Here is a 72,089-nt window from a genome sequence, read left to right as displayed (position 1 = left end):
AGCGGAGAAAATAAGCTGCCACTGCCCTCAGGCGCTCTTCTCTACATAATAATCCTAATGAAGGCAAACCTGTATTTCTCATTACACTACAGGATTATTAATTGATAAGAAACTACCATCTGTAAAACAATTTCATTAAAAAAATAAAAAAAAAAACGTATAAAAGCAAATCATCAAATGTAGCTACAAATTCTGACAACCTACTGTTCTCCAACCTGTAAATTAGTAAATGGTGCTTTTACATATTCTTTGCTCACTCATGTGGTTTTTAATTTTACTTCTATTGAAAAATCTCCAGTCTTCCAGTACTTATCAGCTGCTGTATGTCCTGTAGGAAGTGGTATTATTTCCAGTCTGTAAAGCAGAAATGGTTTTCTATGGGGATTTGCTACTGCTCTGGACAGTTCCTGACATGGACAGAGGTGGCAGCAGAGAAGCACTGTGTCAGACTGGAGAGAATACACCATTTCCTGTACGACATACAGCAGCTGATAAGTGCTGAAAGACTTGAGGTTTTTTTTTTTAGGAAGTGAACTACAAATCTCTGGCACTTTCTGGCCCCAGTTGATTTGAATGGGAAAAAAATGGTGAACTTTCCCTTTAATGGTCAATGGAAGATATGTCAGCCAATCAGTTATTGCAGGGGTGTCCTAAGGGCAGCAAGAAAGGTATGTACTGTGTATATATCTTCCACACTTCCCTTTACGTTTGCCTTAGCAGCATTTTTAAAACTAACTTACAGGCTGGAAAACCCTATAAATATGCGTCTTCTCTTTCACTGTTCCTCTAGTTTTCACTCTTTTTCTCTCTATCTATGCAATTTTCCACACAGGTTGTGTCATCCCTAAAAAAGAGGATTGTATGCAGTGAATGCTGCAGCTGATGCCAAGCATATGTTTCTGTATGTTTTTACAACCTTTGAGAAGAGATTGCAGGGGGGGATTTGAGATTTTTTGACCAAGAACCTGATGGAGGGGATCATGCAGGAAAGTTAAAAAGTAAAACATTGAAAAATTGTGGAGAGTCTTACACTATAGGACAGAGGCAGGACATAGAGAAGAAGGCCGGAAAGCCAAAAGTCATCCAAAGAACACCGTCTCAAAAATACATCCTGCCTTGTCTCTCTCTCTACACGGAGGGCGAGGTGGGGGTCTCTGGTAGTCCATCAATTGGAAGTGGGCATGGCAATTTTCAGGTTTTTTCGAACTCGAACTATCGGTATTTGACTCCTGCAGTCTTCCCGTTCGGTGGGGAAGGTGGAGACAGCCCGAGTGCTGCCTGGAAAACAGGGATTGCAGCCTATTAGTAATAGGCTGTATCTCTGTTTTTCAGGCGGTACTCCGGCTGTCTCCACCGTTCCCTTGGATGGGAAGACTGCAGGAGTCAAATACTGATAGTTCGAGTTCGAAAAAACCTGAAGAATTAGCGCTGTTAAATCAAATCTATTCTGGAGGAGGTTAAGATGTGGAGAGAAACAAGAACATCAGAGGTATCTGGGTGGCAAAATGAGAACTGGTAGGACCAGTCAGGAAGTGGCATATAGAATTAATGTAGTCTGCTCTGGGGCCCTGTGGACACTGATAAGCCTAAAAAGAGTATTCTGAGAACATCAAGACTCCTCAGCTGAAACTTTTTACTTCCAGCGGCTACCTTAGGTAGGTATCCGGAACAGCCTTTTGTAGTAGTATAAAGGAGGAGAGTGATCAGACCACTGAGTGTGAGCCGAGGAAGTGCCAAACCGTCATGTCTCAGATCCCCGGCTGATCATGGTATATAGCCATACTCCTTAACATAGCAGTGTACTGTGTTGCACTTCTTCCTATCTGTATTTCTTCTACCTTTTCCATCACCATGTAACACCTACATTTTTGTTATTTTTTATTCTTATTTGCACATAATTTTAACGCATGTTAATGCGCTGCATTTCCAACCCCTAGAGCTATTTCCCCTGCCATATTCGATTGGATAAGCTATAGTTTATGTCACTAGTTGCTCTGTATCGATAGCATAAAACATTGCATAAAACCAGCTGAAGATGCTACATTAGTCCCTTAAACATGCAGTTTTTTATTCCATCTGGTTAAAAATATATATTTTTCCTATATTTATAAGAGTTTTCCAGTCTTTTTACTGCAGTGAATACATTGATCTAAATGCTCCTATGATCCAAACTCCATATGCTGTTTAGTATTTAGTGTATGCAGATAATGAACCGATATATGTCAGAAACATTATCAAACTCTACAACCGTGAAACATATGCAATCTGTTTACCAGCTTAACTTTAGCCATTCACTATAGAGTTCTGAGTACATGCGTGTAGAGCACTAGGGGCTGTAACAGATGGTGTAGTGTGCCCTGCTGGGTGCAGTAGTGTGTAGCGTATGTCACATGGTGGTAAAGCTAGGATCCTTTGCCTACCACACACATATTACTTTTCAACGAGCTGTTTCAGTCATACAGTGACCAAAGTGGAAACCAATGACTTCTGACACCAAGATTTTGTCGAGTACTCCAGAAAAAAATAAAGTTTTTTAAATCAACTGGTGTCAGAAAGTTATACAGATTTGTAATTTGTCATTTCTATAAAAAAAAAATGTCAAGTCTTCCAGGACTTATCAGCTGACGTATGCCCTGTAGCAGTGTATTTTTTTTCCCAGTCTGACCCAGTGCACTCTGCTGCCACCTCTGACTGTAACTGCTGTCCTGAGCAGTAGCAAATCCCCATAAAAACCGAGCAGAGAGCACTGTTTCAGACTAATACATGCTAATAAGTGCTGGAAGGCTTATTACTTTCGGACAGCAGTTGACATAAAAATAAATATAATAATAATAATAATAATAATAATAATAATAATAATAATACTTTTTCAATGAAGTACCCCTTTAAACTTTGCTAATCACTTTGCGCCAAAATCCAAGACCACAGAGAATAGCAGGTTACCTGATCAATTGGAATTTAAGACACTTTAGTAGATATGTGGTATCCCACTAGGGGTGTTACTATTATCCACACCCTTTGCAAAAATCTGTACTTTTTGTGGTCTTAGTATAGTTAAAGTAGTATTAAGGTTTGACCACTAGATGTCGCTGTATTATGTATTAATGTATGGAAGTTGCACAGCTGAAGGATCGCAAAGGGTTATTGTGTTTATACGTACTAGAATCTGTGAACCAGTAGGATTTCTGCTATCTTCTCTTCTATCATCTCTTCTCTATCTTCTTCTGTTGCACTCTTTTCACCCAATCACAGCGCATTATACACGCTCCCCCTTGGGTGGGGGAGGAGCAAAAGCTTTCAGTTCGTTACAGTGTGGAGGAAGGACGCAAGCTAGATAGCTCTCGCCAGCAGTCTCGTCTAGGCCCTAGCCCACGACCAGGTCCCCACAGTTCAGTGTTAGCCAGTGCCCCGCAAGGGTAGGACGCCAGACAGCACACTGTCACTTACTTTCTCTCAAGTACCCACACAAAGCACTATGCAGTGTTGAACCTCTTAGGAGAGGACCAGCCAACAGATAGCCTCCACCCACGCTGTGGACAAGGAGAAGTCACAGTGCAGGACAGTATCCACTATAAAGCCAATGAGCTAGGAACTGATCCGGGTGGAGCAAAGTTACAGTAAGCGTATGAACTCCATCTTGCAGCACCGGTGTCAGCAGGGAACCCTCAGCATTCCGCTCAACCCAGGTAACAAGTTCTGGGACCTGTGTCACCCATTAGCATGGTTCAGCCAACGCTAGTTGGCATAAGGTGGTGTGAAGACTGAAAGCAAAGGTCAATACACAGGCACAGGTGTTCTTCTTCTACAAGTATAGTTTTTCATCCTCCAACATCCCGGCAGAGCACATTACTATATGGGTTGAGACTCTCACGGCATCCTCCTTTCTGCTACTCTACCTCACAATTCTACCAACACGACTATCTCCTACTCAGGACTTATCTCACACATCTGGTTGTCTTAGGTACAAGTGTATATCGAAGATCTTCAGTATTACCTGCTGCACCTTTATGAGTAGTAAAACGATTCAACATTATCCCAGAGTCTGTGATTATTCATCACCACCATCACAGCATATACACTGCAACCTTGGGACACTTCCCCTTTCTGTGGGTGGTGGGTCCTACTATTCGGGGGGGTCATTACACCGCTCTGGACACCTGTGACTATACCATCTGTGACATCATCCCAAGGGATCCGATAGCAGCCCGGCAGGACACTGACCACAGGGGAAAAGGGTACAACCGGCCTTACTCTCTAAAAGTAGGTGTGCCATCACATCTGGCATCACGTGACAACATAATAAGTTCCGGCTGTATCTCGGCCATCCACCACAGGAGTGGCGTCACACCACAACATCTAGCTAGTGACCGGCCATCCCTCGGCTATAACACCATAAGGGTAATGGAATCACAGTCTATAGAGACTACACTCTACTGATGAGAAAGTTTAATGGGAAATATTAGCAAAAAACCCTGACACCCCGAAAGCAAACTTAAAGAAGTTACTGTACTTCTCAGTCCTGGGAAACTGGGATTGGATTTAGGGATGAGCGAACTGGTGGACTTTTGGTCTGATGGCATCTTCACTCTATTACTATGCCTGCGATGCCTGCGATCCCGGGTGCATAGTTGCGTTGCCAGAATCTGCGGGCAGGATCTTCCAGGGCTGCAGATTCCCGGGAGCGCAACTATGCACCGGGTATCGCAGGCATTGCACTGGAGTGAGCAGCTTTCGGACCGAAAGTCCAAAAGTTCTGCTCATCTTTAATTGGATTCAGCTTTACCAGGCACCCAGAGCAGAGCGGCATGGAGCTACATGGAGGCCATAGACAGCCGACTGCCGAGCTAACAAACCGCTCATCTCTAATATTAAATATTGGACTGACAGTATCCGTCAGTTTATGCTGTTAAGCAATATGACAAGTAAGGGTAGCTTTACACGTAACAGATTTTCAGTGGATTTTACTGCAAGTTTGCAGCAAAATCAGCTGCAAATCCTAATGCTGTAATTCTTAATGGGGTTGCATTACTGCAGTATGTAACCCCAGTATGTAACGCTGGCCCCTTTAACTCCTCGCTGCCCGCACTATACATTACCTGCTCGGTGCAGCAGCTGCTTGTGAGGCTCCCGGCTCCCATCGGACCCGCTCAGCCAATCAGTGACTGCGGCGGGGCCGTGCACTGATTGGCTGAGCGGGACCGACTGGGGCCGGTAGCTTCACATGCAACTGCAGCGCTGAGCAGGTAATGTATGCTTTGGGGAGTTAAAGGGGCTGGCGTTACATACTCGCAGTGGAATGAAAATTCCCCTGCGGGTATGTTACCCCATTGAAAATCACAGTAGCAGGATTCGCAGTGGATTTCGCTGCAAATTCTCAGCGTAAAATCTGCTGCAAATCCGTTACGTGTTACGAGTAACCCTAAAACAGAAGAAAGACAAATAGATTTTCTCCAGCTCTCTAAAATATGATTTTATTGGATAATATTTAAAATAGCCGACGCGTTTCGGGCTCACTCGCCCTTAATCATGGCTCTAGACAACATAAAACACAATGTGTTTGAGTGCTGACCACCTATTGTCTTAACCCTAAAACAGCAGCACATATGCCTAATATACTATACCCAATCATATTATACAGTGCTATGCATAGTATTCCTCAGCCGCACAACAAGTTTATACATTCCGCAGCTGGGAAATGGGTTTCAGGACACTGCACATGTACTATATACATATATAAGATCTAATTCTTTATAGCTGGAATTAGTATATGTCTACTGTATTCCTTTCATGACTGGCCATATCATGATGAGGACACATCTAGAGTATGTAAAGCTTCTAATGTAATTACACAGGAAATGTTACCTCTAGTGGTTTTCCCTTCACGTTCCGGCTTCAGCATGATTTTATGATGTTTTATGGAGACATCCTGAATATAATATTCTCATAGGTGATTTAGTACAGGTTTTCATGTCAATCCCCGTTTGGTAACCCTACAGCACTACATGCCTGACGCTGGATTGCACGGTGTTGGTATTTCCAGGATTCATCCTCTTAAATATACTTTACATTTCATCACAAGGCACTATTATATTTTATTCATATCCCTAATAAAAGTTTTAGTGACTCTCCCTTACTCTGGTTCATGTGCAGTGTAATTGAGTGCAACCACTAAGACAGTCCTTTTATTTCCTGTCCTCTAGGTTATATTATGTAAAGCATTATTTTAGCTGCTGCAATTGTACGAACACAACATTATACTCACAAAAATGTGGAAGAGGATATTGTATAGTATAGGAACATTTCCAGAATTTCTTCTCTATGAAATGTTTTGCTTATGAAAAGGAGTGACCAAGAATGGTTGAATTTATAATATGACTTAGGGCCCTATTACACCGAACCAGGGGCGTAGCTAATGTCTCTTGGGCCCTGGTGCAAGAGGTCAACTTGGGCCCCCCCTTACCACATACTGACTGATAACACCACATACTGACTAACACCACCACTTCTACTGACTAATAACACCACATACTGACTAATAACAGCACATACTGACTAACACCACCACTGCTATTGACTAATACCACCACATACTGACTAACACCACCGCTGCTACTGATTAACACTACCACATACTGACTAACACCACCGCTGCTGCTCAATAAAGTCCTCTGTACATAGACCAATATCACTTCATACAGTCATATAGAGGTGGACACACTGTACACAGGCTATATACACCATATACATTTCAGTGCAGTTATATCAGGTGACTCACAGGGGACGTCTTCTCTGATCGGAGTTCTTCCCTCCACCACATACTGACTAACACCACCGCTGCTACTGATTAACACTACCACATACTGACTAACACCACCACTGCTGCTCAATAAAGTCCTCTGTACATAGACCAATATCACTTCATACAGTCATATAGAGGTGGACACACTGTACACAGGCTCTATACACCATATACATTTCAGTGCAGTTATATCAGGTGACTCACAGGGGACGTCTTCTCTGATCGGAGTTCTTCCCTTTTCATCTTCTCCATCTGCCCTGGGCCATTATGAGAACTTCTCCAAACCACAAATCCACAGAATCTGCCAGGCAGACATACTAGGCTCCTCGCTCCTCACCATCCTCATCTTTCTACAAACTGCACATCTGTATTGACCCCTTTACGCTCTCATTTAGTAGGTAGCCCTGACACTATGTGATCACCCTTATAGTACATATCCCCCTATTGTATACACCCCCGTGTAGTCCACCTTATAGATGGCCCCCCAATGTTTCCCCCTTATAGATGGCCCCCTGTGTTGTCCCTATTATAGATGCCCCCCATGTTATCCCCCATATAGATGGCCCCCATGTTATCAACCATATAGATGGCCACCCATTTTATCCCCCTTACAGATGCCCCCCATGTTGTCCCTTCCTCCTGCCCCTCCATCATTCATCATACTACTACCCCTTTCATCCTCCTGACGCTCCATCATCATACTGCTACCCCTTTCATCCTCCTGCCCCTCCATCATCATACTACTACCCCTTTCATCCTCCTTCCCCCTTCATCATCATATTACAACCACCTCCATCATAATACTACTACCCCTTCATCCTCCTGCCCTTTCATCATCATACCACTACACCCCTCATCATCCTCTTGTTCCTTCATCATCATAACACTACACCCCTCATCATCCTCTTGTTCCTTCATCATCATAACACTACACCCCTCATCCTCCTCTTGTTCCTTCATCATCATACCACTACGCCCCCATCATCCTCTTCTTCCATCATACCACTACATCCCCATCATCCTCTTGTTCCATCATCATACCACTACATCCCCATCATCCTCTTGTTCCATCATCATACCACTACATCCCCATCATCCTCTTGTTCCATCATCATCATCATACCACTACATCCCCATCATCCTCTTGTTGCATCATCATACCACTACACCCCCCATCATCCTCTTGTTCCATAATCATCATACCACCACGCCCCCCATCATCCTCTTGTTCCATCATCATACCACTACAGCCCCCATTATCCTCTTATTCCATCATCATCATACCACTGGCCCCCCTCATCCTCTTGTTCCATCATCATACCACTACATCCCCATCATCCTCTTGTTCCATCATCATACCACTACACCCCCCATCATCCTCTTGTTCCATCATCATACCACTACATCCCCATCATCCTCTTGTTCCTTCATCATCATACCACTACACCCCCCATCATCCTCTTGTTCCATCATCATACCACTACATCCCCATCATTCTCTTGTTCCATCATCATACCACTACACCCCCATCATCCTCTTGTTCCATAATCAGCATGCCACTACACCCCTCATGATCCTCTTGTTCCATCATCATCATACCACTACATCCCCATCATCCTCTTGTTCCATCATCATACCACTACACCCCCATCATCCTCTTGTTCCATCATCATCATACCACTACATCCCCATCATCCTCTTGTTCCATCATCATCATACCACTACACCCCCATCATCCTCTTGTTCCCTCATCATACCTTTACACCCCCATCATCCTCTTGTTCCATCACACCACTACATCCCCATCATCCTCTTGTCCCATCATCATACCACTACACCCCTCATCATCCTCTTGTTCCTTCATCATACCACTACATCCCCATCATCCTCTTGTTCCATCATCATCACACCACTACACCCCCATCATCCTCTTGTTCCATCATCATCATCATCATCATCATCATCATCATACCACTACACCCCCATCATCCTCTTGTTCCATCATCATACCACTACACCCCCATCATCCTCTTGTTCCATCATCATACCACTGGCCCCCCTCATCCTCTTGTTCCATCATCATACCACTACACCCCCATCATCCTCTTTTTCCATCATCATCATACCACTACACCCCCATCATCATACCACTACACCCCCATCATCCCCTTTAAAACAAAAAAAATCTATACTCACCTGAATGATTTCTCTTGTCCCTTTGTCACACGTGCTGGGGACGGGGCTTCCAGCGGAGGGGGCGGAGCTTTGCGGGCCCTGGTTTTTTTTCAATACCGGCGCACACAGAGCTCCCTGGGAAGCCGCAAGACAGCCGGGGGCCCGTCCCAGCCTGCCTCTTGTGATCGCAAGCAAAACATTGCTTGCGGCCACAAGAGGGAGTGGGAGGCGGGCAGTGGCAAGAGGGAGCCTCACGGGCCCCTCCTTGGTAGCGGCCCGGTCGCGACGATGACCGCTGCGACCGCTGTCGCTACGCCACTGCACCGAACGATAATCGGCCGATTCGCCCTATCTGGGCGATTATTGCTCCGTGTAATAAACACAACAATCAGCCGATGACGACGATCATCGGTTGATCCTTGATATAGGTTTGGACCTATATTTGTTGGACACTCACTACGTGTAATATGCGCAGCCGGCGGATGACGATTTGCAAAGTGCATACATTACATATCCATATTCCAGGGCTCCTCCTGTGCTCTGCTTCTCCCCAGGTCCCACATGCTGCAGCTTCAGTGCGGCCTGTCTTAGCTGACAGGCCGCTCAGCCAATCACAGGCCGGGACAGCCACAGCCGGTGATTGGCTGAGCGGCCTCTCAGCTGAGACAGGCTGCTCTGGAGCTGAAGCGCGCGGGACCCGGGGAGAAGCAGAGCGCAAGAGGAGCCCTGCAGCATGGATACGTAATGTATACACTTTAAGCAAGGGCTACAAGGACATCGGTAATGATGTCCATGCAACCCTTGTTAAACGTTTATTGGGCCCCAGTAATACAGTTATTACAGTTTACAGTTATTATCAGGCTCCCATCGGCCCATGTAATAGGGCCCTTAGGGCCCTATTATACAGGACGATTATCGTGTGAAAAAACATTATATCGTTCAAATTTAAATGATAATCGTTCTGTGTAATTGCAGGCAACTATCGAAAAATCGTTCGTGTGTTGTTGATCGTTGATTTAGATCTGAACCTAAAATTATCGCTAATCATTTGCTAATCGTTCGCTTTAATTCCATGTACGTTTGCTCAAGTTCCGCATTTGTTTACTAATCGTTCAGTGTAATTGCACATTGTTCATTGGCAGGAGTAAACGATTATAGTAACAATAGTTCTGTGTAATATAGTGAACAATTTTAGGTTAACGATAAACAATCTCATTTGCGATTGTTTATCGTTAGTCGTTAATCGGTTAAAATCACTCTGTGTAAAAGGACCCTTACAATTCCCAACCACAATTGTGACTGTTTCAGTTAGTCCGTCAAAAACGTTCCTCTAGCTCCTCTGTGAGAAATAGAATATAAGAAATAAGAGAAACCCCACGGCGCTCCCATCTACCAGAGTACATGTACCTGCTGCAAGAATTCACAGCGGATATCTGTCTCTTCTGCACACACAATACTACCATACAAAAACTGCATGCAGTCCTGATTCCCCAGACGGATGTCAGATATGCACATTTATGCTTATACCAATGCTGAACTTGGAGTTCTGCTACAATTCTATCAAAGACGTATACAACAAAACAAAATGGCTACAAGTCTCGCTATACTCAAACATATAATGATTCTGATAGGGAATGTTTTGAAAATATAGGAGAGATTAAATATTATGACTAGTGTTGAGCGAGTATGCTCAACCGAGCACCTTGTAGTGCTTGGGTAAAGGTGGCTGAATGATCTTCCGACCACCACGGTAACATATTTTGTCCCTTGAAGGGATGTGTAAACAAAATATGCAAAAATTAGAATGCAAAAATGCAATGAGTTATTGTAAGACACTTTAGAACTCCGGTGGTATGCCTGCAATTGGCAGCATATGGCCAAAGTTCTAATTTGTCTTTCAGTAAAGTATCAGACTCGGTTTTGCCATTGGTGGTCTCCATACAGGTTTCATCCCTTTGCGAGGTTCCTGCCTGGAGGGATATCTGGATAGTCCTGTGTTTTGAGACTTGTAACTGTGGCTCTACATTTCACTGTATTGAGCACTTTAACCAGCAGCCAACTGTGTTTTCTTTGGCTGGTCTCCCTGAGATCAGTGATCTGTTTGCTGTATTGGTCTACTAGGCATTGCTCCCACCTAGCCAGAATCCTGCTTTACACTGATGAAGGGCAACACCCCGAAACAGCTATCTGTTGATGGATACCTGGCTCTGGGATTTCCTTGGTCATACTATTAGACTCATAATTTGACTGAAGGGGCCACTTAATATGGTGGTTTTGGTGGTCTCCGTATAGGAGCCATCCCTCAGCTAGGTCCTTCCCTGGAGAGATTTCTGGCTAGTACCATGTTTTCAGACTCATAAATGTAGTATGCTGAACTTACAACATTTCTTTGTTCTAATCTTTGAACACTAATTATTTACACTGACATTTTTTATTTTTTTTTTGACATATTTACACTACAGGACTGAGGTGGGATAATAGCATTAAAGCGGCTTTTCAATAATGAAACCTATTTTCAACACTCTAATAATACATTGATATAAATTGATATATTCTATGTCAGAGGTTCCAGTGGGTGGGGTGATAGTCAAGAAGGAAGAGTAGGAGAGACTGGCTAAATTTCCAGCTAGACTATACAAGAAGTCCATTACAGTATGTACACTAGAAATGAAGTACGGCAATGAAGACAACAGACCAGATGGTTTGCATGAGAAGAAGAAGAAAAACGTAAAGGAGCACAGATAGATAGTAACATGACTGTACTAATATACAGTATGCTCTTTTATTAGACAGTTGAATGAAAATTTAACCATCATTAAAACCCTTTAAATTTTACATACAAATATGTATCAGCATTATTGCAAATGTGTGTCTATTTTGTTGTTTCTCTCAATTATAATATATCTCCCACTTTTTAGACAAATATGGGTCCCTGCCATCACTTATTGGTGAAGTCTCAGTTTGTGTTATTGCAGTTTCATTAAAGTGTAACGCCTGGAGTACTGGATCCACTGGACCGTCACCAGCGATGGCACTAACCTCACCAGGGAGCGGAGTCTATGGGGCCGCTGGTTTTCACCTTGCTGCGGCAGGCGACCCCCAAGTCGCTACCCCTGGCTTGGTTGCTAGTGACGGCAGGCGAGGCGTGGCAGGAGCAGTAGGCAGGAGATGGTGCTAGCAGAGGTCTGTAGGCGTAACTGCAGGTGACAGGCTGAACACAGGAGCAATAGTGTAAAAGAGGAGCAGGAACCAGGAATAAGGACTAGGGGCCAGGTAGCGGACAGGAATCAGGAACAAGGACTAGGGACCAGGTAGCGGAAAGGAATCAGGAACAACAGGGAGCTGGGCCAAACGCTATGGGAAGCATGTAGAGGCTCCAACACCTGGAAGGGGGCAGAGCTGGAACTTATAGGGGAGTGATAGACATATGGACCAATTAGGAGCGCACTGCCCCTTTAAATCTGAGACAGCCGGCGCGCGCGCGCCCTAGGAGGCGGGGACGCGCGCGCCGGCCAGCACATCGACGGACAGGAGCGCGGTGAGGTGAGGCGCCCCCCGGGGCCGAAGCAACAGCAGCGCCGGGTCCCTGCCTAGGGACACTGGCTGCTGCAGATGTAAGAGAGAGGGTGCGGTGGCGGTCCGGAGCACGGGACGCCGCCGTGGCCCTAACATAAAGTGAATAGAGCTGAGTTGCAATACCCCACACAACCTGCCCACAGGGGAGACGCTGTCTTTGTAAGACAGCAACTTTTTAATTTTTTTTATTTTTCTAATCCTGGATAACCCCTTTAAATGGAATCTATCACAAACTTTCCCACTAACCTAAAAGTATCCTCTGATAGCCAAGTGACGTTGATCAATTTTTAATGCTCTTTTGTGCCAATGCTGAGAAGACAAAAGAAATTGGAATATGCAAATTAGCCTGGTTCACTAATTTAAGTGAATCTTCTCGCACTTATGCAGTAGTTGGCCCAGAGTAGTACTCCCCAAATGGGAAATAAAAAGCCAAGAGTCACCTACATCAGCTAAGGAGCTAAGCATGGATAAAAAGGCATGCTCACAGTTGCCAGCAGGTGTGTGAAGTGTTGCACTGAAAGACATGGGAACACCCTAAGGTCACTAAAAAGACCAATTAGCATATTACTATTTCTCTTGTTTTCTCAGTAACAGTGCAACAGATATGGACACCAGCTCTCAGATTATACCATTACTTTAATAGGGACAAACTTGGTGATAGATTCCCTTTAAGAGTAATTTTAATAATTGATAACTTTTTGAAGTTGAATTTATTTGAAAATCTCAAGTCTTCCAGTATTTATCAGCTGCTGTGTGTCCTGCAGGAAGTGGTGTATTCTTTCCAGTCTGACACAGTACTGCCACCTCTGTCTATACAGGAACTTTGCAGAGTATTACCAAATCCCCATAGAAAACCCCTCCCGCTCAGGATAGTTCATGTGACAAACAGAGGTGGCAGCAGAGAGCATTGTGTCAGACTGAAAAGAATACACTACTTCCTGCAGGACATACATCAGCTGATAAGTACTGGATGGTGTGAGATTTTTTTTTTATAGACGTAAGTTACAAATCTTTATAACTTTCTGACACCAGTTGAAAAAAAACTTTGCATCTGAATACCCCTTTAAACTTTGCTAAGGAGTTTTGTGTGCCAAAATCCAACAAACATACACTTATAGCACAAGGTAGATACAGCTTATATGCTTGGGATGCTCTGTCCATTTCAGGAACTGTCCAAAGCAGGAAATAGGGATTTGCTGACATGGACAGAGTTGGCAGCAGAGAGCACTGTGTCAGACTTGAGAAAATAAACCACTTCCTGCAGGGCATACAGCAGCTCATATGTACTGGAAGGATTGAGTTTTTTTTTCCTCCAGAGTACCCCTTTAATTTCCCCTCAAAATATAGCATATATTATAAACACTATGAAATAAATGTTATATCCTACAGAACCACAAAGCTCCAAAGGAGCTCTTAGCCTCTAGGGCCGGCACTTAGTAAATAGCGCTATACACCTGCAGTCGCTATCATGCTGCTGTTAAGTTGTGTGATTTCTGCTCGGCTGAAAACGATGAGAAGCAGGTCCGAGACTCGGGACAGACATGGAGAATGGACGTTCTCTGGAACACTGGCTTTGGGGGTATATATTCACTAAATTGGACAGTATTCAGCAGAAAGACTTATACGTTTCGAAATGGTACAGTAAGTGAATTGCTGTTTAAACCTGCAAGGATGATTTAACTAGCTCTGTCTCCTCTCATCGATTATCTGTAAATCTCACTAATTTAGAGTCAGGCTTACTGACATGTTAAGCATCGCTAGAAATTCACTCATAAAAATCATTACAGCTCCTCACTTTGTGGCTCAGAATTTCCTAATTTTGCTGATTTTGGCAATATACAACGATATTAAATCTCTTTTTCAACTTAGCACCCAAAGGGATAAAATTAACTCGAGTATATTAATGCAAATAAGACATCTACTACCGATACAGTAAAGAAGCCATTCCTCCCTAGCTGGTAGGTTCATGTGGAAAATGCTGTGTCCAGGATCAAGAGGATAATATCTAGTCTGGTCTTGATAAGGTGCAGTTCAACAGACAGTAGTATAAGATGGAGTAGGGCAGTACAGGGTTGTATGGTACAGAACATTATATATATATATATATATATATATATATATATATATATATATATATATATATATATATATATATGATAAGGCCATGTTCACGCCACATATGCTTTGTGTAAATCACATCCGTTCTTGCAATTTGCAACAATGGCTGTGATTTACACAATACATACGTTGTATTGTGAATAAACGGAATCCCGGCTAGAGTATACACATAGGGGGAGATTTATCAAACATGGTGTAACGTGAAACTGGCTCAGTTGCCCCTAGCAACCAATCAGAATTCACCTCTCATTCCTCACAGACTCTTTGGAAAATGAAAGGTGGAATCTGATTGGTTGCTAGGGGCGACTGAGCCAGTTTCACTTTACACCATGTTTGATAAATCTCCCCCCTAGTGTACGCTCTGGCCGCGATTCCATCCGGCTGCAGGGAAAACTCATTGAATAGCGTCTACAGAGAACATGTCAGTTCACACAATGGAGTGTGTGTAAACATGGCCTAAAGTATTATGGCATAGCATAGTGTATTGTAGCATATGGTGGTATGTAGTGATGAGCAAAGCTGCATTTGCAATGAATTTAACAAAAACTTAATTAATTGACAAACCAATTTTTTGTTAAATTCATTAACAAAATTCCCCAAAAAATAAAACTAAATTCAACTGTCCACGTTCCTCCGTGTCTTAAAGCTGGTACCATTGGTACATCGCTTTTCTGATATTTTCATGGATAGACTGGCGCCAGTGTGAGGATTTTGATGCCTCAATCTTTTTTTTTAAATGCGTCCCGTTCCTGTATACAGCCCTGATCTATCCCGGGGTACCGGCCAGGGGGATAGCTCTGGAGGCAGGCCCCCAGTGGGAGCAAAACCCCCGCCCCTCCATGACAAGGGTCCATTGATTCTAATGGAGCCACATAATAGAGGGGCAGTGCTTAACCCCCGGCCGGTGCCCAGGAATAGACCAGCACCATATAAGATAAGAAGAGCAATGTACCAGTGGTACAATCACTTTAAGCCACACACTCGGCACTATCATTCTCCGTCAAGTCAGTAATTGTCTAAGTAGGCTGTCACTCTATGTCACTGACTAACTGAGACGGGGCAGCACCGCGGTCATTGATTGCTTGAGCCAGCTGTCACTGTTGTGTCTCGAGACTGACAGCCCGTTCAGCCAATCACTCTGCTGGCCTACAGTAAGTGATTGCCTGAGCACTTGGCTGAAGACACAAAGAGGACACCAGAGGATCATGGGCAGGTATGTTTAGATTTGTTAAGTTCAGTTTTTTACGAAGTTCCCAAATTTTGCAGTGAAAATTGTGAACATCGCAAACTCAATTTTTAACCGATTCACTCATCTCTAGTAATATAGTGTAATAAATCTATAGTATGAGATTATGTAGTAGGGGAGAGTACAATGTAGTATAGTATTGTGCAGTATACTGTAGTGTAGCATTGTGTAATGGATTGCTGTGTAGGGTATTACAGTATGGTACAATATAATAGTAAAATAAATTATAGTATAAGGCAAGGTTAGGGAACCTTGGCTCCTCAGCTCTTGTAAAACTCCTATCATGCCTGGACAGCAGTGTCGGAATGGGGTATCTGGGGCCCACCAGAGAAAATAATCCTGTGGGCCCACCAGTGAAGAACCACTGAGAAACATGTCACTCAGTGTTTGTGCAGGTTCTAAAGCTGGGGGCCCACCAGAGGATCCTCTGGTACTCTGGTGGGCCAGTCTGACACTGCTGGACAGCCAAAGCTTTTAGCACCCTAGCCCTGATGTAGGGTGTTATAATACAGTATGATGCAATGACGTATAGTGTAATTTAGCAAAAGTATAGTAATATGTAATATGATACAGTATATTATGGTTTAGTATGGTATAGCATTACTATTTCTTCTGCAACAATGTTGGGGAAAAAAATTGGGGGTCATGACCTTTAATTAAAGGGCTACTCTAGCGAAATAAATATTTTATTTAAATCAACTGGTGTCAGAAAGTTATAAAGATTTGTAATTTACTTCTATTTAAAACTCTCAAGTACTTATCAGCTGCTGTATGTCCTGCAGGAAGTGGTGTTTATAGATGGAGGAGGACAGCCTGCAGGAGGAAAGCCATTATAGATGGTGGAGGATAGCCTGGGATAAATGTCAGCAAGGCATGATGGGAATTGCATTCAGGTGCTCTTGCGGCCATGTCTATTTTTGTTGTGCTGAGAAGGAACACATAGGGAGCGACAGTGTAACGCAGACAGGTATACTTCTATGAGATGGAGGATTTTGTAATGTCCTTGCAGTTTTTTGTCCTGCATGCACCTGGGGTAGTTCACCAAAATTTCTTTCTTTAAAATCAACTGGTGCCAGCAAGTGGCAGAGATTTGTAACTTATTTCTATAAAAAAATTATCAAGTATCCCAGTACTTATCAGCTGCTGTATGTCCTGCAGGAAGTGATGTATTCTTTCCAGTTTGACACAGTGCTCTCTGCTGCCACCTCTGTCCATGTCAGAAACTGTCCAGATCAGTAGCAAATCCCTATAGAAAACTTCTCCTGCTCTCTAGACTGGAAAGAAAGGTAAATGCCTGGTTTCAAAAATATCACATTGTTGTTGCTGTTTAGTAATATCTATTGAGGGCCAAAAAAAAAAAAAAGAAGAAGAAGAAGGCGACACCATTAACTATTTGTGGCTAGTGAAAAGTTACTTTTTGCCTAAAGGGGTAGCTCTCTCTCTCTCGTACAATGGGAGCATATTAAAGCCAAATTTAGCCTCCTGTCCTAGAACACCCACTGAGATAATGGAAGTAAGAGCTTGTGCACTATGAATACAACCGTGTTGCTCACATGGCTATTGTCTGTGAGGTGCAGGGAGCTTTCTATGTTCGTCTGGCACTATTAAAAGATTTATAGTCAAAATTGGAGTCTGTTAATAAAAAATAACTTATGCCTTATGTTTTCATATCACCTTAGTGGTTACTTTGTCAATTGACAGAAATGCATTCATTGAAAAAATAAAATAACACACCAAGAAGGAGTTGTTGGATTTGAATTGTATATAATATAATGATGATAAACTATATGTAAGTGATTACAATACTAGAGCAAAATGATAATATTAGAGATGAGCGACGGGAATCTGGCGAATCAAGATTTGCTGCAAATCACACTGTCAATTTGCTTCTTTCTGCAAAATTTGTAAAAAAAACAAACAAAATGGCGGCCACACATGCTGTCTGGAGCGTCACTGGGCGGGAGAAAGGGATAAACCATAAAATGCCTAGCGCCCGTCTAATTAGCTGCAGGCCCCTTTGTGATGTCAGCAACTCCCCCTCTATATAAGGAGGTTCGGTAATGGAGGTGGCCAGTCGACTGTATGTGGAGGCCGCAGCTCCCCTCAGATACACACTGTACATGACATCTTATTAGTTCGTGGAGTAGGATTTGTTTCTGCACATGAACTCTCAGCAATTAGCAGGATCATCTGACCTTTTTGTGTGAACTTTTATCAGTGAATTACTTCAGCTGACCTATCTCTATACAGTACATGACATTTAATTGCATGTAGTGATCTGTATATTAATGTGATAATAACCTTAATAATTAGCAGAGGCAATTGGTCAGACATGGAATGCATTGGTCTCCAACCTATGACTTTCCAGCTGGTGCAGCTGCAGTCTGAAAGATGGAGTTTTGAAGGAAAAAAAAAAAAAGAAAAAAAAAAAAGCTGGGTTACACCATTTTTGCAGCCTTTGCATTAGATAAACCTGATTATTTTGCTGAGATTCAGTAACAAAATTAAATTATTCTCTGTAATGCCATTGGGTGGGAATTAGCATTGTGATGCTTACCAATGGTGGCACCACCAGTGCCGTTCACCTGCTCATTCATTCCTCCTGCGCTCACATCCCTCAATGTCTCCACTTCTTCCAGGATCTTCTGCTTCCTTCCAGCCACTACTGCATTGCCATTCCTGTTGACTGTGGTGTGCACACAGGCATTTGCCAAGGATTTAAAGGGCCAGCATGTTCTCACCTATTTCTGCCTATCCTGTTACACCTGCACCTATTTAAAGTTGCTCCACCTGTTTCTCCCTGCCTGAGTGTTTTTGGATTCTCATGTTTCAACTGAGCATGGGTTCCTGTAATTGCTATTCTAGTGCTATTCCCTATATCCTGACCCATGCCTGTTCCTTGGATTATGCTTTCCTGTTTGATCCCTGTATGTACCATTTGCCTTTCCTGTTTCTGACTCGGATTGTGTGACCTGCTTCTATAGATGCCTGATTATGCTGCTGTTTCATCAATGGTACCATGCTAATTCTCTCATTGATGACCTGGCTCACTATTAGAGGTGAGCGAATCTCGAGCATGCATGGGTTCGTCTGAACCCAAGCATGCAGCATTTAATTACCAGTGGCTGAAGAAGTTAGATGCAGCTCTAAGGCTGCCTGGAAAACATGGATACAGCCATAGGAGGAGTTAGATCTACCTCATTCTGTATTCTTCCGGTACTTACAGCTGCGCCACGCTGTTGAGGCGCAGTTTGGACGGTCTGCCCCTAGCGTTTCTTCCCATTTCCTGTTAGACACAATATTAACTGCATCAGACTCTAAAGGTCTTATTTCCCTTATATATAAAGAGCTATTGGCTTCCTACATGTCTACTAGACCCTTGACGATAAGGGAGCAGTGGGAGACGGACATAGGACCCATGTCGGACGAACAGTGGCATACTGTAATGGCCTTAACGCCAAAACTAGCTGTATCTGAAACACACAGACTCTGACAGTTGTTTCTTCTCCATAGAGTATATAGAACGCCTTTATTTCTCTTTAAAATAGGGGTTCGTACGGACTCAAAATGCCCTCGCTGTGGATTAGAAGAGGCGCATATTTTACATCTCATGTGGAGCTGTGTGGAGCTGGAGAGCTACTGGAGGGGAGTGGTAGCGCTCATAAGGCGTGTGTTTGGGATTGCAGTACCGTTGAAACCTTTTAAGATGTGTTCTGGGCCTAGTGGGAGAGGATGATGAGCCTTCAGGCATTGAGCTAGCCCTTTGCAGGGTCTTATACCAAGCACGTAAACTTATAGCCAAACATTGGATAACACCTGCCGCACCCACAGTGACAGAACTGATTGCTAAAATTAATAACATTGTTCGCCTGGAGAAAGGTGTATATAAGAAGCGAAAAGCCATGAAAAAGTTTGAATCCATCTGGGGCCCCTGGATAGACGCCCCCGGTATTCCTTCTAGATTTCTCCGGAGGTCCCCGATGGAGGCTTTCTTATTGCTTACAGATCAAAATGCCAGTAGTGCCAGGAGACGGGGCACTGCGGACTAGGGTCACCCACTACCCGAATTGATCCCCCCCCCCTCTTTCCCCTCCCCCTGCCCCTGTCTTGCTGCCTTGTTCGTCTGGACGGGACTCCCCCCCCTCCCCTCCTTCTGTTTCCTTTTTCTCTTATTGTCTGCTAGTGTGTGACCGCGGCTGGGGGACAGACTCTCCCAATTTAATTGCTGTAACAGTTTTTCTTGACTAGAGTTGTATGCAGGAATTATGTCTTATCAAGCTACCTGAAATATTCTGATTCAGTACATATTTTTTCTATTGTTTTCTTGTGTCTGTCCCACTGTTTGGGATGTTGAGAGGGAGGGGGGTGGGTGGGAGGGGATGGGGGTGAAAATGAAACACTTGTTGTGTTTGTAAAAACCTGTTTTTTCAATAAACAAGATCTGATATAAGGAAAACATGGATACAGCCATAAGCTATAGGATGTAGCCATGTTTTCCATGACTCCCTAGGGCTGCATCCAACTTCTTCAGCTACTGGTAATCAAATACTGAATGCTCGGGTTTGGACAAACCCGAGCGTGCTTGAGGCTTGCTCCTCTCTACTGGCTATACTTATTCAGCCACTTCTCCAGCGCCTTTCAACAATACTGTCTGTCCCTTTGGGACCAGCCACTACCCAAACCAGGACCATGCTTGTGGAGCAACCTAGTGTCCTCTCATCACAGATGTCCAGCTTCTGCATTCTGTAACGGGATAAAAGGTGAAGATTAGAGATGAACGAACCGGGTTCGGGTTCGAGTCCATCCGAACCCGAACTTTCAGCATTTGATTAGCGGGGGCTGCTGAACTTGGATAAAGCTCTAAGGCTATGTGGAAAACATGGATATAGTCATTGGCTGTATCCATGTTTTCCAGACAACCTTAGAGCTTTATCCAAGTTCAGCAGCCACTGCTAATCAAATGCCAAAAGATCGGGTTCGGATGGACTCAAACCCAAACCCGGTTCGCTCATCTCTTGTGAAGATCTTATTTCGATATATGTGTTAAGCGCGACTGCTCGGTTGAGCATAGTGCTCAATCAAGCATCGGGTAAAGGTGGCCATACATCTTCAATAGCTGATGACCAAAAATGATTGAAATATACAAAAATATTTCAGGTTTCTGGTTTGCCCAGCAGGGGGCAACTGGTTAATTTCTTGACTCTCCCATCGATTCCCTCTCAAACACAGGAGCCAGAAGCAACAAACTCTGCAAGCTAAGTACTTCTATATTGTATTGTGAGCGAGTTTTGGAGCGTGTGAGTTTTTGATCTGAAGTGTGTTTTTGTCTCAAGTGTGGGACTTTAATATTCTGGGAAGGAGTGTATAACATACCTGTTACTGAGTGATATCTGTCCTTACTGGGTTTATAGATAACAAATCCCTGTACACATATAGTATATAGCAAGGTACTATAGATTAGTTTATCTGTATTTATTTTCCTAGAGGTTATATACATTGTATCTGGTTTACTTGGGACACATTACTATAGCCTGTATACACACAAGCTTGCTGGAGGTTACACAGGTGGAAGGGGAGGGGACTGATTGCTAATTAAGAGTTGATAAATTACATCTGTGTGAAGCCTCCCAGTCTCTCAAACACAGGAGCCAGAAGCAACAAACTCTGCAAGCTAAGTACTTCTATATTGTATTGTGAGCGAGTTTTGGAGCGTGCGAGTTTTGGATCTGAAGTGTGTTTTTGTCTCAAGTGTGGGACTTTAATATTCTGGGACTTTAGATTCGGGGAGTTTTAGAGGAAAACAAATTGTTTATTTGCTTTTGAACACATTGTTTGCTTTTGTTGCTTGTTTGTTTTTTCTTTCTTTATACATAATATCCCCATATAAATGAGCGCCATGTTTGACAATGCGGCCCAATGTACATCTTGTGCGATGTATGCAATCCTTGATCAACCGATCGAGGGTGCATACCATTGTGGAAGATGTGTGCATGTTGCTGGTTTGGAAGCCCAGATCCTGGATCTAAATGAGCAGCTGCAACGATTGAGATGCATTGGCAAACTGGAAAGGGGTCTGCTTCTCACTGAGCAAGCACTCCAAGGGGTAGATGGGGGAGAGTGTGATAGCATGGAGGTACAGGAGGAAGAGGCAGCTAGTTGGGTCACAGTTAGAAAAAGGGGTAGAGGGAAGAGTGTGAGGGAGGCCAGTCCTGATCTGGCACACCCCAACAAGTTTGCCAAATTGGCGGATGAGGGGGATGTTGATTCAGGGGTGGCATTGCTGCAGCAGGACACTGCCTCTGAAAGCCAGGGGGGTGTCTGCTCCAGTAAGGTGGGAAACAGGAGTTCAGGGCAGGCCAGGCAGGTACTGGTAGTGGGGGACTCAATTATTAGGGGGACAGACAGGGCAATCTGTCACAAAGACCGGGATCGTCGAACAGTGTGTTGCCTTCCTGGCGCTCGAGTTCGTCACATCGCGGATCGGGCTGACAGATTACTGGGAGGGGCTGGCGATGACCCAGCAGTCATGGTGCACATTGGCACCAATGATAAAGTTAGAGGTAGGTGGCGGGTCCTTAAAAATGATTTCAGGGACTTAGGCAGGAAGCTTAAAACTAGGACCTCCAAGGTGATTTTTTCCGAAATATTACCTGTACCACGAGCCACACCTGAGAGACAGCGGGAGATTAGGGAGGTAAATAAGTGGCTCAAGAGCTGGTGTAGGATAGAGGGGTTTGGGTTCATGGAGAACTGGGCCGACTTCTCGGTCGGTTACAGGCTCTACGGTAGGGACGGGCTGCATCTCAATGGGGAGGGTGCAGCCGTGCTGGGGGAGAAGATGGCTAAGAGGTTGGAGGAGTGTTTAAACTAGGGACCGGGGGGGAGGGCAACTACAATATAGTAAGTGAAGACAGAGTAGATGGAGAGCTGGGCCTAGATTATGGAACTGGGGGTGGAGCGGCGGGAGGGGTTAGAATAGTCACTAGTGATAAAAGGAAAGGGAATATGGACAAATATATTAAATGTATGTATACTAATGCTCGAAGCCTCACTAATAAAGCTGAGGAATTAGAACTCATAATGGTTGAAGAGAAATATGATATAGTGGGGATAAGCGAGACATGGCTGGACGAGACCTATGACTGGGCCGTTAATATCCAGGGTTATAGTCTATTCAGAAATGACCGTAAAAATAAGAAAGGGGGAGGGGTCTGTCTATATGTTAAATCATGCCTTAAGCCTATTCTGTGGGAGGATATATGTGATGATAATGTGGAGTCTCTTTGGGTAGAAATAAGGGGAGGGACAAAGAATAATAAAATTCTTATAGGAGTGAGTTATAAACCTCCAAGTATAGTGGAAGAATCAGAAAATCTTCTTATAAGACAAATAGATGCGGCAGCGAAGCAGGGGGAAGTCATTATTATGGGGGACTTTAACTACCCAAATATCAACTGGAAAGCAGAAACCTGCAGCTCCAGGAAGGGAAGCGTGTTTTTGGAAATAGTAAAAGATAATTACCTTTCCCAACTAGTAGAGGAACCAACAAGAGGGGGGGCCCTTCTGGACCTGATCTTAACCAATAGGCCCGACAGAATATCAAAAATAGAGGTGGGGGGTCACCTAGGTAATAGTGACCATAACATAGTAAGTTTTCAATTATCCTTCAATAAAATGATTAGCAGAGGGGCTACAAAAACATTAAATTTCAGGAAGGCTAATTTCCAAAAACTAAGAGAGGACCTTGGGAACATAGACTGGGACAATGCCTTCAGAAATAAAAGTACACAAGAGAAATGGGACATATTTAAGAGCATCCTGGGTAAATCGTGTGAACGACACATACCATATGGGAATAAACGTAGTAGAAATAAGAGAAATCCAATGTGGTTAACTACAGCTGTAAGGGGTGCAATAAATGATAAGAAACAAGCATTCAGACTACTAAAACAAGAAGGTAGTGGGGAAGCATTGAGCAACTATAGACAGAAGAATAGAATGTGTAAAACGCAAATAAAAGAAGCAAAAATAGCAACAGAAAGAAGGATAGCCACAGAAAGTAAAACAAATCCCAAAATGTTCTTCACCTATATAAATAACAAAAGACTTAAAACCGAAAATGTTGGTCCCCTCAAAAATAATCTGGGTGTAATGGTGGAGGGGGAAGAGGAAAAGGCCAATCTACTAAATACATTCTTCTCTACTGTATTCACAGAGGAGAATCCCATAACAGACGACATGACTAGGGATAATGTTAATCCTCCCATAAATCTCACCTGCCTAACACAACAAGAAGTGGGGAAACGCCTTAAAAACATTAAAATCCATAAGTCACCGGGCCCAGAAGGTATCCATCCTAGGGTTTTGCAAGAATTAAATACTGTGTTGGACAGACCGTTATTCCTATTATTTAAAGATTCTATTACGACAGGGATTCTTCCACAGGACTGGCGCATAGCTAATGTGGTACCAATATTCAAGAAGGGGTCAAGGAGTGATCCTGGAAACTACAGGCCTGTAAGTCTAACATCTATAGTAGGTAAAGTATTTGAGGGGATTGTAAGAGATGCTATACTGGAGTATCTTAATGAAAATAATCTTATGACGCAGCACCAGCATGGATTTATGAGGGATCGGTCCTGTCAGACTAATCTGATCGGCTTCTATGAAGAGGTAAGTTATAGACTGGACCTGGGGGAGGCTGTGGATGTTGTGTATCTGGACTTTTCAAAGGCATTTGATACTGTGCCGCATGAAAGGTTGGTCTACAAAATGAGGATACTGGGACTCGGGGGAAAACGTATGCAAATGGGTAAGTAACTGGTTGTGTGATAGAAAACAGAGGGTGGTCATTGATGGAACATATTCAGATTGGGTTTTAGTTACTAGTGGGGTACCACAGGGGTCAGTGTTGGGTCCACTTCTTTTTAATATTTTTATTAATGATCTTGTAGAGGGGCTACAGAGTAGAATCTCCATTTTTGCAGATGATACTAAACTGGGTAAAGTAATCAGTACAGAGGAGGATAATATCATATTACAGAGGGATTTGGAGAAGCTAGAGGCTTGGGCGGAGAAATGGCAAATGAAGTTTAATGTGGATAAATGTAAGGTTATGCATTTGGGCCATAGAAATAATAAGTACAGTTATGTGCTAAATAATAAAACACTGGGTAAAACTACTTCCGAAAAGGACCTGGGGGTATTGGTGGACAGTAAACTCAACTTTAGTGATCAGTGCCAGGCAGCAGCTGCCAAGGCTAATAAAATAATGGGGTGCATCAAAAGAGGTATAGATGCTAAAGATGAGAACATAGTTTTGCCTCTTTATAAATCACTGGTCAGACCACACATGGAATACTGTGTACAGTTTTGGGCACCGGTATATAAGAAGGACACAGCTGAACTAGAGCGGGTGCAGAGGAGGGCAACAAAGGTCATAAAGGGAATGGGTGGGTTACAGTACCAGGACAGGTTATCACGCTTGGGGTTATTTACGCTAGAAAAAAGACGTCTTAGGGGCGATCTGATCACAATGTACAAATATATGAATGGACAGTACAGAGATCTTTGTAGTGGTCTTTTTACTCCTAGGTCTGTAACAATGACAAGGGGGCATCCTCTACGTCTAGAGGAAAGAAGATTTCATCATCAGCATCGACGCGGGTTCTTTACTGTACGAGCGGTAAGGCTGTGGAACTCTCTGCCACATGATGTTGTCATGGCTGATTCATTAAATAAGTTCAAGGGAGGCCTGGATGATTTTCTTGAAAAATATAATATTACAAGTTATGGGCATTAGATTTCTGGTGATACGTTGATCCGGGGATTGTTCTGGTTGCCATTGCAGTCGGGGGAGGGGGGGGAGTTTCTCCCTGTGGTGGGGCGTTTGTCTTCTGCCCCATAGGGGTTTTTCGCCTTCCTGGATCAACACAGTAGGATTTTCCTAGGTTGAACCTGATGGACTCTTGTCTTCTTTCAACCCTATTTACTATGTTACTATGTTACTATGTTACTATGATTTGTTCTTTTTTAAAATTTAAAGTTTTCTTTCTTTTTTTTATTATTTTTACAGATTTACAATTATGCAATTATATGAATTGACTAAGCATGGTCTGTAGAATAACATAGTTGTACATATACATTGTACATGTACATTTTTTAAAAATAAAATTGTACTGCATTTTTACATATTTTACAGCTCGACTCGAGCACTCCAGCATTAAACAAACAAACAAAAAAAAACTTGACTTGAGTAACGAGCACTCAAGCATTTTGGTGCTCGCTTAACACTATATTATATACTATAAGTAACAGAATGGCCAGGAATTGAGCTGCTTCTCATATACACACATTGGCCAGCACATTCTAAAACTTGTGATATCTTTGGTGCCAGGTACGGTGCTGCAGACTGCCAAGAGACAACCTACCAAACCAGCCAGGCACAGGTGTGAACAGAGCCTTCGTAATATCTAGTTATCTCCCGATTTCAGCTCCTTCTGAATTCTGACACGTGAGGGTGTGATGTCACCATGAGCCTGAGCTTGTCGCTATCATTATAGCAAATTATTAATTTCTCACAATTTGTCTTTTTGCATCTGCACAAGCTTCCAGCCGCCCCGGCATCTGCACAAGACTTGTTTGAATTTCTATAAATGAGCGTCTTCCATTCCTTCAGAAAGATGACATCCAGCACCTGCTTGTTTAATTGATGCAGCCATGTAGTATTTGACACGTCTCATTACACCGCAGCTCGGAGATGTTCTCTGTCTGACTGCTCCACAACTGCCCCAGGTATCCCAAACTGAAACAAACCGAGCAAAACTGATACAAAGTGACTCCGGGTCCTCAGAACGCCGAGCGTATCATTTGCTCAGGACATCGTACACCAGAAGGATTTTACATTGCTATATCGAACCATTCTCTTCTCAGCATCTCCATCCAAGCTCCATCCTTCCAGCTATCTATGTCACACCAGATGGTTTGTTCATTTGACTCAAAGTTTCAGAGACTGTTGTCAGACACGCAGAACATGTTTTATCTGCCTTACGGAAATTATTTTTGGGAACTGCTGGGAGCTGGTGACATTGTAAGAGATGTGACCCCGTGCTATGGCAACTAGGCCTGCTCCAAGTGATGTCTGGAGACATTCTAGCTGTCCATTTATTTCTCTACCTGTTGGGAAGATAGGATGTGTGAGATTTGTTGTAGAGATTATCTCTACAGGTCACAGTGAAAACACGAATACTAAATACATTTCTTATATTACCCACAGTGCTTTGCATATAACCAATTATATACTAGGTTCCAGATACTAGAATATGGTTGGCATAGAACCAATGGCAAGTATCTGATAGACAACAGTAGTATATTGGAAAGGTTTTTTTTACTGTAAAAATTGGCAAATTGCTGGCCAGATTATTGCATACAATATAAAACCCAGGGTAGCAATTTTTTACATATTGAATAGCCTGAGGGGGATGTATATATATATATATATATATATATATATATATATATATATATATATATATATAAAGAGTACTATATTTATGTGTTAAAGGACAACTCTGGTGAATTTCTTTTTTTTTTTTTAACACATATTACAAAGTTATATAAGCTATCTGGCCCCCTTCCCTACTTTCCGACCCCCGACTATTACTACAAATCAGTAGTAGCAAGATAAAAGGTATTATCCCGCATTCGTATACAGTATAGCCATATACTGGATATATATGGGCTGGTCAACTCCTTTACAGAACGCAGACTGCGCAAATCAGTAGTAGCAAGATAACAGCTGCTATCCCACACTCACTGTATACAGCCGTATACACTGTCTGTAGATGTCTGAACACACGGCCTGTCTCAGCTTCTAAATCTCTGGTTTTTATACTTTTAGCCCTAAGAAGGGCTTTTGGGGGTCCCTAACTTTACCTAAAATCTTTCTCTCCCTGGTATACAGTCCGTCCCTCTCTAGCTCCAACCAGCAAGTGACACGAATCTGAAATCACTATTCTTATACTCAGGAAGTCCCATGGTTTAGCCAGCCAATCACAGTTAGAGGTTTTATTAAAGTCCTGCCTATTCCTAGTGCCTGTCCCTCCCCCCTGCATGTTTATTGGCTGGAAAAAAGTGCCAGGCGGGGTGGGAGGGCGAATCAAATTTTTACTGCATTTTTGTTCGAATATTCGAATGCAATTGAATAGCGCAAATAGCGTACTATTCGATTAAATAGCAGTTAGGATTATTAGGGTTGTTCCTGTATTTAAATAAAAATAACAGAAGAATATAATGCGTATTAGGATGATGTTCTGCAGCAGCTGCAACACAGTATCTTGTAATACGCACTGACACTGTCAATCAGGGAGCACTGTATGCGGGCCAGTAAAACACAAACTCATTTGCCTCTAACAAATAATTCAGGGCAAAATCAGCCAGAAAATAGTAAAAAATAGAAATGTCTCTCCGTTCCCAGAGGGTTAATTATCCTGCCAGCGCCATCTGCCTGATCAGCAGTGACTTTTGACGGACAACACAACTTTTTTTGTGGCCTTTTTAGTGTGTTCAGCAACAGAGGATAAAATGTACAAGGAGTGATGTTAACCTTTTCATGTGCGACCACTGTTCCCCACTCTCGCTTGACATTACTAAATTTTGCCAACATCAATACCGGGGGAGCGGCCGTCTCTCAACCAGTCATTCTGTTCACAAACTCCACTGTCTATAGGTCAAAGTAATCAGACTGGTGCCCATATTTCCTGCAGCTGCCAGATATCATTGCCTCTTCCTCTTCTCTCTGTAGTTGAACTATCCTCTCCTATATAAATACCTGCTGGAGCACACATAGCTCAAGCTGACTTCTGACACATGTGCTGCTTTATATCACTCATCCACCATGATGACTCATTTATTGGTGCTTTTACTTTTTATGGTTGTTCTGGATGTAGTAATCAGTCTCCGGAATATTTCCTATATAAGTTAAAGGGGTATTCCACTCAAACATAACTTTAATATTTTGCTGCCCATGATGAAACTAAAAATGTATTCCAGACTTGTTATTAACTATTAAGTCTCCTTCTCCTAGTTCTGTGTTGCTGCTTTCTGCTGAAGACATAAAAAATCTGTGTGTGAGCTTTTCTCTCGGTCTCCCCCTCCTTCCCCCTCCCAGTGATCAGTGATTATGCCTCCCGGCATTACAAAGTTGCAAGGGACTTTTTAACATGAGCCGTCTTGCAAGAGAGAAGGGGGGGGGGGGGCAGAGAGAAAAGCTAACACAGTTTTTTTCCCCTTCAGCAGAAAGCAGCAGCTCAGAACTGTGAGAAAGGACACTAAATAGATAAGAACAAGTATGGAAGAAGTTTCACCATAGGCAGCAACATATGAAAAGTTATGGTTGAGTGGAATAACCCTTTAAGAAACAGTTCATAGACTTAATAACATATATGCAAATGCAGATTACTATATTAAAAAAACCTATCATACTTATCACTATTTCTCACTTCTGCAGACTCCATCTATAATTAGTTTGTGGAGCCTTACATCTATGATGTCTGTCATGCAACACACACACACACACACACACACACACACATTTTATTTTTATTTTATTTACAAAATGGGATTCAGACTTTTATTAGGGGAGGGGATTTTTTATTTATTTTTTTTATTTTTATTTTTTTTTATTTTTTTTTCTCCCCCCCTCCCACAACACAACCAAAATAAACAAAAAAAAAATAGAAAAAAAAAACATATATATTTTTTTAACACTAACTAGAAGTCCCCCTGGGGTTAGAGTTATTCCAACCTGGGGGACTTCTAGTATTACTACACTGATCTCTCATTGAGATCTATGCAGTACATATATACTGCATAGATCAATCAGATTGATGATCTATTGCTCTAGGCTGCTGCAGCCGAGAACAATAGATTACCAAGCCGGGATCTGCACCATTAGAGGCTGGATAGGAAGCAGGGACTGCTCCTCAACTATTGCATCGTGGGGGGATCCCTTCACTAGACTACCACAGATTGGGAAAAAAGGCATTTAAATGCAGCTGTCAACTTTTTGGGGTAACGGCAAATAATTGCCGTTATTGTAAAACAATGGCCATTATTTTGAAATAACGAACGTTATTTCACATTAAATGACGGCCATCCACTAAATTTCCACAGTGTGTTCAATCCACTGTGTTTTCAATTCACTCCTGGTTTGGGTTGAAAAATACTGACCAAAATACTGGGCAAAAATACTGTTTGTGAACGTAGCCTAGAGGTTCAAAATTGGAAAACCAGTTCTGTTAATCTAGTCCCCGAATTAGGTTGGCCTTTGTATTCAGATATTAGGGCTTTGCCAAGTTCATATTTTTTTTACTGTATGGGCTCAGACTGAAAGTGTTGACTAGAGTGTTGACCCGCCAGCAGGAGCTCATACAAGAAAACAATTGTGGCACTGGACAACCCCTTCAATAGATTCTTTAAAGTGCAGGACCAACATAAGGCAAATGGTAAGTGCTCTTTAAATTTAATTTGTTTACTTGTGTATCATGATGGTTGGTAAGAGACCCATGACCTTACATGCCTGGGGCTCAGATATTTCTCAGTCTAATCTAGTATTTATCTTCGTGTTAGTGGGAAGAAACACAACTGTTCATAGCTGATAAAGCAAGATCAATGGACTGCATAGTCAACGACTGTTATCCATGGAATAAGCACTGTACAGTATAATTTATCCCCAGCTGCAACTGTGGCAGTCAGTATAAATTCTTCGATTTCACAATGTAGGGGATGGCTGAGTATTCTGTAAGGAACTTGTTTCTTCCAATTATAAGGAAAGTTATCATATTTTTTTATTTCTTTTCATTAACAGTCACACTATAGGGAATTCCATGATTGACCGTTTGGCGGGCAGTCCCAGAATAAACGCACAACCAAACATATGGAAAATTCTAAATGAGAAAATCTGCTTTTCGATATACCAGAAGATGCAGGCATGTAATCTAGCAGTTTTAAGGAAATTTTCACAGTAGAATCTGTTCTTGTTCATTTCCTGTTGAGTTGTTTGGCAGAAAGTCAAGTGAAATCATTTGTTATATTTTTGTAGATTTGTACAAGCCATCTTCACATATGCAAAATATACTGTAGCTTTTGATGCATAGCTTTCCTTCCTTCCACCCACCTTTCACCATTCTACCCCCCTTTGCTTTAAAATGATCAGATTTATTTGATCCAGGAAGGTAGAGATAAAACCAAGATGAGTATTATAGAAATACAGATTATGATGCTTTTTTTTAACCCTTTCATGTTCACAATCTGTATCTATACATTCTTACTGCTGATGCCCCGTAAATATATGTTTCTGACTGTGAAGGGGTTTTAATGGGTACGGGGAAGCTTCAGTGTGATAAGCCCCACACACATATGTGTCCCAGGGGCCTAGCATAATGACAAGTTGTTGCAATCACACCCCAATCCGATCCATAAAGATAGCGGCGTTTAAGGGAGTCAATAATGGGAGAAGTACCTGTCACCGATCAGCTTGATTGCAGGGGTCTCGATCACTTTCCATGACAGGTGGGGGTATATTTCGATTACTGATCTTCTCATAGATTTTGCCTGAGGCAGACTCTTTGTGAAGATTACCGATAACATATCAATGCTATGCAATGGCATAGCATTGATCAGTATATGCAATCTAATGATTGCATGTATAAGTTTACTTAGGTGACTTAAGGGGAAAAGAATTTTTTTTTTAGAAACATGGCACAACCCCTTCCCCAGTAGAAGTATGAATCACTCCCTTTTGCATTTACCAAATAAAAATATGTAAAATGAAAATAATAATTAAATAAATAAACATATTTGATATTGTAGCGCGTGGAATTGTCCAATCCATTAAAATAGAACAATATCGTTGTAGCACAGAGAACAGCGTAAGCAAAAAAATAAAAATGAAACACTACATTTGCGGTTCTTTTATTATATGTATTTGCACACTACGGATAACTTCCAGCAGATTCCGTGCCCCCCCCCCCTGCACTTCCGATTGCAGTTCTGCCAGTCTAATAGGCTCCATTCTATGCCCAAGCAGATTCCACAGTACGCCCATGTAAATTTTTAAGGTGGAACGACAGAATCCGCCTGAGCATAGAATGGAGAGATTAAATCGGGAGTGTCGTTGTGACCTTGATCTGTGCAAAAACAAATCCACTTTCTTTTCTGAAAAGAAAAGGGGATTTACCATTACATACTGTATTCACTTCATCTCTGTCTGAGAAAATCAGAGAAGTATATGGGCAGATGAACCTAATGCGTTGTGTACACAGGGACCAGGGCGTTGGGTGCTGAGGATAGCCAACTAACCCCTTGGCCACAATGACCTGAACTTTATGTCTTGTTTAAAATATTGGTGGCATTCTGATTCGATAGGTCTATAATAATGTAAGGTCTATGACAGAGATCTCCTGTTTCAGAAATACAGCAAATACTGGGAACGTTGCTACCTAAGGTTTATAAAATGGCTTTGTAGAGATGAGCGAATCTCTCAAGACTTGTTTCAGTAAGATCCTCTTGAATCAGCCATTCCATTCAGTTTAGATTTGTCCTTTCTCTTGTGCATTTAACAGTGAAGCATACACTGTACTGTGCTACCCATGGGATGATAGGTGGAGTAGTCAGAGCAGCTTAGGGTAGTAGTCTCTCGGGTAAAGTCTATTAGTGTGTCATGTGTGGCTTTGTGGCTGACCCTTTATTTTCCCCTGTGAAGCTTTTGTCAATGAGCGTTTGCGTATGAAAGGAAAGTCCTTGACCTTGGAGAACACTTGTGTAACTGAACAGTCAAGACATCCTTGTAACTTGCAAACAGGAGTAAACATTATTGAAAGTCTCTGTGCAGAAATCCAGACAATAGCTTCTCTGAAAGTACAGGGTTGCAGAGCTATAGAACTGAGATTGGAGGGTTCGAATTTGGTCACAGTTCCCTTTTTCAGCTTCATAATAAGCTTTTTAGTACGTCAAGCCCTTTAGTGTTGTTAGTAGAGATTATACAGTTTTAGGCTATGTTCATACTACGTTTCATATTAATAATGGACATTGTTGATGATTTGCAAGAATGGCCTTGATTGATATGAAGCTTACATTGTGCTGCCATCTATGGATTCACTTCTGGAGTGTATACATACTGTGTAGGGGGACATTTATTAAGTCGTTTTCTGGGCCGGGCTTAAAAGTGTCCCCGCAGAGCAAACTTTACGGAGATTTATGTAGAGGTGCACTGCCTTTACACAAATCCTGTGCACACCAGTGTGTGCGCCAGGAGACCTAGGTTTCCTGATCATTTTTATGCTAAAAAAAATGTTAAATGAAGCGGACTTAGAGTTCGCTCCCTAGTGTAGGACATTTGCCAAAGAAGAGGGTAACAGGGCAACCGCTGGGTGCTTATTCCAGACAGAGTTAAAGGGGTTCTCAGATTAAAATTTACCATTCCCCTAGGGAAAAGGGACAAGAAAGAAATTGATGGAGGTGGTTTGACCTCCGTATTACCCAGGTACGGATGTCATACCCGTAATATCTTACTTGTCCCCTATGCCGTGGAGCACAGCTATATACTCTTCTGATTTGTTGGTTTTCCCTGTTGGATCAGGAACAGGTTCTTTAGAGTTCTTTTACTCTCTCATTGTGGACTGGAGACCAGTGTCAGCGTACACGGGCAAGTGCCAGGGCCCACAGCACTACAGAGGGCCCCAGGCACTTGCCTTCCCCCAGAATGCAGGTCTGCCATCGCTGGTACTGGGCACCCACCGCTGAGTGATGCTTCCAGAATGCCATCTGCAATTGCTCCTTAGATTGGAACTCAGGGCCACTGTCGCTAGACCCCATTGGCACTAACAGGCAAATGCGGCTTGACAGCTAGTCCGATCCTCCCCCCGGACTCACACATGCCAGTTAGAAGCTCCTGACGCATGTCGCACTGTGTGACGTCACTTGTCTTGGCCGGTTGCAGTGGTGCCTTGCTTTTGTCCTGCCTCCTGCAGCAAGAAAGCGGCAAAGACAGCACTTGGTGACTGGTGAGTATTCCTGTGGGGGTGGGGGGGGGGGGTTGGAGGGGAAGAGGGATACTTTTGATTTGGGGGGTAGTGGGTGTTTGTGGGGGGTTTCAGCACAGGATGCAGAAGGCAAAAGCCTCTGCTAAGACTCCCTAAGGAATGTTCACATCTAGTTTTTGGCCTACACATCAGAAATCAGCCCGGTGTGCGGCCGACGGCCATATTGACTTGAATGAGCAGGACGGAGTCATTATGTCACTACGTTCTGCTAATTTGCCGGACATACAATGCTTTTGTGCAGGACTCAAAAGCGTGGTTTAACTAAGCTGAAAAAAAAAGTTATAATCTTCTTCCCGAAGTAGTCCAGTCTTTTTTTTTTTTTTTACTTTACAGGTTAAAATAAAGAAAAGTCTAGTTTACTGTCACTGTTAAGGATCTCAGCAGAAGCTATTTACCCCCCTCCCCCACCTCAGATGAGACCCCCTAATAATGATATAATAATTTGCTCCACAAAGGGGCCACAAAAACCTGGAGCCGACTCCACTGGAAACAATCTTAGGCAAGATCTGAAGCTCTTCAAAGTGGCGTGATGATCTTAACACAGATCTGTCTTGTGTGAAAATATTCATTGGAACAGGATTTTGAGCTTTGTAGCAGGTATTTACTCGGAACTGGAAATTAACAAGATCTAAAGTCACAATGGCCTTCAACAGAAATTACGGTATTCAATGTTGCTTAACTTATGGATTTCCAGCTGTTACTGAAAGCTTTCGGGGTATATGGGAGTTGGAGTATTGATCCATGCCGTGATCCGCACTTGGACATGTCCTATTTTTTCGCAGTGTGGTTCGTGGCACGGATAATGCGAATGGCTGCATTCACTTCAATGGTTCCCAAAATTGTCCGTGGTCACGGATTCGTTATTGGACGTGTAAATGCAGCCTTAGGCATGTTGGTGCGGTCTATAGATGTGCAGTATCTTTTCTGAATGGCTTGCTGTTTACTTTTGGGATTATTATGTCCACATATACAGTATAGATCTCTCCCTCTCTCTCTCTCTCTCTCTCTCTCTCTCTCTATATATATATATATATATATATATATATATATATATATATATATATATATATATTCTGTTAGCAGCAGCTGATATCCTACCTTGACTTGTCAAAGATTTTTTAGATTTTATATTAATCATCTTTAATTAAAAAAAAAAAAAAGACTTTGTAGTTATATATCAAAAGAGAATTCAGCACAAATCGGGTATACTTTATCTAGTTACATGCATTCATAACACCTATAATTATGTGCAAGAAGTACTCGATGAATGCCTACCGTCTTTTCTAAAATGTTCTTGTAATAAGCAGATCCGTCCCCAGATTCCTATCTTCATAGCAAAATGAGAATTTCCCGTCTTGATCTATCTATTGGATGCTTTTGTGTTGGCAGTTTTAATATACAGTGCCTGCCAGATCTCCCTTGATTAAAATCTGTTTCTTTTCTAAATATTCTCTCCCCTCTCTCGCTACCCCCCCCCCATCTTTCTCTCACAGTATCATGTCGCATCCCAATCCAGTCATTCTGTCTCTCACAGACACAGTCACCTTGTTAAGCATTGACTTCCCTGAACACTGTGAGCGAAGAGGCAACATTCTCCAAACCCAAACACTCAACATTTTAGGCTGCAGAAGTTGAATGCAGTCTTAGGGAGTCCCTATGGCTGCATCAAAGTTCTACAACCATGCAGAGTCAAATGCCGAGCATTGGGATTTGGAGGATGTTGTCGAACACGAACAGTTGAGCATCTCTGTTCAACACTATTTATGACTTTTTGGTGTAAGGCTACCTTCACACACAGTATAACAATGGCAGTGGCTAAGCAACGGCCGTTGTTACACTGGCCGAACACCAGCAGGGGTTTGCATGTTCTTGAAGCCGTCAGAGCTCTGACAGCTGCAGGAACATTTATTCCCATACAGTCCATTTGGGGTGTGTATGGAAACCAATTAAGCATTGATTTCCATACACACCACGGATGAACAGACTGCATGTGTCTGTGTCGACATGGAAGAATAATAACAGCATGGAACAGTGGCCATTATTAATTGACATAATCCTTCTTTTGCATGGCCCCATCGAACAACAGCTGTTGGTGTTGCGGCGCGTACATGGAACAGGCGGCATTGGATTGACTAAATTGTAATGCTGTATGGGCTGAAAATAGTGGCCGTTCTTTAGTAAAAAAAGTACTGTGTGTGAACATAGCCTAAGGGTAGCTTCACACGTAACGGATCCACAGCGGATTTCACGCTGCGAGTTGCAGTGAAATATGCTGCGGATCCTGTACTGTGAAGCTGAATGGGTCCCATACACACAGCGGATCTGCTGCGTGTATGGGACCCGGCCCCTTTAACATCCCCCCCCCCCCCCACCGCCGGCCGGCCACGGCCCGGCCCCTTTAACCCCCCAGCCGCCCGCAGCCCCGGCCCCAAGCATACATTACCTTCTCAGTGCCGCGGCTGTGTGCAAAGCTCCCAGCTCCCCTCGCTCCCCAATCACTGATTGGTTGATGGGGAGCGAGGGGAGCATCATACACAGCCGCGGCGCCGAGCAGGTAATGTATGCTTGGGGCCGGGGCTGCAGGCTGCGGGTGGGCGGCCGGAAGGTTAAAGGGGTCGGGGCTGGGGGCAGGTGGCCAAGGTGTTAAAGGGGCCAAGGTTGCGGGCGGGCAGCTGGCGGCGGGGGGGTTAAAGAGGCCGGGTCCCATACATGCAGTGGATCCGCTGCGTGTATGGGACCTATTCAGCTTCACACTACAGTATCTGAAGCTCGCAGCGAGAAATCCACTGCAGATCCGCCACTTGTGAAGCTACCCTAAATGTCAAAAAGCCATTAGTATATTACACTTACTTAAGACTATGTTCAAATTATTTGAAACTGTAACGAATTGCAGGAATCTTCCTGCTATTAAACCCTTTCTAGTCAATTTTTCTGTGTGGATCAACTATCGTCACTGCCGATCTGGGATAATTTATAGTTCCTTTTGGTTGCCCTCTTTAAATTCTCTGGTTTGTGTATTTCTCTGCAGATTATAGAGTAAACTGTTTCTGAACTTCCTATTCCTTGTATCTCAATACTTCTACTTTGTCCCTAATTTTGGAGTTTGCTTTCGGTTCTTCTATGTGTCATTCTAGCTTTTGTATATTGTAACTCTGTCATTTGCTCAGGCAACTTGCTAAGTTCTGTTTTCCTGTCATCTTCATCAAGGCTGCAAGTGAAAGGTTAAAGCAGTATGCTGAGAAAAATGTAAAGTAGGGACCCCGCCGGGAAAAGTAGGGACCCCGCCGGCTCTGTTATCAATAGAGCACCGGGTTGGCATGTGACCCGCGGCTCTTTTCTTTCTATGGAGTGATGGAAAGAGCCGAGTTCGCTGTACTGTACTCTGCTCTTTCCGTCGCTCCATACCAATGAATAGAGCCGCGGGTCTACTAAGGGCTCTATTTATAACAGAGCCGACAGAGTCCGGTACATAGATCGCCGGGGGGGGGGGGGGGTTAGGGGCTGATCCTCTCCTACTTTTCCCCTATCCTGTGGATAGGGGAAAAGTTAATTTCTCCCGGAATACCCATTTAAGTAAAAGGGTCCCTTTATTAAGACTAGGGGAATATAGCACCAGACCACAATGAAATTGGCTAGCCTTAATAATCAAAGAAACAGTAGAAGACAGCAGAAGAAACCTTAATATTTGACTTTGATTGACAGATCAGTTGAAAGTGGAAGTTTCAAGTGTAAAAAAGTTTTTGATCTGAAATTCTTGGCTGGAGCTGAATTCTAGCTTTATATTCTTAATCTGATAGAAACTGAATGATGCTGTTTGCTCAGAAGGCAACTGAATTTTCTGAGTCATATACAGTAACTAACTCAATTATCATATAAATATGACTAAAACTTTCAGTAAACACACTGTGAACAGCCAAAGGTCCATTGACACAAAAAGATCTGACAGATTATCTAGCAAAGGTTTGAAGCCAAAGCCAGAAACAGACTATAAACAGAGATCAGATCATAAAGGAAAGACTGAGATTTCTCTTCTTTTCAGATCCATTCCTGGCTTTGGCTTCAAATCTTTGCCAGATAATCTGTCAGATAATCTTTCTGTGTAAATGGACCCAAAGGATAGGTCATCTATGTATAGTATTATCAATGGGAATACTAATCATCAACAGGCAAAGGTGATTGCTGAATTTTAAAGGAGTTCTCTACTTAAGATAGTACTTCATTTTTAGAAGGGTATCTTGACAATAGGTTGACAATGAAGAGTCCCAATTTTGGGACCCCAAATGATCAGCCGTAATCTGTAGCAGCAAACAGCGAAGGTTCAATTTTCCTGCAGCGCCACAACAAGGACAAATGAAGTATTACACATTGTCCAGGGATGTGGAAAATTTCAGATCTGGAGCAAAAATAGTTGGCGTTTACTACACGACCAACATATGTGATACAAGATTCAATTTGATTATTTATATACATGCATTCTTCTGGATAGACCAGTAATAATATACAGTATTGGTGGTGGTTAAACACCCAGCCACCTTGCTAACTCAAGGGAACATGCACAAGGAAGTAGAAAGTAGCGGCAGTACAGGTGTCCTTCATATGCAGCAATCCATGGCAGGCTACTGGCGAGAGAGACCACAGGTGGTGCTAACCCAAATGTATAGTCCAAAAAATAAACAAGTGTGCAGTAGAGAGAGTAGGGGTTGCACTCACCAAAGATATCTTCACAAACTTTTATTTCTTCATATAAAAAACGGAAAAAATGGACGTAGTGTACACTGTGGACAACGGCAGACACTAGACAAGGCAGTGAGAGACTGTTTTGCGCACAGGCGCAATTCTCCTGATCTACGGTCTGTTGAACCCTTACTCTCTCTACTGCATTCTTTAGTACCTTGAACTGCCTCTACTAAGTAAGTCGGTAAATGTTGAAGAAGCTGCAGCACAAACATGTGATAAGTAGTGGTGCTGAGAAATGGACCTCCAACAATCTAATTTTGTTCAACTCAACTTTAACCCTTTAAAGGGAATGTACCATCAGTAAGTGTTACACATAGATAAAATAGCGCCAATGCCACAGTCCTTTTTTTTAACCGCGGCCTGGTTCCCGTGTGCGGCGCCAATTTATTCCCAGTTACCGGCCCGGGCCAAAGCACTGGAGGCAGGCCGGCCCGCACTCAGTGGGTGGAAACCCCCGTCCCTCTATGACGCAGCGTCATTTAAGTTATCATAGAAGGTCAGGGGTTTCCTCCCACTGGGTGTGGGCCGTTAACCGGGAATAGAACAGCACTGTCTGTGGGAACCGGGCTGCGATTATTTGGGCTAGCAAGATTATAGCAGCACTTAAGTCATATAGTTCTTCTGACTGACTGTCTCTTATTTCTCATCCCCTAGAGGACTTTACTACTGTATATGATTGCTTTTACAGATTACTGCAAAACATTGTAGTGAGCTCTCATTTTAGCAATATATTACTGTGTTACTGTTGTAATAGTAGAATTAACATAAGTAGTAATAGTAATTCAATTATTTATATAGTACGGCAGCTAAATCAGCAGCACTTTACGCACTATGTAACCACTTAAATCACTCCATGTCCCCATAAGGGCTCACCATGTAAACTCCAAATTTACTTATCTGCATATTTTTGGGATTTTTGAAGGAAGCCAGAATAAACAGACACAAACCTGGGAAGAACACACAAACTTTGTGAAGATGTTGTCCTTGCTTGGATGTGAACCCAGGATGTGATTCCCAGTGCTGCAGAGCAACAATTCTAACTACTGAGCTACTGTGCAGTCCTAAGTAGCAACAGACACCTTCATAAGGCCCCAAAACAGCCATGTCAACTCACTGGCTCTTCACGAGTCACTGGAGTGCCAATTGGACTACGGTAGTAAGTGTAGTGTGGCTTATAACCATCTAGATGTCAAAGTCACTATTGAGTCTGGCATGTACAGGATCCAATACCCAGCACTGGAGCTAGTTATGGTGCCAGTTTCTTACTGCCTGTCAATTACAGGCTCAGATTCCAAGCTCAATTCATACATTCTTAACACTGTCATGATGTACAGTACATCTACATCCTCTATTTAGTGAGCGGCAGCAGATAGGGATATCACTGTAGAGCCCCATTATGAATACTCATAAGCAGGAGAGCTGCTGGAGTAAGTGGGAGGAGCAATTCCTTGAGTAAAGGACCACCCCTAGTGCACCCAACCACCTATTTTATATATGATTTTTTTTTTCAATCAGTTATAAAGCAGCAGAACATTGAAATAAATGAATGGCCACCCTTTCCGTCCCCTGCCCTGTTAGAATCTATAAGCAGGTTGAAGCCATCTATATTCAAATATATATATATATATATATATATATATATATATATATATACAGTATATATATATATATATATATATATATATATATATTTATATATATATATATATGAGAAAGCAGCTTAACCTGCTCTTTAACCCCTTTACATCAGCCTGTTCCTGCTGCACATAACCTGTGCAGCGGGAACGTACAGTATATAAACGTTCCTGATTTTAAAGGGGTTTTAATGTGTGCAGGGCCATTTCAAGGCAATCAGCCCTGCACACATTACTGTCCACAGACCCAGGCATAATGCCTGTCATTAACCCCTTAAAAAATAAAAAAATAAAAAAAATTGTAAAAAGGTCTCAATAAAGATTTATACTACCCTTTCCCATTATACAAATAAAAAAAAAATAAATAAAAGAACATAAAAAAATAAACATATCATAGCGTGCAGAATTGTCTGATCAATTAAAATACATAATATTATTTATATTGTCAATATTGTTCCCGCACGGTGAACAGTATAAATGAAAAGTGAAGAAAAAAATAAAATAAAACACCATGATTGCTGATTTAATAAAGTTATACATTAGACAAAAATTATAAAAAAAAAAAATCTGAATTTTTATCTTAAATCAATATGATACAAATAAAAACTAGAGATCATGGTGCAAAAAAATGACACCCCAACCAGCCCTGTAGGTGGTAGAATAAAAGTGCTATGGCTCTAAGAAGGCGGGGAGGAACATTGCTTCACTTTGACCTGGACATCCGTGCATCAATGACCTTCGGTCATTAAAGGGTTAGACCCATGTAGTCATAGTTTTCTGGGGAAAATTACAAAATATATTTTTTAACAAGTGATGTGTGGGCATCTGCTTCCGAGTTTCTGTGAGGAGAAAAAGCCACATGGCTGGAGGGTTGTACATAAATTTAATTTGGGATATGTCGGCCCCTGAGCAGTTTCAGTAAAAACATGAAAATACTAGCGGTTTTCCTCCGGAGAAGATAGAGAATGTAGCTGTCCTCGCCTCCCCGCTTCAGTAATATTGTATGACATGAATGAAGCATCAGTGAGACCTCAAACTGCCAAGAACATAGCAGGTTATAGTGATGTGCGCAGAACACAGAAAAATATTGTTCAAAGGTTGTAGACGACCTCATATTAGTATGGTGGACTGAATACAGGCTTCTCACTCCCCATACCTGATTTCTCAGACTATTCTCTATGAATTAAGTATATTTTCTGTCTGAAGGCAAAAGTATTGCGTATAACACATTGCTCTATGGTCTGGCCATGAAACACGATTAGCATTAGAGAGATTCGGATACAAACCGCTTTTATATTTCTAGTCTATTATTTATGTTCTGTTGAAGTCGCTCATTCATTTATCTAGGTACCAGTATTGTGTCCGCACAATGCTCTGAAATGTTATTGGGAAAACAAAAAAATCCAACCGAAATGCCGATTCTTTGTCCTTATTTGACACACTAGGGTTGTGATGAGGCTATGTAGATCAGCAATGCCATATGTATGCTAATAATAATACCTACAGTACATGGACATGGTCAGGACACACATTTTACATGGAAATTTCTCTAGCTTTCTAAGACCCCTTAAAGGGGTATTCTGCTTAAAAATTACTTTTTATATGTTGCTGCCCATGGAAATGTCATTACGAACAATGTATTCCTAACATTCTGCTCTCCCCTGGGGTCCTTCCCCATCATCTTCGGGTCCCTAGGTTAGCGATTCCAGCTCCACTTACCAGACTGACGCGTCGGGGGTGTGGGGGGTGGGGGGATGCCTCAATGCCCAGGTCGTGATTTGAAATGAGCTTATGGAATCATAATGATCTCATAGCTGATGTCCCCTATGTCTGCCCCCTCTCCGCTGTCACTGTCATAATCTTTTGACAGCGGCAGGGGAGAGAGGGAAGGGGGCAGAGTGCACGGCCACGTGCCCAGCGCGCATCCTGCCTTCCCTCCTGTCCCTTGCTGGCCTCCGTAGCTAGAAATTGGAAGCTTGAGGCTTTCGGTTTCTATGGCTACCATCGGGGCTCTGCGATCAGTTTGCAGAGCCCCGATGGACACTGGAGAGACCATTCTCCCTCTGTAGAGGGAGAATTGTCTCTCCAGAGCCCTATGGAAACTGCAATCTTGCTGACCGCAGTATCTATAGGTTTAACTCTCAGCACCAGAACGCGGCTCCGGTGCTGAAAGTTCCGGCAGCTCCCTGGCTATCACTGATACCTACGCCTGTGTCATCCTCTGCAGTAAATTAACGTCGCTGCAGCACCAGGCATAAGCTGCAGCGATGTTAATTTACTGTGCAGCGGCGGGAGGGGGTTAAGGAGAAACTGCCAAGCCATAGCATACATGCCTCCTTCCTCTCCCTCCCTGCCCTACATTATAACGGCCCAATAGGTATCTTGCTTATCTACTCTTTTCGTCCTGGACAGTATTGGACCAACCCCTTCTTTTTATTTGTTTAAGTGGGTTATGCAGGCCTAAAAAAAAAATGGCTGCTTTTTTCAAGAAAAAGCTCAACTCTTGTCTCCAGTTTGGGCGTTGAGTTCCTAGCTCCACTAAAGTGAATTGAGCTTAAAGGGGTACTGCGGCCCAGGGGTATTTTTCAGCTATGGCCAGGGATGGAGTGGTTATGGGCGATGGTCACTTACCTACCCCGTTCCAGCGCCGGGTCGCGGATCACGCCGCCCAGTACAACCGTCCCACGGCCGCTTCCTGGTGTGAGCTGCCGCATGAGACGTGACGTCTTAAGGCAGCTCAGCCATTCAGCGGCTGTAGCAAAGTCCCGCCTCCACCGCTGAATGGCTGAGCGTCCTTAAGACGTCTCATGCATCAGCTCACATTAGGAAGCGGCCGCGGGATGGGTGTACCGAGCGGCACGATCCGAGACCCAGTGCTGGAACGGGGGTAGATAAGTGACCTCCGCCGTGCATAACCACCCCATCTGTGGCTATAGCTGAAAAAAAAAAACAGGCCGGAGTACCCCTTTAATTGCAGAACCCGCACCCAAACTGGAGTCATGCTGTTTTTGGAAGAAATCGGCCATGTATTTTCTAATTTTGGATAACTTCTTAAAGCCCCTGCTCTGTTTAACAAAATCAGAGAAACCCTTATGCTTTTATGCAGCACAATGTCCATTGCCTCTAAAGTACTTCTACCTTTATTACTACTACATAGCAAGAAAACCCCTCCAAAATATACCAGGAGTTATATAAGGATACTGCCTGCAGTGTAATAAGTAAAACTATGAGGAAAAAGCAATTACTATTATTTCACTTAATACTCCATAGTTTTAAAAGTGCATTTCACAAATGCAAACATTAAGGGATTTAAAATGAAGATAGAATGAAAGGCTGTTAGCACAAGCGTGTTATTATGTTATTACCTGGAGTGCCCTATAATAACAAATGGGAGAAGAAAAAAAAAAAAATCTTTTTTTCCCCTTAAGATGAATTACACAGAGCACTTTTCTGATAATCTGGTCTTCCTTTCCATGTAACACTATTAAATTATATTAAAGAGTTTAACTTTAAAGAAAATTCTTCAGACGCCTCATTTACATACCAATGTCTGGTAACTGAGATGAATTCTTTTGTATTTGCTTTTATTGTATTGTATTCCAAATAAATGCCCTTTCTAGTCTAATGTTTGAACTAGAAAAAGTAGATTTCTTGGTAATTACTTTACAAGAACAACTTATACTGCAGTAAGGAGGCAAAAAAAGAGACTAAAACAGTTGTCTCCGCCTTTCATTAGAATTTTTTTTTTAAAACTCTTTTAATTTGTCTTTTTTTGTTTTAGGTTTGCCATAAGAAGAAGGTCATAAAGGAAACTACTGAGGATCAAGCAGCAATAGGTCAATAATTCTTGGCAATTATACTTAGCTTTACAGAAACAATGGCGGGTCCATTGGAAAGTATCTGCAGTCTAACACGTTTTGGATGCACAATGGCTCAGATTTATCCATGTGCCTGATTTTTGCCTCATTCAGATAGCAACCAATCTCATCTTCTAGGAATAGGGGATTGTTGGCTGGAAAAGACCACCTGGTCTATCTAGTCTTCCCTTATGATATTACCTTTGTTGTTACCTTAGAATAGATATATGTTTATTCCAGGAAGGTTTACACTCACTGGACACAGTATTCCAGATGTGATGTCACTAGAGCTCTATACAGCAGGATCACAGTCTCCCTCTTCCTACTTGTTATACCGCTAGCTATACAGCCCAGTATACGATTTGTTTTCCCCACCGCCTGGCTGCACCGGTGACTCATTTTAAGACTGTTAGAAATCACTACCCCTAAATCCTTCTCCTCTAAAGTCTTTGCTATCCAATATGATACTTGGATAGACAATTTATTCTACCCAATTTTTTATATTTAGAAACATTGAACTGCAGTTTCCATTGTTTAGAGCAGTGCTTCTCCATTCCAGTCCTCATAGCCACCAACAGGTCATGTTTTAAGGAAATTACATACAAAAAACACCTGTGATAATACCTGATGCAAGTATCTTAGCTGTGAAATATAAGAAAATCTTCAAAACATGACTGTTGGTGGGGCATGAGGACTGGAATTAAGAAGCACTGGTTTAGAGCTTTTGTTTCTCAAAATGAGCTGTGATTGGATGCTGTCTGAGACAAAAATCAGATGTGTTTTTGACAGATTAAAAAATCTGGACCTCTGTGTTCTTTATGTGTTCTTTATTATAGATTATGTAACTGCTTGTCATGAAAACTATTTTTATGAAGTGTAAAAAAAATATGTTTGTCTGATGAGGTCTTTCAAGTAGGCAAGCTAGAAATTCTTGTTCATAGTTTAACTTCAAAAAACCACATTGACCACTATGAGTTTGAGAAGGTTTTATTGGCGACTAAGGCAAGGAGGCAACTATCGAGTATAGTATTTGCTTAAAGGGGTACTCCAACTATCAAGTATAGTATTTGCTAAAAGGGGTACTCCATGCTATTCGAGTAGCATGCAGTACTCACTCGAGCATTGAGTACTCTGAGTAGCACTTAAAGGGGTACTCCAGCCTGGGGGCACTTTTGCGCTGGGACCGGGGACAAGGTGGCCGAGGAAAAAGACGTCCACTCACCTCCGGTGCCCGGTTCCCGGACGCTTCTGGGCGTCTAACGCGGGCCCGAGACATGACGTCTCAGGTCCGCTCAGCCACTCAGTGAAAGAGGTGGGATCCCACGCTGGAGTACCCCTTTAAGTGCTACTCAGAGTACTCAATGCTCGGGTGAGTACTGCATGCTACTGGGGTGCTTGTTAATAAAAATCTTATTGAAAGCCTGCTGAGCAAGGTTTCAACAAGCTTTAAGGTTGTGGAAACACATAATGTATTTTTATAGCCTTTATAACGTGTACCTGTCACTATTGGACCTTCCGGATCAGCAGCAAATTGTCAAGTGGACTATGGGGAGATTTATCAAACATGGTATAAACTGAAACTGGCTCAGATTCCACCTTTCATTTTCCAAAGAATCTGTGAGGAATGAAAGTTGGAATCTGATTGGTTGCTAGGGGCAGCTGAGCCAGTTTCACTTTACACCATGTTTGATAAATCTCCTCCTATAAGTTTACTTGTCTTTGGAATGGGAAGGTGTATCGGGACACAGTAAAACAATGTGTAATCTGGTCACTTTGATCTGTGGAATGGTAATAAAATGTCCTTGGGAGTTGGCTACATTAACCTCTTAACGACATCGGGCGTAAATGTACGCTCCCGCGCCCTGGTACTTAGCGCAAATGGACATACATTATTTTTATCATTTTTATGTTTTGGCACCCCAGAGCCTCTGCCAACCTGAAGTGGTACAGTCAAAAATGACCAAATAAAACGGAGGCGTTGAAATTCACTAGGCGCTCCCTTATATCTGAGGCTTGTGGTTGAGTCAATCAATGCAATAGGGCCACATATGGGGTATTTCTATAAACTGCAGAAACGAGGCAATCAATATTGGGGTGCATTTCTCTGGTAATAGGTTTATCATTATGAAAAATATTGGATTACAATAAAATCTCTGCACAGAAAATTAAGATTTTCAAATTTCTTGCACACTTTGCTTTTATTTCTGTGACTCCCCTAAACGGTTAAAACATTAGCAGCAATTTTCCAAATTTTCAGTAAAATTTCAAAATCAGATATTTTTAGGGACCTGTTCAGGTTTAAAGTGTAATTGAGGGGACTGTGTGTTAGAAAGCCCCACAAAGCACCCCATTTCAGAAACTGCCCCCCCCCCCCCCTAAACTCTGCCAAAACACATATGTGGCATAACCATTTTCTGTATAAACAGAAAAGTTGAAAAGTTGAAAAAATGCATTTTTTAACAATTTTTCACATTATTTTGGATTTTGTCATAAAGATTCGTTCGAAGTATCGACTCAGAATCAACCAGATAGGTTAAAGCATCCCGAAGTTATTAATGAATAAAGTGACACAGGTCATATTCCTGAAATTTTTCTCTGTCCTTAAAGTGACACTGTCACCTCCTTTGTACATTCTGACTTCTCTACACAGGTGTAAAGGGTAAATTTAGCGTTTTTCATACCTTATTTCATATCATACGTCATGGTGCTTGTTCAAGTAAAAAGTGTCCTTTTATCAACTGCAGATTGAGTTAAGTGGGCGGGGCCTCACGGCATTAGAACCACTTAGCCATGCCCACACAATTGACCACGCCCCCTCATCAGCCATTGGAACAGGCTGGCCGAAAGGTCTAGACCCCACCCCCTTTACGTCGGCCAACCAATGGGCGTCAAGGGGGTGCTAATGCTGCGAGGCCACGCCCACTTAGTACAATCTGCAGTTGATAAAAGGACACTTTTTACTTGAACAAGCACCATGACGTATGATATGAAATAAGGTATGTAAACTAAATTTACCCTTTACACCTGTGTAGAGATGTCAGAATGCACAAAGGGGGTGACAGTGTCACTTTAAGGCCATTTCAGGCTCTGTCCTTAAGGGGTTAAGTGGATACAAGGGGCATTCTGGATACAACTCTATACCACTGTTCTACCTGGGAAGCTTTATTAGGGCAGCCTCAGAGGTCTGGGTATAAGACAAGTAAAGCATAAGTGGGTTTCACACAATAAATCTCAATTGGGAAATATTTTTTCATACTGAGGAGTTGCATTAAAGGAGGTTTCTGAGCTAAATTCATTCACAACCAGCTCCAACCAGTGTGTGTGTGAAAGTCCCTGGATTGTTCCATGTAATTGGGTATAGTGTATATAGATAAAGGGTTATCATAGCCAATATTATGATCAACAGGTATTGAAACAACATGACTTTGGTTGCTGACGGTAAATCCATCCAAACAGTCATTGCTATTGTTGTTTCCACCATGTTTCAGTAAGTGGAACTTTCAGAACTTCTATCTATATTTATCAATGTAATTGTACAGTTCATGAAAAAGATCTTATGACAACACTTTTTAGCAGTGTCAGATTGCCGAAGACTTGGAGACAGGGAGCAGCTGGGCCTGACGGTGGATGATGGACACCTCCCACTATCATTGCATCTTTATCCTGACGTTTCATTCTGTACATTGTAGATTCAGAAGAAGGATTTAGCTTTAGAGGACAGATTATATCTGTGGAAGACGGAATAAGATGGGATGTTTGAAGGCAGTTTCACACTGAGAAGTATTTATGTCCAGAAATTAAATGTTTGTTGGTGTTTATATGAGTACAGCTTGGCTAAGGATCCAAAAGGTAAGCTAAATATTATAGAGAGCAGTCTGAACCATTGCAAGGAGATGTCTTATGCTTTTAGGTGTTTAAGCTCATACACACAAAAAAATGGGACTGACCTTAGTTTAGTACCTTCCTTTAATTCACTCCCTTCTATAGTGTCCACTATAAAGCCAGATAAACACCATAGTGTCCAGAACAAATATACCATAAAGGGTCTATACAGCATACACGTTGTATGTGAATGCATAGGATCCCGGACGGAGTGTATACACATAGTATACACTCCTGCCGGGATCCGTAGTGGCGCCGTAGAAAATTGACATGTCCTTTTTCTGCAGCCGCTATTCATTGAATAGCGGCCACAGAAAACACTGTCAGTTCACACAATAGAGCGTGCGGCTCTGGCCACACGCTCCATTGTGAGCAGTAGGGATTTTTGTTGCGGACGCCCACAGATGCGCCCGCATCAGAATTCAGCGGCAGTAAAGATAATCTGTGATTATCTTTTCTGACACTGGCCATTCCATGACCCAGCCGGGTCACGGAACGGTCGGTGTAATAAAACGTCTGAACATAGCCTAAAGGTACATAATACTGACATTATCCTGAAGATATGCTCTATATCAATTAGGTAGCATAACCAGAGACATGACCTAACAACACAACCTCACAAAAAACAAACATTTTAGTAAGGGTCTCAATGGACATACATCCCACAGTTCACGCATATTTTTTAAGCATGCAACTTTCCTTATTGTAAGCATACCCCTCAGGAATGCATATCAGAAGTGCTGAAAGAAATTTTTCCTCATTGACCCAGGCTAATCAGTGTCCATGATCCCAACAAAAAATATAATCTTCAGTGCCAAAAAATACATACCAAAAAAGTCACCCTAAGTCAAGGTTCACACTTTGTAAAAACACAAACGACACGACAATGCCATTCTTATGAAATACGGCCGTTGTTCTTACATAGTGTGAACCTGGCCTAAGGATCCGCAGCCGATTTCATGCTGTGAATTTGCTGAAAAATTAGCTGTGAATCCTTTAACTGTCACTCTCAAAAGGATTACATACTCACAGCGATATTGTCAACCTGCTGCAAGTATGTAAAAGGCAGCCCCTTTAACCCCGCATGGACTGGTGCATATATTTCCTGGTCTGCGCTCCGGCTAGCTTTGGGGGCTCCCAGTGCCTAAACATCCCTCAAAGCCATACTTAACATTGCAGTCAATGGTTAATTAAATTGAAGGCACACCCAAAAGTGCTCGCAATTCAATTGTAAAAAGATAATGTTCCTGCAGCCGATACAGCAGTATTGCCTGCAGGAATGTGCTGAACGCCACCCGGCATCTGGCAATATGCAAGGGACGGTTCTATACATTGTGTGAATATAGCCTTAGGCTATGTTCCCACTTCGGGAACATATCAGAAAAAGGCATCCATCTCACATAGCCTTAGGGACAGTTCACGTGGAGAAAAAGCGGCAGGATTCTCCGTTATGGAATCCCACCTGCCTCAGTGTGTCAATGGGAGGGCTTGCACACCTCCACTGCTCTGGATATGTCAATTCAAGGAGGAACCCTCCCATAAAGACACTGTGTGCAGTTGCGGATTATAATGTGGGCCCACATTATTAGTATGCAGGGTGTTACACGGCAGCATGGTGTTGTTAGAAGGACCTGCCGTGTTTTCTGCAGAGCAATGGGGAAGGACCTGTGGTGATGTCATAAGGGGGCGGGGCTGAGAACGGGAGCGGATGCTAATGGTTGAAGGACCTGTGATCATTGTCATGTGACATGAGGGGGCGGGGCTCACTAAACCTCCACTGTGTATGATGGGATTTGTAGTCCTCTTATATCTCCTACAGTAATGTCCTCTCATCTCCCATAATAACAGGCTGTCCATGCTGGGAGTTGTAGTCCTTCTCTTATATCTCCTACAGTAATGTCCTCCGATCTCCCATAACAACAGGCTGTCCATGCTGGGAGTTGTAGTCCTTCTCTTATATCTTCTCCTATAATGTCCTCCGATCTCCCATAACAACAGGCTGTCCATGCTGGGAGTTGTAGTTTTCCTCTTATATCTCCTCCTGTGATGTCCTCCGATCTCATATAATAACAGGCTGGCCATGCTGGGAGTTGTAGTTCTCCTCTTATATCTCCTCCTGTGATGTCCTCCGATCTCCCATAATAAAAGGCTCGCCATGCTGGGAGTTGTAGTTCTCCTTTTATATCTCCTCCTGTGTTGTCCTCCGATCTCCCATAATAACAGGCTGGCCATGCTGGGAGTTGTAGTTCTCCTCTTATATCTCCTCCTGTGATGTCCTCCGATCTCCCATAATAACAGGCTGGCCATGCTGAGAGTTGTAGTCCTAATATATGTTCTCCTGTGATGTCCTCCGATCTCCCATAATACCAGGCTGGCCATGCTGGGAGTTGTAGTTCCCCCCGGTATACCTCATGCAATGCCTCCTGATTGTAATAATGTCTGGCAACTCCTTCTAGCAACTCCATTCTAGCCTGCTCTATGGTGAACAAGCTAGAATACAGACTCCAGGGTGAGGACCTCCTTCTAACAACTCCATTCTAGTCTCATCCCTGCGTGGATGCGATCTCACCAGCAGACGCAGAGCAATGACGTCATCACGCCTGCTGGTGGATCCACAAGGCGCACACAAGGGAGAAGAGGACCCGTCCCCCGCCCGGATTAGTGAGTATAATTTTATTTTTTTATTCTATTGTGTTGAGGGAGAACAGGGGGCATTTTTATGGGGGCAGGGGACATTACTATGGGCGCATGGCAGGGGGCATTACTATGGGGACAGAGGGCATTTTTACTATATGGAGGGCACAGCATGCGGACATTATTACTATATGGGGGGCACAGCACGGGATCCTACATACGGGACCCACATACCTCCTTACTGCACATGACACCAAACAGTGCAGTTACTACTGTATTACTTCTACGCTGCTCCAGGTGGGCGGGACGTGGCGCTGCGTTGTGAAGAAGCTGGCGACGTGAGTCACGTGACGTGAGCTGACTGAGTCTGCGCCGCCCATGACGAAGAGGAGCAGCAGCGGCCGCCTCCGGCTCAGGAGCAGCCTGTGTCTGTGTGAGACATTTTAACATTTATTTTTCTTAGGAAATGGGGGGTGCTGGGACCGGAACATGGACCATTGAGGGCTTAGGGGAGGGGGGCTGGGCTGGCAGTGGAACCAGCTGCAATTGTAGCGGGTGGCAATATGTTTAGGGGGGGCTAGGGCAACAGCAAGGGACCAGGTGGCAATATGTTCATGGGGGGGGGGGGGGGGGGGTAGGGGTGGACAGCCCGGGGCCCATGGTACATTTAATCCGCCACTGACTGTGGACACTGAGGCAGAAGGGATCCTGTGGCATAGAGCTCCGCCGCAGAATTCCACCACTTTTGCTCCATGTGAACTGACCCTAAATCTAAGTTCCCACTTTGGGAACATAGGAGGGAAAGCCTTGAATAATGATCATTTACTCACTACAGTATGTTCCTGAAATGGCAACATAGTCTAAGGCTGTTTGTACTGGGTGGCTGTCGATTAACTGAAAATAATAGCCGTTATTTCTAAACAGCGGCTATTATTATACAAATAACAGCCATTATTCATCATTAAATGATGGCCGTCCAATAAAAACGAGCATCATTTTGACAGTGTAGGAACATAGCCTTATAAATGACTGCAGGGTAAAACTATACACAGGGTTTGTTTATAAGCCAAACCTTCTGCAATATATATATATATATATATATATATATATACTGCATAGTGGCGGATTATAGTGTGGGTGGTTTGGGCAGCCGCCTGGGGCCCGGGGCTCCGGGGCGGCCCATGCCGCGCCGCTCACGTTATGATGTTACAGAGCATCACAGCAGTGATGTTCTGCTGTGGTGCGCTGTCCCTGGAGTCTGCCGTGACACCGCCCCCTCTCTCTGATTCCCTGCCGGGTGGTTGAGCTAGGGAAACTCCCCCCTCTGTTCCTGGCGGCACTTAGCTCCCTGAACCGCTGCGGCGGTACGCTGCTCCAGGTGGAAGGGCTGCGGGATGCAGCACAAGCACAGCACTGAGATGAAGGAGCTGGCGTCTGTCTGGAACTCCCCCCTTTGTCCCGGGAGGCACTTAGCTGAGCTCCCTGACCCCTGCGTGGCGTGCGTACACTGCTCCAGGTGTGTGGGCTGCAGGACGCAGCACAGAGAAGAAGGAGCTGGCATCTGTCTGGCGATGCTGCATGAAGACAAGTCAGCTGAGCTTGGACCATTGAGGGCTGGGGGGAGGGGAGGCTGCCTGGCAGTGGGACCTGACAATAATTATTGGGGCAGGCTGCATAGGGGGGGCAGATGTCTATATGTTTATTAAGGGCAACAACAGAAAACCAGGTGGCAAGGTGTTAATTTGGGGGGGGGGGCAGGTTGGGTGGACAGCCTGGGGCCCAGGGTACATTTAATCCGCCACTGATGCTGCATACATAAAACAGAGATTAGGAATCAAAACTGTTCTCAAAGCTGTACATTTATTTAAAATTCTACGTCCTCCCTAACTCCAGTCAGCCTAAATGACTGCTAAAAGGGAACACAAGATTGCATTGAAATGAAAGAAATCCCTTTTAAAAGCAAATAATTTAATCATAACATTTTTTTCCAATCTATTGTCATAAAGCCTCTTATTAGAACATCAGACGTTCGCGCAACATTCAACTCACCGTTCTTCATGCCCTCAGACCCCAGCAAACAAAACATGTCCAAATCCCATGGAGCCTTGTTCATATATTCCTGTCTATTACCATTTCGATTCAACTCATTCCCCCGTGCACCAGCCCTCAGCAGCCAACTCTTGGTCCCCTGCCATATTTTCAAAGACAAAACTTGCTTTTTAACTGATAAACACTGATGAAAGGTCTCCGTACTCTCCTGATGCTTCGCCAGGCACAATTAATGAAAGCATTATGCTATTCCAGATATAAGTCACACATTGGACTTGTGCCTCATCTTAGTCTGTGGCCTCATTTTACAGCGGTGTCAGATACCTAATGAATAACTTGAAACTCACCCGGTATGTTCTGCCCACATCAACCCAGGGTGTTTGCATTGTTGCGGGATTAAAGAAAAGATTTCTTCTGTAATTGATTGGTTTTTAGGCAGCTATCATTCCCGGCTCCCCATGACAAAGCGGCATTTGTAATCGGCATGTGCTCTCCTTTGGGAAAGGCTGATGTTGGGAGTTTGTAATTAAGACAGCAGTGAAGCATTTGGGAAGTGAATAGCTGAAGGTATTATCCCCCCAGGATTCTTCAATTCATGGGCTTTTTGGCTCAGCGCCAGCTTGTTTCTTTAAGCAGGTCATTAAGCTTATAAGTTTTCGTTGGGTATTGGTAATGCCGTACAACCTCATCTCGCTATTTACAGTCTCACGCTGTCTGTTATCAGACAGTTAAAGAAAAGGGATGGATAGTCCATTAAAAGGACTTCAAATTACTTAGAACAGTGTGAGTCATCTTTAGGAAGTATGTATAGCAAGCGCTGGGCTAAAGTACTTTTACCGAGGGGGGCAAATTAACAGACCGAAGCTTAGATATCAGCACAAGCCATTGCATTCACTGCCTACTTAGGTGCATCACTGGAAATGTGCTAACATTAGTATTAGGATAAAAAGTCTCTGATGTTACCAATCATCTAGTAGGTAACACGAGCAATTACTGTAAAGAATTCCCATGGCTAAACATAGAAATGGATGGAAGCTTAGTAGCTGGTGAAAAACACCTGTTGCTTTTATATTACAGATGTGTCCACTCTTATTTATAAACTGAATATATATAGTGATGCATCTCATGAAATGATAATCTTTTTAGAGCAATGTGAGACATGCCATGTTGTTTTTCTCCTAAACTTATCTAAGGGAAAGGTAAAGTTGGACACATCTGGATGTTGCAGTTGAGAAAAACACATACACAATGGAAAAAGCATAGATTCTGTTCACAACTGAAGAATGAGAACTATACCTACAAAAAATGTATTGTAATGGGCAGCCAGTGTGGACCCGCTGTGCTGCTCAACCAGTTTGGCTTTGGACCACACCAGGCAGCAGAGTCTTAAGTGTGAGCAGCAGCTTGTCCCCAAGGATGTCGTTGCAAGGCACTGGGGAATCGGCTGAGTAATCGTAATCAGAAGTCCAGGTCATCAGTAGGAAAGTCAGCTCAGTACCAGGGACAAGATAGGAATTGTCAGACAGACGAAGGTTGGGAGCAGAAGGTTTCAAAGGCAGGTTAGGCACTCTGAGTTGGCAATAGGAGAGGCAAACAGTGCAGACAAGGGTAAGGCACAAAAAGTAAATTGAATAACAGACACGGGTCCGGATACACACAGTCAGCAGAATTGCAGTAAGGCATCTTCACTGAGAGTGCAGTAATGCAACAACACTCAGACAGGGAGGGACAGGCTGAGTAAGTTAAAATAGGCACAGGTGGAACTGGGCTGTATGAAGGTAGTAGCAGGTGGAGACAGGCTGTCCCTTTAAATTCAGAGGTGGCAGTGCAGTGGTGACCAGAAAAAGGAAGCAGACACCAGGAGACACATGGAGAAGAGAGGACAGGGGAACAGTGTGGGGTGCATCAGAGAAGTTGGCAGGAGAGTGGCAGAGAACAGGACCGTAAACTGGACAGTGTTGCCACCTAGTGGCCTTACACATGTAAGAGCATGTACCTAACAAAGTAATCCTTCCTTAGAGAAATTTATACATTGGACCCTATAAATATACCATTTGTATATGTTTGTTATGCATCAAGTCACCAAAATGCTCATCGCAAATATCACTGTAATTGTCAGGTTTTGTTAGCTGTTTGTCCAATTATAACCTTATATTGTTAGCATAGTGTATGGAGTGGTGGTTTATACCTACACATACTGTACTTAGTCACACCCAGGAGTATTTTATTTAGTGGTTACTGGAGTAGTGTAGCTGGGCAGCTTACTCTAATGCATCTCTCTTCTTAAGGGATGAAGGCTTTAAGGCAAAGCAACCAGACACTCCACTTGTCTCTCACCACACCCCTTAGTGACAAAGAGTGTCCCCAAACTATGCGATCCCCAATAAGTACAAGGAAAGGAGGGATACCTGATGGTCAAAGCCAGAATTCACCTGCACATTGGTCAATGCCACATGACACAACAGTAACAGCCTGTTTATACAAAAGCAGAATACGAATATACATTTAAATTAATGACTTTTTTGTAAATTAAAAGCCCATAATATGTCACCACAAAACATGCAATAAACCAACGCTGCATCTTCTCAAACCACATGACATCAGAAAATGCGGCAATATTCAGATATTTATAAACATTTCACATCTTCATATCAGCTCTAATTACAATAACTTTTGCTTCTGGCAAATCACACCGGATGATAGTATAACATGAATGGCATGAAGAACATGAAGTCTTGCGCCTCTGCTCATTACGATGCAAAACAGCTACTTTCAGGCCAGTACATGTGAGGATGAACCTGCTTTCTTGTTTTTTTGCACTTAGGGTTATATGACAGCAGAGTCAAAAAGCAGTACAGCTGGCTGTATTCCATTTTAATTGTAGTACAAACTGTGGAGTGGGTAAAAACAATAATGGGCAGACCCAAAGGGAGGAAGAATTAGTAGTCCTATCCAAGATGAGTGTACCACACGTGAGCAAACTCAGATTTTTGCACTGTTTCTGTGGCTCTACATCCCGCTACATTAAGTATTAGTGGAACCAAAGATATTAAAAAAATAATAAGACTCCATGAAAAGGTATATAACTAGTTGCTCTAAAGGAGAAGGAAAAAATGAAAAAAAAAAAAAAGGGGGGGGGGGGCATGCAGAAACATAATAAATGAAGTAAGCGTACCTATCCTTGTACCCATTTGCGCTGCTCGTAGGTCCATGCGATAGCTAGGTGCCTCCTGCAGCTTTTACAGCTGCAACATCCAGTTCCCAGCTGAGTGATTGCCCACCCAGTCAATCAGTGACTGGGGCACTCAGTGAGCTGGGTATGTGACATACCGAGATTTCAGCTGAAAATGACATCTGGCAGCCATCAGCAGGACCCGAGAGCAGCACTACAGAGGCGCGGGACGGGTAAGTATACATTGCTTATTAATTTTCCAAACCCCCCTGCCTGCCAGCCTACATATTTTTAATAGCATGGGTCTTTCCATTTAAAGCATATCTGTCAACCAGGAAAATAAATGTTTGGCATGTCCTAGGGAAAAAATCAGGAAGAGGATTGGGACAGCATTCCCTGCTGTAAGCCATGAGATGCCCAGAATGTTAGTCAGATGGACCCAATCCAGTGGTCCAATTTGCAAAGACCTCTAGTATTCCAATTAACCAATCTTATTTATTACCTCCTGGGCAATTTTGAATTCCACGGACCCTAAGTACCTATTTGCTACTGTAAATCCTCGGCAAAAGGAGGAGGGGGATGGTTAAATATTCTGTGATCCCTACTGAAGTTCATGGAAAGTAATTCTTTCCAAGTGGCTAATTGGAGATAGATAGCATGTACACAATGATAGATAGATAGATAGATAGATAGATAGATAGATAGATAGATAGATAGATAGATAGATAGATAGATAGATTCTTGACTACTGTTCTACTTGAATTATAAATCTATGGCATGCTATTTTAGTTTCTTCTCAGCTGTAAAAGCTCCAGAGAGATACTGTGTAGAAGATACAAGGAGATCTCCCTCTCTGAGGGTGTGAGGATGTGACCGAGTTTCACAGATTAGCTGAGGGGAAATTGTTCAGGCGGTGGTTCAGGAATACTTTGCCCTTCTTTATCCCATGGGAAGGTTTGGAGATGAGTCATAGACAGTCAAACAATTTCTGCTTACAGCTAGATGTACAAAACTACTATTTCACTTGTTGATGCATTTTGTAAGTCTTCTTCTCCCCATAAACTGGTTGCATCAGGTAGGCTTGGTTCACATTACAATTTTGCAATCCGTTTTCTTCATCCGTTCGAAAAACGGACAGAAAAAACGGATGTATGTGTTTAATTGCATCCGTTGGTCCATTAAAAAAAAAAAGATTGAAGCGGACCAGTTTTTTTACATTAACAAAAACGTAGACAACCTCATTTTTGTGTCTGTTAAAAGAACGGATCCGTTTTAATCCGTATGTGTATATATTGTAAGAAGGCGCATGGCACCGTCATAGATGGTAGATATGTCTCACCAAGGATCCTGGCCTTGGTGAGGTGAAAGACTATGATAACTGGTGTCAGCGGCAATAGGCCACTGGCACACATTTAAAATTTAGTATGGCTGCAATGCAGTTTAGTCTGGAACGGTCTTTCATGGGAGCATGCCAAAGAGAGGGTGGGTGGCTGCTCCCACACTCCAGGTCCAGGTTTTGGTGTGGCCTTTGTAAGCCTGGGAGAACCAGCTGAGAGTGGGTGTGTATCTTCAGTCTGCAGAGTGTGCTGCTGGCGAGAAGGAGCTGTGTGTGGCTTCTCTGAGGCCAAAGGAGACTTCCAGGAGCTGTTTGGTGTCTGGCAGCGTCTATGCGGGTGAGAGCCCTATGTGAACCAATTGACTGTGTTGCATAACTGCCAATGACTGTTTTCACGGACTCTGTTCCATACCTGGGTGTTGGCTGAAGAAAGCTGTATGTTTTGTTTGCTGTTATGGACAATAAACCACTTATTTTTCTTTAAACCTGCTGCTGGTCTCATATCAAAAGACTGCTTTTGAGACTGATCCCCACAATATAAATATATATATATATATATATATATATATATATATATATATTAGGGATGGTCCAAACCCGAACTCTCGGAAATGATTCCCGCTGTCTGCCCGCTCCGTGGAGAGGGTGGGAGCCATAGGCTGTATCTCAGTTTTCCAGGCGGTCCTCCCGCTGTATCCACCAGCTGCACGGAGCGGGCAGACAATGGGAATCTGATGCTAAGTGTTCGGGTTCGGACCATCCCTAATATATATAATATACTAGAAAATGTACCCGGCGCTGCCCGGGTATAAAGTGTCAGTGTGTTAATTAGATTTGTTCTAAGGTGCCCAGGAGGCCAAGCTAAAGGTATTGTTTCATCTGAGTTAATCAGTGGAATTAGTGTATACCTGTAGTGCATAGTTGGAGGGGTTCTGTATACCCACAATGTATAGTTTTTAGGGGTCTCTCATATCTGTAGTGCATAGTTGGGGGGGCTGTATACCTATAGTGTATAGTTGAGGGAGGTCCTGTATACCTGCAGTGTACAGTTGGTGAAGGTCCTGTATACCAGTACTGTATAGTTTGGGGGTCCTGTATACCTGTAGTATATAGTTGGTGCTGTATACCTGTAATGTATAGTTGGTGGAGGTCTTGTATACCTGTAGTTTATAGTTTGAGGGTCCTGGATACCTTAGTGTATAATTGGTGGAGGTCTTGTATACCTGTAGTATATAGTTCGGGGGTTCTGTATACCTGTAGTAAATAGTTTGAGGGTCCTGTATAACTATAGTATAGAGTTGGTGGAGGTCCTGTATACCTGTAGTGTATAGTTTGGGGTCCTATATACCTGTAGTATATAGCTGGTGGAGTTCCTGTATACCTGTAGTATATTTGGGGTCCAGTATACTTGTAGTATAGAGTTGGTGAAGGTGCTGTATACCTGTATTATAGAGTTGGTGTAGGTCCTGTATACCTGTAGTGTATGGTTTTGAGGTCCTGTATACCTGTAGTGTATAGTTTGGGGTCCTATATACCTGTAGTATATAGTTGGTGGAGTTCCTGTATACCTGTAGTGTATAGTTTTTGGGTCCAGTATACCTGTAGTGTATAGTTTGGGGTCCTGTATACCTGTAGTATATAGTTGGTGGAGGTCCTGTATACCTGAAGTATATAGTTGGTGGAGGTCCTGTATACCTGTAGTATATAGTTTTGGGGTCCTGTGTACCTGTAGTGTAAAGTTTGGGGTCCTGTATACCTGTAGTATATAGTTTTGTGGAGGTCCCGTGCACTTGTAGTGTATAGTTTTGGGGTCCTGTATACCTGTAGTGTCCTGTATACCTGCAGGGTTGTATTTACCCGTATGGCAGTGTTATTCAGTCACAGTGTGTCGGTATTGGTCATGTCTGGTATGGGGGTGTTATCCAGTCACGGTATGGTGGTATTGGTCAGGTCTGGTATAGCGGTGTTATCCAGTCACAGTATGGCAGTATTGGTCAGGTCTGATATGATGGTGTTATCCAGTCACAGTGTGGCGGTATTGGTCAGGACTGGTGTGGCGGTGTTACCCAGTCACAGTTTGCCGGTATTGGTCAGGTCTGGTATGGCAGTGTTATCCAGTCACAGTATGGCGGTATTGATCAGGTCTGGTATGACAGTGTTATCCAGCACAGTATGGCGGTATTGGTCAGGTCTGGTATGGCAGTGTTATCTAGTCACAGTATGGCGGTATTGGTCAGGTCTGGTATGACAGTGTTATCCAGCACAGTATAGCGGTATTGGTCAGGTCTGGTGTGGCGGTGTTATCCATTCACAGTATGGCGGTATTGGTCAGGTCTTATATGACAGTGTTATCCAGTCACAGTATGGCGGTAATGGTAAGGTCTGGTATGACAGTGTTATCCAGTCACAGTATGGCGGTATTGGTCAGGTCTGGTATGGTAGTGTTATCCAGTCACAGTATGGCGGTATTGGTCAGGTCTGGTGTGGCAGTGTTATCCAGTCACAGTATGGCGGTATTGGTCAGGTCTGGCGGTGTTACCCAGTCACAGTATGGCGGTATTGGTCAGGTCTGGTATGGAGGTGTTATCTAGTCACAGTATGGCGGTATTGGTCAGGTCTGGCAGTGTTATCCAGTCACAGTATGGCGGTATTGGTCAGGTCTGGTATGACAGTGTTATCCAGCACAGTATGGCGGTATTGGTCAGGTCTGGTGTAGCAGTGTTACCCAGTCACAGTTTGGTATACCTGTTGTGCCCTGTATATACATGTACTGTATAGATGGAGTAGGGGGTCCTGTATATACATGTACTGTATAGATGGAGTATGGGGTCCTGTATATACATGTACTGTATAGATGGAGTAGGGGGTCCTGTATATACATGTACTGTATAGATGGAGTAGGGGGTCCTGTATATACATGTACTGTATAGATGGAGTAGGGGGTCCTGTATATACATGTACTGTATAGATGGAGTAGGAGGTCCTGTATATACATGTACTGTATAGATGGAGTAGGGGGTCCTGTATATACATGTACTGTATAGATGGAGTAGGGGGTCCTGTATATACATGTACTGTATAGATGGAGTAGGGGGTCCTGTATATACATGTACTCAGTGGCGTAACTACCAGGGTCGCAGCAGTCGCCGCTGCGACCCGGCCCGCCACAAGGGGGGCCCGCGGGGCCCGCTGGGCCCCTGAGGCCCCCCCCCTCATCAATCACTCTTGTGACCGCAAGCATTGTGTTGCTTGCGGTCACAAGAGGCCGCGTCCGTCTGCCCCGGATCATGCGCTGCTGTCGGGGGTGTTGCGTCCTATCACCGGCAGCGCGCGCATCATAGAGTTCACTGCTCCGGCACAGTGAGCGCACATTAGAGACGCTGCCTGTGCTGGAGGTCCCAGCACAGGGAACTCTATGATGCGCGCGCTGCCGGGGATAGGACGCGACACCCCCGGCAGCAGCGCATGATCCGGGGCAGACGGAGGCTGAAGAAGAGGATCGCCGGGGGAGCGCGTTGTTAGGTGAGTTGTGTGTGTTTTTTTTATTTATTTTTATTTGTTTTAATAAAGGAAAGAGGGGGCTATCTATAGGAGGGAAGGGGCCATTTATAAAGGAGGGGGGAGAGAGGGGGACCTTCTAGAGGGGGGGTATCTATAAGGGGGGGAGGGGGGCCATCTATAGGGAGGGGGGGAGGAGACCATCTATAAGGGGGGGAAGAGTGGGACCATCTATAGGGGGGGAGGGGACCATCTATAAGGGGGGGAAGAGGGGGACTATCTATAAGGGGGGGGAGAGGGAACCATCTATAAGGGGGGGGAGAGGGGACCATCTATATAAGGAGAGGGGAGAGTGGGCCATCTATAAGGGGGGGAAGGGGCCATCTATAGCAGAGGGGGCCTTCTATAAGGGGGGGGGAAGGGGCCATCTATAGGAGGGTGGGAGAGGGGGCTATCTATAGGAGGGTGGGAGAGGGGGCTATCTATAAGGGGGCAATATATAAGGGGGGGAAGGGGCCACCTATAAGGGGGGGCATCTATAAGGGGGGCAACATAGGGGGAGAGGGGGCTTTCTATAAGAGGGGATATACAGAGGGGGCATCTATAAGGAGGCTACATAGTAGGAGGCATATACTATAAGGGAGGATACACAGAGGGGGCATCTATATGGAGGCTACATAGTAGGAGGCATATACTATAAGGGGGGATACACAGAGTGGGGACCATATATAAGGAGGCTACATATAGGGCATACACTATAAGGAGGTCACATAGTGTCAGGGTTACCCACTAAATGAGGCCAATACAAATGTGCAGTTTGTAGAGAGATTATGATGGTGTCAAAGTGAGGAGTCTAATATGTCTGTCTGGCAGATTCTGTGGATTCGTGGCTCGGAGAAGTTCTCATAATGGCCGAGAGCAGATGGAGAAGAAGATGAAGAGGGAAGAACTCCGATCAGAGAAGACGTCCCCTGTGAGTCACCTGATGTAACTGCACTGTAATGTATATGGTGTCTAGAGCCTGTGTGGAGCTGCGTTTACCTCTATATGACTGGATGCGGTGATACGTGTACAGTGGATGTTATTCAGTAGCAGCGGTGGTGTTAGTAGGTGGTGGTGTTAGTAGCAGCGTTGGTGTTAGTCAGTATGTGGTGGTGTTAGTCAGTATGTGGTGGTGTTAGTCAGTAGCAGCGGAGGTGTTAGTCAGTATGTGGTGGTGTTAGTCAGTATGTGGTGGTGTTAGTCAGTAGCAGTGGTGGTGTTAGTCAGTATGTGGTGGAATTATTTGTTACTTGCTATCTGGTACTATGTTTTATTGGTCTTAGTATACAGGATTTGGTCAGTAACAATATGGCGGTAATATGTGTGGTGATAATATTTTCTCTTCCTATCTTAAGATCGTTATTCGTAATATCTCTCTTGGTGTGTGTATATATATATATTATACACATATGCCAATAGCATCACTTGGTCGAGGAAGGGGGGGGGGGGCAAGTTGACCTCTCGCACCAGGGCCCAGGAGTCATTAGCTACGCCCCTGCATGTACTGTATAGATGGAGTAGGGGGTCTACCAGTTATTACTGTGGATGTTGTGAGGCAGCTTCCCTAGCAACCATTGCTCCCTGTGAAAATGAAAGCAGTAATCCTATTGGTTGCTAAGGCTCCAACTGCCGTGTCTGCTGCAGCTAATTATATCACCTGTGTTTGCAGTGAGGAGATTTTCCAATTCATCTCTATGGGGCGCCTCTCTTTCCCCTCCCCCTCCCCTCCTGTACATCTGGCGGGGACGGGACCTTCGCAATAACCTTCCCAGGCACCCAATGTATCTGTGGGCTAAATTTGGGGTCAAACGGTTCAGGCGTTTGGAAGTCTATAGAGGACAGACAGACAGACAGACAGAAGGACAGACAGAAAGACAGACTTTGATTTTTATGATATATATATATATATATATATATATATATATATATATATATATATATATATATGAATTCAATAGACAAAACGGATCAAAATGGATAAAGACACATACATCCACTTTTTTGCAAAAAACAAATGAAAAAGCTTAAAGGGGTATTCCCAGTTCAAACTTTTCTTACTTTCCCAATTTGCTACTGCTGCCCCTGCTAATCTCTGCTTTCTGTTCCCCTCTGGACAGTGAGCATTTTAGATGGAGGTAATGTCAGGTCTGAAGCCAAAGGGCCACCAGGGACTTGATCCTCTTATTAGCTGGGTCGATGATATGATGTCATTGCATTTGCCTGGTGATCCCATCCCTAGGACTCATAGTTTAAAGGTTTGAAGAGAAAAGCCACTCTGTTCATCACTGCAATCGAGTATTTTTTTTCTTCCTATTCGGCCATGATGGAGCAATTTTAGTACAGAAGACATTATAACTATATGGGACCACAACAATGCACATTGTAACCTCATGAGTTAAAGCTGGGGACATTATAACTATATGTGGGCATAGGGGGGCAAAATAACTTTATGGGAGCACAGGAGGGTACACTATAACTACAGTATGGGGGCACAACAGAGAACATTGGGGCAAAGGGGCATTATTAGTGAGTATATTATTACCGGGTAATAACACATTTAGATGGAATCTGCTTCCGTCTTGTAGTAGAGACGCAAGTAAGCATTGTAGGATGCTTAAAGAGAACCTGTAACTACGACTGCTGCCCGGAACAGTGGTGAATTTGACTCTGAACCCAGAACTTTCCATATCCAAACGCACTATGACGAAAATGTGTACTACCTCCATTCCGAACCTTTTGGGTTTACGCTCATTTTAATTATTGCGTGTTCATTGCTATGGATACCCAAATGTTTGTGTTCACAGTGGAATTCACAGCTGATCCTACAGTGGCCGTAGGGGAAGGTATTCTTTAATTTTTATTGTGTCTCCTTGGAAAACAGTAATATGGCCTAACATCATGAAGGGTTGTGCACCCCTGCTCCATAGTCTATGCTGATTAAAAAGACTTTGGATTTTTTAAAAACCAACTAATGAATTACCACCCAAACAACCCATGACTGAATCATCATGAATTACCGACTCTATTGCTACACATTTGCCACCTTCAGGGAACAGGGCTGGATGTTCCATTACTGCTGGTACTTCATAGGAAAGCAAAGCCAAAGAAGATGAGAGGCTCAGAGAGGTTGTACAATGGGTCAGTTGGTTGAAATTAGAGTCATAAATCGCAAAGAAAAGTAATTTTAACTTCACTACGTGAACATATTTCACAGAGAAAGTTATGGACATTAATTGTATAACTGGGGTAGTGAAGAATTTAAATAGCCTAACAAGGTTCCGTCATCTGTTCTTGGTGACTTTATAAGGAAACACAAAATAAGGTATGGTGGACTAGTAAAGTATAGACAAGTACCCCAGTTATACTATCAATAGGAAATTCTGTATGTAGTGTGCATATTTTTGGTGTTGAGAAGAGTTGAGTGAATCTCGAGCACACTCTGGTTCATCTGAACACAAGCATGCAGCATTTGATTATCGGTGGCTGAAGAAGTTGGATTCAGCCTTAAGGAGTCTTGGAGAACCTAGATACAGCCTATGGAGGCCTTAGAGATGCATTCAACTTCTGTAGCCACCGGTAATCTAATGCCACATGGTCAGGTTTGGACAATCCCGAGTATTATCGAGATTCACTCATCTCTAGTGAGGGTCAAAGTAGGTTAAGTGGAGGAAAAGGGTAGAGTCACTCTTTGAAATGAAATGGGTTTTGCTGAGTGGGTCGGGAAGAAGGTAGAGAAGTTGGTACAATTCTATCAAATTCCCAACTCATTGCATTGGCACTTAATTAGCACCTCCATCTGGAAATGTGGAGACCTACCAGAAGATGAATAAAATTTGTGGACTCCATCAGCAAATTCAGTACAGGTACCTTGACCCTTCATTACTTAATGAAAACATTAGGAGGGACATTTATCAAACTTGTGGCAGGTGCTTACACCAGGGAGAGGGTGCAGATTTGCCCCTTCTCCCTGGTGTGCACCTGTCGTATCCCCCGATGGGCCGATGGGTATGGGGGGCTCGGAGAGGGTAAATCAAGGTGGGGAAGAAGCGTGGCCTCCTCCAACGTCTCATTTATCATGATTTATATCTGCTCGCAGGTGAAAATCATTATTCAAATCTACACTGGCTGGAAGCAGGTGTAGATGTGCTACGCAGGGAGCAGGATCGGGTGCCCAGCCGAATTTACTAAGAGGCAATTCAGCCGGCGGAAATAGAAAGGGGCCAGTCTTCATCATAACTCCCCCCTAGTTGTTTTTTTTAAACTTTATGCAAGTTTATGCAGTGGTCACCCATAACAACCAATCAGGTTCATAGGCAATATGAAGTTAATAAATATAGGGAATGGTGGGCTTATTAACACTGAATGAACTGTATTTAACCTACAGCAATCTGGTTTGCACTGCAAATAAATGTTAAATATATAATCTTGACTTTCTAGAGATGTTCTCTTTGCTCAAGTACTACTTAGTCCCGAGGAACAGAGAATATCTCTCCAAAGCTTATCTTTAAGAATTAACCGTTCATCCAAAAATGAGAAGTGTCATCATAAACCGCAGCACTCATTTCTACACATTACGTATTTAACATAATGCTCGGCAATACTGTGTCACAGATCACTGAAACATCGCACTCAGTCAGAAGCAATGAGTTTCATAAGACATTGGGAACATTTTTAAAGTGTCATTTTAACAACAATTTTTTTTTTGTCAGCAAAAATGGAACATTTTGCATGTGATGTATGCCAAATATTTAAAGATCGTTTGTAGATGAAGATTTTGGGTAGAAAAATGGGAGAAGTGTTTAATAAATTTAGCTTAAACTGTTGGCTGTCGGTTGGATTCACATTTCTAGAACATGACAATTTTTTTTTTTTTTTTCAAAGTAACAGGGATACTTCAAAGGGGTACTCCAGATAAAAAAAAATAAACTCATGTCTTCTAGTACTTATCAGCTGCTGTATATCCTTCAGGAAATTAGATTTTCTTTCCAGTCACAGTTTTCTTACACAGCTGTTTTCAATGTTTGGCTAAGCGAGTTGCCACTCTTGTCTGCTGAGTAACAGCCTGCATAGCCAATCACTGGCTGTGGCACTGTCTCACCTCAGTCAGTCACTAATTGGCTAAGCCGGCTGTCACTCTTATCTCTGGAGCGACATCCTGTTCAGTCAGTGACTGGCTGAGCAGAATTATGGCTGCGGGTACACTGGAAACAAGTGACCAAGGACACCAGTGGAGTGCGGACAGCTAAGTAGAGCTGAGCGAATAGCTGAAGCTAAACATTTGTAATTATTTAGCTGTTTTAGTACGGTTCCTTTAGGGTTTGGTTCGGACTAATCCGAATTTTATGCAGAAATTTTAAAAACCTGCCGAACCGAACTTTTTAAAAGCTCGCTCATCTCTACTTACAGACCATTAATGTTCCACTGGAAATTCTGGGGAAAGATATGAAAAGTAGCTCTTTTGGAGAGATTTTTCACTTGCATCTATATCTAGTCATGTTCTGAGACTCCTAGTTTGAATGATTTAAAGGGAAAGTCATTGTTTCAAGATAGTAAAAGAGCTAGTTTGCATATCCTCCCTTCCCTGAATTTCCAGTGAAAAGAATGACCTGTAAATCTTCATACATCTTTATGATGCTCTCCTCAAAGAGAATTAGTATCCCTTGACAATAGAGTTCTCCATAGATAGCCCGCATCCTGCTCTGTACAGATGAGGGGCAATAACCCTGAAACAGCTGTCTACAGATGGGTATTCTTTCCTTTTGGAGAGATTTTTGGCTTGCTATCTATCCCTAGTCATGTTCTGAGAATCCTCACTTGAAGGGAAAGCCATCTTTTCAAGGTGTGACATAGATACTTTGCATATGCTTTCTTCCCAGAATTTCCAGACTGTGAGTCTCCATAAGTCTTTATGACGCTCACCTCAAGGAGAAAGTTTATTATATGTGCTTGCACTATTGATCTATATAAAGTTTGTTTAAACAACAGTGTCTATTTAACCTTTTCATATATGGGTCTAGATGGAGCACGTTCAGGTCACTCGTCCAGGTCTTTTTATATTACATAGTAGCACAATGTGTCACAGTTCCTTTTAAAACTATATTAAAGGACTATATTAATAGCATGCTGCTGCTTTGCTTATATTGTGGCACTGAGATGCCATCTGTTCTGTTCCTAGCCTGTTGTGAGGGAATTCTTTTATGTATGGAATTATTTGGTCACCATTTAATAAGACATTTGAAAACTTGTGATTTTTCTCTTTTTATGAGTGTTATTTATTTATATTCATTCCTTCATTTTTTTTTCAGGGAAATAAAAGGGCAATATAACTCAAATAATATATCTATTGTATCCTTCCAGCTCTTTCCAAAAATTTGAACCTTAAAAAAAATAAAAAAAAAATTACTCAGAAATTCTCTTTTAGGCTACGTTCACACTACGTAAGTTTCCGGCCGTAGCGCGTTCCGTGAATAAGCGGCCGGAAACTTACGTAGTTTGCGTACAATGGAAAGTATACGATCTACGGGCGCACAGTTCACACTACGTACGATCTTAAGCCCGGATCGTATGCGGCGCCGTAAAAAATGAACCAAACCATTATTTCCGGACGGAAATGCCGTAACTTACGCCCGTAGCGTAACATGCGGTCCCGTACGTAGTGGTGATTTCTTAATTTTGCCAGCTTTTTGTTCCAATCCAAAAGGTTCTGTGGGGTGTCCGGGGCTAGGCGAAGATTTCCAAGTAAAAGACCGCTGTTAGATCGCTACGAAGAGCGCTCGGGAAGCGTAAGTACGCTACGGGCGTAAGTTCGCGGTCCGTACGTATTCGGCCGCAACTTGCGTAAAGTCCCGGCCGGAGTTTCATACGTATATGTCCGGTCGCGAAAAATATGCGGCCGGACATATACGTAGTGTGAACCTAGCCTTAGGCTGCAAACACACAGGGCAGATCACTGCCCTGTAATGTCTATGGGAAGCCATACTTGCAGCGGGATGGACATGAACATTAACCGCCCGCTGGCAGGAGCATTTACATTACCTGCTCCGCAATCCGGCTTGCTTCGGGGGTTCCCCACTGGACGTCCTGCTCAGCCAATCGGTGTGCTGCCCTGCGGTGTAGTGTGGTTTTCCACTACATTCTAAAAAACAACAGCTGTAGTGTATACACAGTGTATACACTACGGCCAGAGTTCTATGCGGCCACACAAAAAGCTTAAGGGTAGCTTCACATGTACCGACTTGCAGCATTAATAACGCTCCAAGTCGGCTAGGTCCTGGCAGATCACTTTCACTACATACACACAGCGGTCTGAACGACGGTCTGCGTGTATGTAATTCTACGACCACTTAACCCCTTGCCTCTAAAACCTGTTTTGGCCTTAATGACCTGTCTCACTTTATGCGCTTATAGCTCAGTGATGCTTTAACGTATGCTAGCGATTCTGAGATTGTTTTTTCGTCACATATGGCACTTTATATTAGTGGCAAAATTTGGTCACTACTTTGTGTGTTTTTTGTGAAAAACATCAAAATATCATGAAAAATTTGAAAATTTTGCATTTTATGAACTTCTGAAATTCTCTGCTTTTAAAAAGGAAGTCATAGCACATAAATTAGTTACTAAATGACATAACCAATATGTCTTCTTTATTCTGGCATAATTTGGTAAACATATTTTACTTTTTTAGGGTGTTATGGGGCATAGAAATGTATCAGCAAATTATCAAATTTTCATGAAATTTCCAAAACGGATTTTTTTTGGGGACCAGTTCTTTTTTTAAATGGATTTAGAAGGCTTGTATCCTGGAAATCCTCATAAGTGACCACATTTTGGAAACTACACACCTTAATGAATGAGTCTAGTGGTATAATTAGCATTTTAACCCTACAGGGGCTGGAGGAAAGTATTCACAATTAGGCTAGGTTCACACTATGTAACTGTGCGGCTGTATTTTTTATGCGGCTGTAAATGTGCGGATGAAACTCCGGCCGTGGGAAAAAATAGACATGCGGCTCAAAACATACGATCATTTACTTGGAAATCTGGTTCAACTAAAAATAACTAATAAAATCTTAAGAAAGTGATGCAAACACCTCTGTAATGCATCTGGGAAAGCAGGGAAACAGTTTACATGAATTGCTATTACCGGGGTTTGCGATCCTCTGCACTAATGCCCAGTGGCGTAACTAGAAATGGCTGGGCCCCATAGCAAACCTTTTATTGGGCCCCCTCCTGACTGACCACTAAGCCATGAAGTGTAGTCATAACTGCAGTGATTTCAGTTAAAGGGACATTTGCAGATCCAGGAAGGCCCACTCGGCCAACTTGTGCTGCAAATAATGACAGCTCAAGGGGCCCAGTGTATTGCAGGAGCAGGCCACGGGGCCCCCTGATGCAGTGGGCCCCATAGCAGCTGCTATGGCTGCTACAGTGGTAGTTATGCCCCTGCTAATGCCGATGTCTCTCATGGTTAATATATTAAAATAATAAAACACATTTTCGTTGTAATAAAGTTCCTTTCGTTGTTCAATAATTAAATTTAAACTAATCCATCATTTTGCAATTAAATATACTGTTAGGGTATAAACCCACACACCGTATATGCAGCAGATATGCAACAAATACGCAGCAGATTTGTTGGTACAGATTTGATGCTGTGTTCAGTTATTTAGATCTAATCTGCTGCGAGTTTGCTGCGAGTTTGCTGCGTATCGCAGCAGTAAATACGCTGCATATACGGTGTGTGGGTTTATACCCTTAAAATAAATATATATATATAAATAAATGTATATTTATATATATAATTATTTTTTGACAGTATATTTAATTGCAAAATGATGGATTCGTTAGAATTAAATTATTGAACAACGAAACTGATTTTATTTCAACGAAAATGTGTTTTATTAATTAAATATTAATTAGTACAGGAAGCTCCATAAGCCGTTAATTCATATTGCCGGCAAAAGAGCTTTCTGTACTAATCATCACTTTACTTTAATGAAAACATCAAATGTTTCTTCTAATTATGTTATCACAATAGCATTATTAGAAGAAACATTTAGAATTATATGTGCGCTCAGCTGATTGGCTGAGCGCACATATAAAGAGCCGGTCCGCAGCACAGTGACTTCATTGTGCTGCGGACCAGCGAAGAGGACACATCGGGGTGAGTATAGAGCTCTCCCCACCCCCTCCCCAGCACTGCACCCCTCCCAGCAAGGAAGGGGGGTCACTTAACCCCTTCCTTGCTGGGATGGGTGCAGTCTGACATCAGTCTGGCCCCCAAGGGGTTAAGGGGGGTGCAATACATCCTCCCTTAACCCCTTGGGGGCCAGACTGTAAGCAGCGATCTGTAAAGATGCTGCATACTGTAAGGAGCACAACACCGCTCACAATGATGGGTGTTGTGCTCCTGTTTGTGTGTTTTTTGTGTGTTTCTCCCTTTTTGTTTTTCAGATATCGGTATCCTGCGGATTACGTCGGATTACATGGACTACGTCGATGACCAGCGGTTGTTTGTTTTTTAGTTTTTTTTAAATAAAATGGTCAATGAGGGGTGTGGGGGTGTTTTTATTTGAATAAATTTTTTTTTTTAACTTGTGTCTTTTATTTCTTTACTTTATAGACTTAGTAGTGGAAGCCGTCTAATAGACGGAATCCATTACTAAGTTGGGGCCTAGTGTTAGCCGGTATAAAATGGCTAACACTAACCCCCCATTATTACCCCAGTACCCAATGCCACCAGGGCTACTGGGAAGAGCCGGGTGCCAGTGGTCCCGGAGCGTCAAAATTGGCGCTCCTGGACCGGGCGGCAGCAGGCTGGTAAGATTTAGGCTGGGGAGGGCCTAAACCAATGGCTCTTCCCACCCTGGTGTTACCAGGCTGCTGTCGTTTGGTTTTTAACCCGGCTGGTTATAAAAATAGGGGGGACCCTATGCGTTTTTTTTTAGTTATTTATTTATTTAAAAAAAAAAAGCATAGGGTCCCCCCTATTTTTATAACCAGCCGGGTTAAAAACCAAACGACAGCAGCCTGGTAACACCAGGGTGGGAAGAGCCATTGGTTTAGGCCCTCCCCAGCCTAAATCTTACCAGCCTGCTGCCGCCTGGTCCAGGAGCGCCAATTTTGACGCTCCGGGACCACTGGCACCCGGCTCTTCCCAGTAGCCCTGGTGGCATTGGGTACTGGGGTAATAATGGGGGGTTAGTGTTAGCCATTTTATACCGGCTAACACTAGGCCCCGACTTAGTAATGGATTCCGTCTATTAGACGGCTTCCACTACTAAGTCTATAAAGTAAAGAAATAAAGAGAAGACACAAGTTAAACATTTTTTTGATTCAAATAAAAACACCCCCACACCCCTCATTGACCATTTTATTTAAAAAAAAAAAAAAAAAAAAAAAAACAACCGCTGGGAAAAACAAAAAGGGAGAAACACACAAACAGGAGCACAACACCCATCATTGTGAGCGGTGTTGTGCTCCTTACAGTATGCAGCATCTTTACAGATCGCTGCTTACAGTCTGGCCCCCAAGGGGTTAACGGAGGATGTATTGTATCCCCCTTAACCCCTTGGGGGCCAGACTGATGTCAGACTGCACCCATCCCAGCAAGGAAGGGGTTAAGTGACCCCCCTTCCTTGCTGGGAGGAGTGCAGTGCTGGGGAGGGGGTGGGGAGAGCTCTATACTCACCCCGATGTTGTCTCTTCACTGGTCCGCAGCACAATGAAGTCACTGTGCTGCGGACCCGCTAAATATATGTGCGATCAGCCAATCAGCTGAGCGCACATATAATTCTAAATGTTTCTTCTAATAATGTTATTGTGATAACATAATTAGAAGAAACATTTGATGTTTTCATTAAAGTAAAGTGATGATTAGTACAGAATGCTCTTTTGCCGGCAATATGAATTAACAGCTTATGGAGCTTCCTGTACTAATTAATATTTAATTAATAAAACACATTTTCGTTGAAATAAATTCAGTTTCGTTGTTCAATAATTTAATTCTAACGAATCCATCATTGTGCAATTAAATATACTGTCAAAAAATAAATATATATATAAATATACATTTATTTATATATTTATATTTATTTGAACAGTATATTTAATTGCACAATGATGGATTCGTTAGAATTAAATTATTGAACAATGAAAGGGACTTTATTACAAAGAAAATGTGTTTTATTAATTTAATATATTAACTATTAGAGGCATCGGCCTTCGGCATCAT

The sequence above is a fragment of the Dendropsophus ebraccatus genome, chromosome 1, assembly GCF_027789765.1.
Source record: "Dendropsophus ebraccatus isolate aDenEbr1 chromosome 1, aDenEbr1.pat, whole genome shotgun sequence".
Classification (NCBI taxonomy): domain Eukaryota; kingdom Metazoa; phylum Chordata; class Amphibia; order Anura; family Hylidae; genus Dendropsophus; species Dendropsophus ebraccatus.
The sequence above is the reverse complement of the archived record's forward strand: the minus strand, read 5'-3'. Positions refer to the sequence as shown.